The sequence below is a fragment of the Gadus morhua genome, chromosome 4, assembly GCF_902167405.1.
Source record: "Gadus morhua chromosome 4, gadMor3.0, whole genome shotgun sequence".
NCBI classification, from domain to species: domain Eukaryota; kingdom Metazoa; phylum Chordata; class Actinopteri; order Gadiformes; family Gadidae; genus Gadus; species Gadus morhua.
Window position 1 is genome coordinate 11,060,254 of NC_044051.1, and position 71,157 is coordinate 11,131,410.

Here is a 71,157-nt window from a genome sequence, read left to right on the forward strand (position 1 = left end):
GTGTGTGTGTGTGTGTGTGTGTCTCTCTCTCTCTCTCTGTGTGTGTGTGTGGGTCTCTCTCTCTCTCTGTGTGTGTGTGTCTCTCTCTCTCTCTCTCTCTGTGTGTGGGTCTTTCTCTCTCTGTGTGTGTGTCTGTGTGTGTCGGGTGTTTATTATTGTTTGAAATGTCACAATTCTGAGGACGATTGGACGGCCGAGTTCCACACTTCGGTTTGTAATATTGTTGAGTGCACAAGTTTCATTCATTGAGAAAGAGTCTTATAACTTGAGCTGAAGGTAAAAGCTTAACATTTTTACCACATCTAAAATTGTATCCGTCGCATAAATTATAGAAAGCCTAAGTTTGCCATCATTTCACATTTCTTCTCATTCCTACGAACTCAATGAGCTGTAGAATTTATTTAAAAAAAAAAAGTTTTCATTTTCCAAACGGATAGTAATGTTCCTATACTTAAGTTTCGTTTTGACCATATCTGGATATCATCCAGTCCAGAGAGGACCGCAGTGCGGACAAACAGCGCCTCAACGTACCTCAGTAGTAGTTGGTCATGATCCGCCTTCAGCTTCCCCAACTCGATCTGCAGCCAGGAGCGCTCCTTGGCCGTCTCGTCCAGGGAGATCCTGGTGTCCGCGAGCTCCGTCTCGTACAGCGCCTTCAGCCCAGACACTTCTCGGCTGGTCTCATCTCTCTTCTCTGAGATTTGAAGGTGCAAAACTGTGTTCTCGGACTCCAGGCTCCGAACTTTGTCTATATAGACGGCCAGGCGGTCGTTCAGGTCGCTCAGCTCTCTTTTCTCCTGAAGCCTGGTAATTCTGGTGGGGCTCAGCGGCGTGCTCCCGGAGCATGTGCTTCTTCTTTGGCTGGCTGGGGTTGCGGTCGCCATTGTAAATTAAACTGATAAATTAGTCTAATAAGTTAAATATGTATAAAAATGGCTATAGCAGGAGGTGTGCTGCGATAATATCGAAATCTAACGGAAACTCGTCAACTGTGGATCAATTACGATCATTACACGTGCTACGAATTACAATGTTAACGTAAAACGGTCCATTAGAAAAAGCAAAGAAACTAAAATATTACTTCACCAAATCAATACGTTAAACTAAAGACCTGAAAAAAATACACCGGTAAACAATAAAATGGTGCGCGACGACGCTGCCGCGAAGGTTTTCTGCCAGTTTTCAATTGAATGAAAGAGGAGCTCCGGTAACAAACATGGCCGATAGTAAATATTCAAAGAAGATCTCTGAGCCAATCACAGGCCGTGACCGGACGGATGGATGGTGTCAAGCACAAGGAGCATATGGATGGGCGTTCACGTTACCAGCAGGTTGTTTGAAAGGGATGCATCGCGATCTTCAAAAGCCATGCTCCTCTAGATTCTTGCTCTTCAGATTAATATCGTGCCCTAATGGATTTCTTATTTTTTTGTTGCATACTGCCGAAGTTTGCAGAAGAACCTAGCAAGGCATATTCAAACATAACCATGTATTGATTGATGGCATCCACTGACTATTTCGGTATTTGTTATGTAAATTATTGTGCAGGGCAAGGCCATTTATTAGAAATGCAAATTAAAACCAATTTTTACTTTGCATTTTAATTAATATAAATTAAAAGTGGAATATAACAAGTATTACAATACAATTAAACAAGAGTTTTTGAAAAAACTCAAAGCTCAAAATGTAACATTAAAGTCTGAGGCAGTTGATCTAAATGTATCACGTATCATTCACATCTTATGTATTGGTAGATATGGAGAGGAATGGAATCCTCAAATATGACAAAAAACCTTCCACAATCAAATATCCACCAAAATATATTTAAAATGCATATCGGACAATACCGTGTAATCAATGCTATAGTTTATGCTTAATTTTTATAAAATAAAGATGCAAAACAATGACAATCTTTATATCAGTAAAACTAAATCGTATCTATTCTTTCTCTGCTTTAGTCAAGTGTTGTTCCAGTAGTCCAGTGTCAACTCGATGCATCATCAGGAATTGTCCGTTAAAATGGAATACCGGAATATCATATTTGTACTTCTTATACCATGTTTTGTTCTCTGGCAATGTGATATCTACCGTCTGAAACAGAAACTGAAGGCACAAAGAAAGTAAAAATGACGATCACTGTTCATATTTAAATTGTTTATCTCCATTAAGACGGATCCTTACCCTGTGCTTATATGGTTTAAGTGTTTCTTTAGCGTCATCACAAAGAGGGCAAGGATCCTGCATGACATTACACACAATCACACAATCACACAGACACAGACACAGACACAGACACACACACACACACACACACACACACACACACACAGTTCAAGACTGCTTAAAACGTACAGATTGTGCTACATCAATAAGATGAATGATTATAATCATGATGTCAACCACAATGTATCAAAAGTCTACCACTTCAATTCAATATACAGAGAGAAAGAGAAAGAGAAAGAGAAAAACCTTTGTGTAGAGAGTCAAAGTTGGCAATTGCTTCTGGGAGGATGATCTTTGAAGCAGAACCACTGGTATCCTTCTCAGCCCACTCGTTACTCTTTGCGTAAATAAACAATTCATTCTATCTGAAAGAAAGCAAAATAATAAGGGAGAGAACAATTTGCACGTTAATCTCGTTCATCACGTTCAAAAAACTCTAAAAGCTAAGTCACAGGAAATGGCTGATTGTTTACATGTATAATGTAATAGGCCTATGTTCTCATTCAGATGCCACATAACGTTTGGCATCAGCTGACGTCTTCTTAATAGACCGAATCGGTTGCTAAGCGAGGCAAAAATATGGATTAATCTACGATAAACGCAAAAATGCAACTGCATTAATTTGCTTTTATTGCATAATCTTCGGGGTTGGGGCTTGCAGTTCAAGTCTGGCTGATGGGGTATTTGTAGTTCTAGCTTTCTCAAGAAAGTGTGCAGTCTGTCTCCTCATTTTAGCTAGTGGAACTTTGCTGTTGTTAAAAGCATGCTCCAAAATCCATCTCACACAAAGAGTCCATCTCGACTCACCTAAGATTACTTGACTTCCGATCAAGAAACATGAGCACGTTACCGGAGACGATAAACCAACTGACCTTGCGAAAAGACGAAATCATAACACAGGTTAAAGTGGCCCAGTAAGCACATACATCGGTATGAGGATATGCTTCCCTTTTCTTTTCAAAGTAAAAGCATAACGATAACCTCACCACATAATATACGATGTTAGCAATAGCGTTGCTTAATGGTTATTATAAGATTGCATTGTTATTAACTGCTATAACATTTAGGGACGATTACAATACTAATACAGGAGTCATTTGTTTAGTCAACTCACGCGTGCTTGCGCGTACGTGTGTGACAGGTAATCCCGTTTTCATTGAGAAGCGGGTACAGGACAAATATACCACTAGATGGCAGGCTTGAACAGCTGCTTTATTGCTCCTGGTTTTCTGTGCCATAATTGCCCCCTGGGGAAGGTTTTAATTTCGCTCAAGGGACAATCTTATGTTTAAAGGATCCGCACACTCATTTGTTAAAATAAATGAGGTAATGGATTAATTGACGTGACACGAGGGTATCACAGCAGAAACTATTGGACAGTAATAGGAAATGAAAATGATGTAGCTATAACTTAAGATGAGGGTGAAAACAAAAAAAATCATAAATGATTCCTTGCTATGGAATATGAGAAATGAGAAAGGTAAACAGACAGAACAGCTACATAATTTAAGCTTTATACATTATATATACATGTATAAACCTCATTAAAAATTCAACATACATGCAAGTTTAAGTTCAGGTCAAGTTCAAGTTGAATTGATGGTGACACAGTTACTTTTTAGCAGCATTAAACATGCAACAATAGTAAAATGGTTTGTGGCTTGTGTGTTCAACCTTCGAATACACACCTTTTGACTTGAGTGTCTAATAATATATGTATACATTATTGAAACTACTTTATTCTACCATTATAGTGTCTAAAGGCTGACTAAAGAGTCCAGTGCCGTCGTGCGTGCTCCTTGAGGGGACAACAGTGAATTCCAGATCTGCAAGTCTCGAGGGTACTGTGTAATATCCATGTCCAGGGGAGGAAGAGTCTCAAGGGGAAGCTGAGTAGGGCTGTGCAGGTGTTAAGTAGGGTTAAGTTGAGTGGAGGGGGGGGATGTCATCACTGGTCCTGAGGTCACTGCTGACGAGCAGTGTGATGGCAGGCGTCACAAAGGCTGTAGCTCGTCAAAGAGAGGATGAGAAGGGTTCCCCAAGACGGAATCGATGGATGTAGTCCCTTAATTACTGACTCCTTGTGCCGCACGGCATTAGGGGATATCCTACACCGACCAAGGAACCCTACTGTGCTTCCTTGAAACGGCGCCAAATCTTAGTGGCTGTGTTTTCCGTACTTCCTACTTAATGGGGACATGCATTGCCATATAACCTACATCTGCCACCTATTTAGGAAGCATCCTCCCAAAGGAGACAGAGTGAACTCTCCTATCATCCATCCAGCCACTGCCTAACCGGCTGTCAGCAACAGACCTGGACCTCCTGGCCAGTTGGTTCTGCTGTCTTTCAAGCGCCTCACAGAGCAGAAGAGTGCGCTGGCCATCACGGTGGACATCTGCAGCAGCCAGTTGCACACATGAACAATAAACTGGGGTTTATTGTTCATGGTTACTGGCAGAAACCTTTATGAGTTGACTCCCAATACATCCACCCCCTTGATGGTGACCTAGTCTCCCTGAAGTCAGCATATTGCTTGGTGGATTTGTATGTGGTAAGTCCGTCCTCTGTATCCTCAATGAGTCAAATCCATAGGATGATAATCAAGATCATACGGTCAAGAACATTCGTTCCATCGCATATCGATCTCCCCGAATATTATGGTTGGATTAAGCACACCTGTCATTTTTTCAACTGAACTTCTATTCAATACCCCTAACCTGGCCGCTTTTAGTGGCCAAGTAAACGCATAATGAGTAGGTAAGTAAGTTCATCTGTCATCTAAAAAACTGCAGTACCTAATCGGGTTTGACTGTGCATGTGAACATACTCAACGTCTAACGACTATACCTTGAACCATTTAAGTAGAGCAAGTAGTAAGTGAGCTGCCCTCTGATCACTACACCTTGCTATTGGAGAGCTGTGTGTGTCTGAGTCGTTCTGTTTTGATGTTTATATTATTCATTTCATCCATTCTAAATAGGGACATTGCTGAAATTGAGAGAGAGAGAAAGAGAGAGAGAGAGAGAGAGAGAGAGAGAGAGAGAGAGAGAGAGAGAGAGAGAGAGAGAGAGAGAGAGAGAGAGAGAGAGAGAGAGAGAGAGAGAGAGAGAGAGAGAGAGAAACACACAGAGAAACAAAGAGAGAAACACAGAGAGAAACACAGAGTGATGGAGAGAGAGAGAGAGAGAGAGAGAGAGAGAGAGAGAGAGAGAGAGAGAGAGAGAGAGAGAGAGAGAGAGAGAGAGAGAGAGAGAGAGAGAGAGTCCGTGGCTTCAACGAGATTGGTGCTTCTCCAAATATGGTTGTAACTTGAACATTCTGATACAAAGTAAAGGCATAAATCCTAACACTTCTGTTTGTTATGAGTACAACTTTCAATTAGACTTGATAACCATAACATTTTCAGGTCATTAAATTGTAGGTTGTTGTTTTTTTTCTTTACAACTTGATCGTTTCACCCACTGGCCAGAAAAACAGCCATGAATGGCGCACGCACTTCATTGGCTTAAAGTGCGATGAGGTCATGAGTAGGCTACTCGGGCCATTGGGTTTGAGAAAGAGGGGAACTTTCCCACTGTGCGTGGGATGAATACGGAGACGTATATTTTGTTGACCTGCTAACTGTTTTTATTTAGTTTTTCAATTGACTTCGTGATCATTATAATTAAATCCGGAGATGACGATGTTCTTAATTTCAAGAAATTGTAGGCTACAGTTTGGATGTTAAATGTAGTCTGCTGCATCGTTCAGATTGAAGAGGATTAATGAGATAAAACCGGATCCACTATTCCATTTCTCAAGGTATGATCGCTTCTGTATTCTTGCGCAGACATATTAGATAACAACCCCGTTTTGGGTGTTTAATCTCAAATTTGATGCCAAATGTCAAGTTGCTTTTTAATCAACAAGTAAAACTTTTGTAATTAATGTTGATACATAGATGAAGAGAAGGACACACTGCAGTTTAATTTAGATTTGACACGTTCTTTCTAATTAATATCAAACGCATAGAACTATATAGAGATATACTTATAGACGACAAATATGAACATTTGGTGGACTTATTATTTTTATTATTTTTTCGTTTTGTGCAACGAACATGGGTCACTGGTTGGGAATAATTCCCATTACTGATTTATCTCTGTGGGTAGGCTCCTTGAGGTTGAGTGACTTGCTTGTGTATGTTAGACCGTTGTCCTGCCATAGGCTCTTCTACACTTGACAAAAGCTCAACACATTAAGCAGAGCCCAAGCCATCCGTTGCCTCAGGGCATGACTATTTTTGTTAAGGGAACTGTAGACTACAGTGTGTTGGGGCAGACGCACAATGGTCTTTCAAATGTCCCCCCCCCCCCCCCCCCTCCCTTCTATTTGTTGTCATGGGACGTCTGAATAGATGATAAAATCCTATGAGGCTGATATACATACATTACATATGATATTAGAAAGTTTTGAGATATGGGTAGCTATATTCTCTTGGTCCTGCTTGGTCCTACTATAGGCCTACAGAACATGATTTCATTCAGAAGTTTAGATAGTTGAAATTGAATCCCAGTGTTGCAAACCTTTTTTAGGTGAACGTGACACGGATATTGTCATTACGTTTGAGTGTAAAACAACATCAACACACATGAAATTATGTAATCTCTTGTTTCCCGATTCTCCAAACAACACTATCAATTTCAAACCACTGGCTACTAGGTTGTGTAAAAGTATGTCAGATTGTTGTGTTATTATAGGCCTACTCATTTAAACAGATGGCTTCCAAATGAGGTTCAGTAATTGGCCTATTGGTGTAACACAATACTATTGCTGTGTAGGCCTATGAAATAAGGGACATGATAGCCCATTTGCGTGGAAGCAAAACTAAAACTCTGCATGAAACATCTGGCTCCACCCTCACACTCTCGGTTTCTATAAATATAAATAGATGGAAAGAGGAATCAAGGATTGCATGGATTTGGGGATGGCATATTGTTATTCAGTCAACTGAATTGTCTATATTGAAAATAAATACAATGTATTCAAAGGGTGAGAGGAGACTAGGACAGAATTTGAGTCTGTCATTGACGAGATTAAGCCGTTGATGAGGCCCCAATAAGAGAGTAAACGGTGGTGGAAAACCAGGCATAAAATACACTTACAGTAACCTACATGCATATTACATGAAGAACATTTACGCTTGATTCAACAGAATCTCTTTATTTAGAACTCTGTGATCTTCAATTTGGGTCACTCTAAAACAATGTCATGGATGATTTTAATTATCTCACGACATCAACAATGGAGGCAGAAATTGCAATGCAAATGTAAAGATGCATGAATGACCCGACACGACACACACCATTCCCATAGTTAAGGTAAGGTATTTTGTGTTGAGTTCTACACGTATAACATAGTGATTTAAGTTGGCCAGACAGAGACTCTGCCTTTGAATCTCGAATCCCTAGTGGGTCTGTCTCCTCAAGTTTTCAAGCTTGGCTAAGATCCCAAATCGTCCGTAGGTGCGTAGTTGTGTGTATGTGTGTGGGTGTGTGCATGTGTGCATGCGTGCGTGTGTGTGTGTGTGTGTGTGTGTGTGTGTGTGTGTGTGAGTCTAGCCATGCGTCTCCTTGACTTCCCATTAAGAGCCTACTTGGGTAACCTAGTTCCAGTGGGTTTAAAGATGACCACAAATGCATATGATTCCAATGACTCCGTTTAATGTTGTTTATTAGATCATCCCAAGATGACATCAAATGAGGCACAGAAGGACATCTTTTTGTAGCTGATGAATTACCCGTATACAATCCTAAATTAATCTTAGTGTGTTCAAAAAGGGCTTACGCTTTAGGTAAATCCTTTAACGTAACATTTCTATTTGTGTGTTTATGGTTGGACATTCTTGGCTTTTTGGAAGTTACAGTCACAACTCATAAAGAACCGCTGTTTTACTACAAAGTAACAGTCTGGTATGCAGAATAACCGGAATACAGGAAAATCTGCAACTGTTGTCCATTGAGAAAACATTGCTGACATGTAAAGGAGGGTAGTGAATGAATTGTCTATTATTAGCCAAGTGGTTCTATAGACGTGTTAACTGACAATGTCAAAGAAACAGAGCTTGTCAACTGTCTAACATATACACAACATATAACATAGACAATATACCAACATTTCTACCAGATAAAACACAGAAGCATTAATCAAGGGGCCAATTTGAAAGACTGAAATCCTACAACCAACCACACAAACCCTTTTAATTACAGACGTATCAAAAACAAAGGTAATGGAGCTGCCTAGCGTTTGTCAACAGAATCTGTCTGTCGGTATCGAATGAACAGCCCATGAGGGTTCTGTTCTTTGAGGCCTCTTGTTTAAACCTCGGCAAACCTTGCGTCGTTGACTTGTTGACTACAGCTGGTCTCCTGGAAAACTGCTGAAAAAAGACCGACACGGTCTTTGGGACAGCCTAACAACCAGTGTGATGCGACTTAAAGTTCCACGAGTGGACCGCCCGCCGCTTGCTTGACCATTCCTAAAGAGAAAGACATTCCTGCAGAGAAAGACACACTGGATATAGAGTGTATTGGGTTCTCTGACCTGGCCCTACTTGGAGAGAGTTATTCATGTCGTTAATTGCTTCGTTAGTTCATTGGTAAGCATTTGAACTCAAATGAACTGCAAGGCTTTTATTGTTCAGCTGCCCCCTGATTATCAGACACACACATCACATCTTCACACACACTGGCAGGCGCATTGGAACCGGTTGCAATGTCTCAGACATGCCTGTCTCACATATTCCAGAAGTAAACATCCATGTGGAATAAGACTGATGGCTAAACTGATATGGACACTATATGACTCTGAAAGCCTATCCAGGGTGATGACATGAGGTATAAGGTTGGCAGACAGTTAGTCCTCGATAGACCCACAACCCATTCATACCTATGGACAGTTGGGGGTTTCAAGATATCCTGACATGCATATCTTTGGGATGGGAGCAACAGCCAGAATTAAAGCAGACCAGAATCAGCCACCTAAGCCTGGTCTCCTGAGCGACCTGACCTGTGATGTGCAACGTTGCTGTCCACTTTAACGCTGGGACGCTGGGCTTCCTCCAACGCCTACTGTGAGGGTCCATGTTGACATGCTATATGTGTATCATTGTGTTTCAATGTGGATGCCACAAAGGGAAAACTCTGAACTATTTAATCTGTTAAATTATAATTAGCTGAGATGCAAAGAATTTAATTCAAACAACAATAAAATCTTGAAATATACGCGAAATATTGTCAACGTATATGTCCTGCAATGAAAAAAGTCCCATCTTCTCATCAAAGTCCACATGATAGCATGTATTGCCAAAGAAGCACGTATTCAATGTAAAACAAGATCTAAAACACATTCAATGCAGCCTTTTGTCTGTTCCTGGAAAGACTTCAGAGAGCAGGTCTCGATTCTTGGCATCCCTCGACATGGAATTGTGAATCATGTCGATACTGCGAGTCGTGCACCCTAATCCCCCCCTTTCAGTTTGTATGTGTGTGTGTTAGTGTGTGTGTGTGTGTGTGTGTGTGTGTGTGTGTGTGTGTGTGTGTGTGTGTGTGTGTGTGTGTGTGTGTGTGTGTGTGTGTGTGTGTGTGTGTGTGTGTGTGTGTGTGTGTGTGTAGAGCCGTTTCACACACACACACACACACACACACACACACACACACACACACACACACACACACAGCATTGGCCTTGTTTTGGTCCCAGTGCAGTTGTCACAGGATGGGAAGAACCCGCCATGGTTCGGGCAGCAGCTGTGCCCCCCCTCCCAGAAACCAGTGAAACCAGAGAGCCCCCCCGGTGCCTCCATTAACCGTCCGCACAGACACACGGTCAGCGGTCTTCAGATCCACTGAAGACCCCCGTAGCAGGGGGGGTCCCGCCGTGTCAGCCCAGGGTAGTAGGAGTGGTCCTACCCATGATGCATTGGAGTAAACACAGGAGTAGTGGTCTCGTGTTTATTTGTTTTAGGGAAACACACTAAGTAGCAGGAGCAGGGGGGCCGGGGGAGGGGGGCTCAGACAGCTGGAGTCATAATTTAGCATGTCGGGACGTTTTGCCATGACCAGTTGTTTCCCTGGTAGGAGGGGAGACAACAGAAAAGCTCTCCCCCCCCCCCCCCCCCCCCCCTCCCCACACACACACACACACACACACACACACACACACACAGAACCCGCCAAAGAAGAACACGTTAAATGGTCCGGGCTAAGCTAAACTTGAAAAAGATTGTTCATTGTACAAGTTTGGGAACATTTGGTGTGAAAAGTGTTGACCATGTTTCGCACTCATTGGCCAGATTAGATCAGTCACACTAATGGGTGACTTAATCCATCAGAGTTGGCCCCACATTCGTCCAGACAACGGAGAAAGACATCAGAGATAGAAGTGTGATCACAAAGATAAGCTTTTAGACGGCAAGCAAGTATATCACGTAACCATGCGGATAAAAAACCTAAATCCCTACCTTCACCCACTTTTTCACTGCAGTGAGGTGAAGGTGTTGATGGCACAGTGTGCGTGCTGTACGATTACATCTGCCCCAATTAACACAGAAGTGTGGGGCACTTCCACCGAATAATTGTTGTGCAATGACGTCTTTCTCCCCTTCTCGGTGCCCTGAAGAAAGACTTCTTAGCAATACCATATGGGACTTCCTAGAAATACAGGAGAAAATGATAAGCCTGATCTCGGCTTCCTACTCCTTATCATTATAACTATCACTGGATTCCTGCTGAAATAGCTGTGGGCTAACGACCTCTGTCATCCTGAACATAAACACGACGACACACAAAAGCCGCGGTTGTTGAGTAACGCGTACATCTTTTTTGACCTCAACGTCAGATTATATCTCTCTGTAGTTTGTAAATACTGTAATGCTAAAGCCTATATACTTTTTTGCATGCCCAAAGCTCGATCGGGGCTGATGAGAAATATTAAGTACAGGGAACAATTTGTCTTCTGATTACTCTTCCTATAAAACCATTCTACTTCATACACTCTGCCTCATTACAGGAGGGACATGACAAAACACCCCATTGAGACTAACTTTGTAGGCTAACTCAAACAAACCTACTCAAAGCTCAAACACTATACACAGACTTGGTTCAATGACACGATCCTAGGATAAAACTGCATTAATTCACCCACCCACATGGTTTCATCTTTTTTTTTCTTTCTAGGTGCAGCTTTGACCAAGATGGCCGGATCTGTCTGGCCCTGTAGAATAATCCTCCTGGCTGCATCCTTCTTTGTAACTTTACACCTCTCCTCCACGCTTGATCTGGAGGATCCCAACGTCTGCAGCCATTGGGAAAGGTCAGTGAAGCATGCTGGGAGATGGTGTTTATCTTACCATATGAGAGCCAATATTTTTATCACCATACTGCACTTGACTGAAAGTACTTATATGAAACATGGTTGTTCATGAAAATGGCTCAACGGTTCTCCCATAGGGCGCTCTTCTTTACAGTCAAGATAAACAGTTGTGATTAGTCTCTGTCTGAAAGGGAGGGGGGCCAGACGCATGTGCCAGTGCAATGAGCGCGCAGATTAGTTTGGGTACCAGACCCCAATGACACATAATAATGCACATTGAAATTGTTCCTTGTAATACTCTAATAAACAATCAAACCACCAAATAAACTAAATGCATATGGATATGAATCATGTTCTAGTGACGCCTATTAAAAGTATGATTACCGTTCCACCCTGAATGTTCATGTCCAAATAGATATTCTGTGCTTGATAGTGTTATAGTAGCAGTTCAATACATTACAGTATTATGTTACCTTTGTCTGCAGCCGGCGTTACTGTTACTGTGAAACTTATAATTGGCCAATGAATGGATCATTCACAATCAGGCATCCCATCCCTTTAAACGAACACAAACCTAAAGCCACAGTATTTACAGTATATTTGACACTCTTTCAATCTCAGCCCTCCATGGAAAAAAGTGTTTTCATTTCTAAATTAGGGGAATCCTAGAAATCCATTAGACTGGAGTGAAAAGAACAAAAGGGGGGCAACTTTCCCAGCTAGATAGACTTTCACTGGCTAATCTGACCCAACAGCTGCACACACACACTCTTTCTCTCTCTCTCTCTCTCTCTCTCTCTCTCTCTCTCTCTCTCGCCGTCTCTCTCCCGCTCTCTCTCTCTCTCTCCCTCTCCCTCTCCCTCTCCCTCTCCCTCTCTCTCTCTCTCTCTCTCTCTCTCTCTCTCTCTCTCTCTCTCTCTTTCTCTCTCTCTCTCTCTCTCTCTCTCTCTCTCTCTCTCTCTCTCTCTCTCTCTCTCTCTCTCTCTCTCTCTCTCTCTCGCCGTCTCTCTCCCGCTCTCTCTCTCTCTTTCTCTCTCTCTCTCCCTCTCCCTCTCTCTCTATGGATGTCTTGTTATTGGAAAAGTATCGGAGAGGAAAGAAGAGAGACAAATGTTGCATGTGTGAAATCAATCACATAACATACCAGAAAATCCTATTTCTATTTTTTGTGAAGATATATTTAAGGAAAGCACTTGATTGGCGAGCCCTTTACAGTTTTTCTCGATTGTATACACAGAAACAAATTGAACTATGCACACAATTCTGAATACTTGAAGCTCATATATCAACTACAAGACTCCAGACTGCTTAACTCTAAGCACAATTCCACTGTTTTCACATTATTGCAAACTCTAAGCACAAATCTCATCATCTAACACACTTGGTTCACCTGGATCACACTGGCCTTCATAATGCAACAACTAATTACCAATTAGTCTAACTCACTTCTCACCTGTTCAAACTCAACTGGCAAAACACTTCAATCATGTGTCAGAGCATAAAAGAGGACTCGCGAGCTCTACTATGTTGTAGATATGGTCCTTTGGCCTGATCAGGATTGGAGGTGGTATACATGCTGATTTACATATAGATCTGTTTCACCTCATTTATTTTCTGATTTTTATTTTTTATTGGCCTACGAAAAGGTCAGTTCAGCTGAACATTTTACTGTATTACAGTTAAAAAAAAATATTGCTTTGTTACCTTTTTGTACTTGCACTGATTTCATCATTACATCCCCCGAAAGACAGTCTGAACAATTTCTTACTGTAGTTTTTTTTAACTTATCAGTGCAATTAGTGTACCGTAATTTACCAAAATAGGTAAAATTGGTGTATTGCCAGAACAATATTGCAGCATCAACTATAGTTGTACAGTAATACTCTGGGAAGCTCGGATTGTGAGTTTAGCCCATTGTCGTTCATTGGATAGGAATATGCATTGTATCCCATTCTGATACGATTGTGTCAATGCAATATTTATATGATATATTCACAGTATTGTATTACAATATGGCAACAGTCTTAATACTATATGCACCACCTAATTGCAACTTTAAAAAAGAAACTATTTCTGAACAATTTTATACATTAGAATGTAACATGGCCTCATAAAGTCAAAACATATGCAAATAGTATTTTAATGGAAGTGTTTTGAATTGGTCACACCAGTGTTTAATTGATGCTCTCTTAGAGATATTCATTTGATAGCTGTGTTTACTGTTTGGTGGAAAAAATCAGTTTTGAGAAGAATTTGTGTAGTTTTGACAAAATGATTAACCCTTCTCAGGTTTGTGTTTAGAGTTTTGAGAAATTGAGGTATAGCTTCAGAAAACGTGTTTAAACTATTGAGAAAAACTGTAAACCAACCGGCTCTTCTTATTAAAATGACCACCTTACGTGTAAAAATTTCTCAAATGTGTAACCATGTCTTAAAAAGGGAACAAGGTGTGTAAAAAGGGCTGAGGGTTTAACAGGGAGGTGTACATTGACACAGGGCATATGGTGATATAGTTTACCGACTTCCACAGAGCCTGGAGCCTCAGCTGTTCACAAGGCAGTCACGAGGGAGCCAGCTTAAAATCCTCTCTTTTTGATATGAACTTAATGCAGCCATTGCAAGTTAGTTTCTCATTACAAGTTTCAAACGACCAATCATTTTTCTTTGATACTCCGTGCCAAAAGACCGCACGGCCGACCCAAACTGCGCTTTGATCATGACACCTGGCCAGACACCTGGTGGCGGTCTCGTCTAATCTCAACACAAAGAGTCGGATGATTAATAGCCCTAATAGTCTTTGTGTTGTATCTTATTGCCGCAGCGGAGGCGAAAACAAAAGCAGCCCACCTGAATTATAACCACCAAAACCTGTTTGCTACACACGCACACACGCACGCACGCACGCACGCACGCACACACACACACACACACACACACACACACATGCACACACACACACACACACACACACACACACTGACTCTGACTAATTCTATCTAATGGTGGCTCTTCCTGATGCTGGTGTGATTGTGTGTCCCAGCTACTCTGTGACGGTGCAGGAGTCCTACGCCCACCCCTACGACCAGGTGTATTACACCAGCTGCTCAGACATCCTCAACTGGTTCAAGTGCACCAGGCACAGGTAAGGAAAGGTCCATGGGAGATGGACAATGGACTCATTCATTGTCCGAGGACATTGATAATAGTCTGAATGCGTATTGACAATATTGATGCTAAGGGGCCCTGCTCTCTCTTTCTGTCTGTCTGTCTGTCTGTGTGTGTGTGTGTGTGTGTGTGTGTGTGTGTGTCTCTCTCTCTCTCTCTCTCTCTCTCTCTCTCTCTCTCTCTCTCTCTCTCTCTCTCTCTCTCTCTCTCTCTCTCTCTCTCTCTCTCTCTCTCTCTCCTCCCCCCCCCCTGTGTGTGTGTGTGTGTGTGTGTGTGTGAACATGAAGGGTGAGCTACCGGATAGCGTACCGGAGGGGGGAGAAGACAATGCACCGGCGCAAGTCCCAGTGCTGTCCGGGCTTCAACGAAGACGGCGAGAAGTGTGTCCGTAAGTTCTCATAGGCTCCTCCCTCTCTCAGCATCCCAACATGGCCCCCGTGTCCACTAACAGCGACAGTGTTCGCTCTGGCACATTGTGCCCTCACCCTTTATCGGAAACATTACATTTTTAGGGAATAATTAGAGAGGGACCTCAGACACTAATTATGCGTGACAATATCTGTCGCATAAACAACCCAACATGCGTTAGAAGTCACCTTGTATAACCTGAATGTGACAGATGATCTTTATAAGATGAATCCTGTGACATTGAAAACCGCCTTGCATGATGGGATACATGGCAGAAATAAGCGTGCATCAGTTGTACAATTATTTTCATGATGTGTAACATTTTGGTTCATCAATGAATCGATTAGGTCCCTTGATATTGTGATGCCAGAAGAAAAAAATCTTTCTTTTAAACAACCATCACATCTTCCCCTATGAAACCTCTACATCAAGATGGCAAATGTTCCATCCAGTTATACGACTGCCAACGGCGTGAAGAGAGATGTCTGCGCGTGTTCACAAGTGTCATATCATCGAGTTCCACTCGAGGTGATCTACATGTGTGTAACTATCCTGCTCATGTTCTTACTGTGCAGCCCGCTGTGCGGAGAAGTGTGTTCACGGCCGCTGTGTGGCCCCCAGCACCTGCCAGTGTGAGCCCGGCTGGGGGGGCCCGGACTGCTCCAGTGGTAAGTCACTGCAGCTGTTGTTGTCTGTGTGTGTGTGTGTGTGTGTGTGTGTGTGTGTGTGTGTGTGTGTGTGTCTTTGTATCGGTCCGTGTTCAGTGAAAGCGCACACATTGCTAACCCTGGCTACCGCTGCAACCCCAGCTCGGCGGCCCCTAGCTTTCCCTTTCGTGCACACTTACCCTTAGCTTAACTCAAACTCCTCAAAATGCGTTTTTCGCCACTATGAAATTGGTTGATATTTAAGACAAAAATGTGTAATTATAAATAAAAAATAAAAATAAAAATAAAATATATAAAAATGTAAAAAAATAAATATATTATTATTAATAATAATAATGTATCACACACAATTGCTTTGTTTGGTCACTTTTAAAAAACGATTAACTTGTGTGGTTAAATCATCATGGGGGCGGCTGGGTAACTGTTGACGTCTCGTGGTAGTCATGGAGAAGAGTCATGGTGGGATTGCGCGTCGCTCTCGCTGATGGCTACGGTCCTCCTCATGACTGTCTTGCCGTAGTTGTGGCAGGGTGGTTGCCCTGACTATTTTTGGTTTGCTCGAACGCTGAACTATGGGAGTTCTTGTTCATCGCCTCTCGGTCCATTCTGAGGGACTTTCCCACGAGACTGCCGGTTCTTCCGCTGGTCCAATGTGTTGATTATTAATTGTGCTCACCTGTGGTCAGTGTATTTGAGCCCCCCTATAGGCTCATCCATGGGTTGTTGTTTGCTTGTGGTTTCTGCCTGTGTTTCTGTTTCATGGTGTGGTCCTTCCCCTTGCTGTCTGTGTTTGTTTCGAATTGGACTAAGCGTCTATTATTTGCTGAGAGTACCTGCTTTTGAGTATGTATCTCTATGACTGGTAGCGAACACTTTTCCAAGCCTGACAATAGGATACTGTGTAGGACAGGGTCGATTGGTTGAAGAAGTGTTTACCTGCTTGATATGGGTTGCATAGCTCTCAGGGATGGGGTGGTGTTTGGGAAGTGTGTCTTTTACCACATATTTAACCTCCACTATACTCGGATGACTTTGATACCATTGGAAGCCACCATACACAGCTCTATCGTCAGATTGACTTTGGTCATTATTCAGGCCATTGGGTCACACAACAAAAGACTACAGATGATCCAGGGAGAGAATGGATGCGTGAGAGTGAAGAGCTTCAGAAAAACAGTGAAAGAATAGAAAGAGAAATCTCCTTAGGCTAAAAGGCTTGTGATTTTGATAGGCAGTGCCCATGACAAACCCAAGATCAGGGGATGCTTTTCTTCAAAGTATGTACACAAATGTTTCAGTGAGATGTAGAAAAGGGGAAATAATTTCTAAGTCTTGCTAACAAGTTTGGCTTTCAAATGTGTTTGTGGAGGCTGTTGTTCATAGACAAATAAAACAATAAGGACATTGTGTATGTATGTACACACATATATATACTTATCCTATTTTTATTTGATTTATATTCAGCCATTTTATGTTGGTTTAGCCCAGGGCATTGTTCAGTGCTTTGATAAAAAGAATGCTGCTTTAACCAAATAAAAATGAATTAAACCTCGAAATCTTTCGAAAAATAACCTGAGATGAGATCTCGTGGGATCAGGGGGGCGAGATCTGTGAGAGTTCTTCACGAGGCTACCCCAGGACATCTGGGACACAAACAAGCAGTGGGAACGTGGAAGCACCCATTTTCCCAAACCCTTTGCTCCAGCTTGCTTTCACTGCAGCTTGTTGGCCTTTCTCCCTCGCAGACATTTGTTTTGGTGTTGTCAGATAAATCGATTTTCCTCGCCAAACATGTGGCACTAAATAATATCACTCTCTCCGACAATGGAGTACCACAGGTTCAAATTGAACCTCGTAGATGACTATGTGTGCCTTGCATTCATTATTTTTCAGACTGAAATAGATTTTCCGCACTGCGCTCGTAGGACAAACCATTTTTGACAACATACCGAAGAACAGGAAATCCTAATTTGTTGTGTTGCCCTCTACTGTGTCGCATATAGCCTTGTGATCAAATCTGGCACAAGGCCCTGTTCTTCTTCCCCGGCCACTCTTAGGATCTTGAATAGGCTTGTGAAAGGGAACACTCTGTCCCAAGGAACCCCCCCCCCCCCCCCCCCTACACTCTTGCTTTTATCAAATCTAGGTCAGGTGAACAAAGGTACCAGGATGCTGGGATTGGATCTCAGAAGGGGAACAATGATGGCCAGAAATGTCCCTCTGGACATGGCTGACATACTGTACCCTGCCCACCACGATAGCACACGATGGGGGTCAGGCACCACTGGGTGTAATGTACTGTGTGTAGAGGGGACAGTACTATCGAGTGTCCACCAGTTTGTTTTGACGGCAATATGAATATGTAAGGATCGTCCTCAAGAAAGAAAAAGTAAATAGTAGCAAAGAAGAACGATAGCTGAGCACTGGACTCGCCTAATAAAACGTGTGTGTGCGGTGTTGATAGTGGTGGGGTTGATAGAGAAAGATAATAGCTTTATTTAGCTCTGTTGTAAAGCTTTATTCAACCATTTACGTTGCCCTAGTAAAATGAGATTGAAGTGGGATTGGGTTATTCTACATCATCTTCAGCAGCCATTCTTTAGGATCTCTATATGCCCCAGGAAACAAACGCTCTGATCTTCAACTCTGGGTATGATGGCTACAAACTGGGAGAGAAGAAGATGTCACGATGAGTAGTCGTTTTTAGTTCAAACTAGTGTTGGATGTTGGATGTTGTACATCTTTGACATGGTATTTTTAAGACTCTAAGCAGAGTTGAGGAGTTAAAAATAAGAAAATAAATGGCTAAACATTGTAAGCGCAGATATAAACAGGGACTACTGTAATTAAAGGTTTTACTCGTTACAGCGACTGCCTTGTGTTCCCTCCTGATTATTGCCAGACGCCAATCATGGCACTGGCCTGGTCGTCTGGAGACATGAAAGTGATCTAGAATAAATATGTGGCAAAAGGCTCTTTGGGGTCCCCTAACTAGTTTACAGCGGTCACACCGAGGCTGACAGGTTATGATGGGATGGACTCCAGACTCGCTGAGTACCAGCTGTGTGTACACACTGTGACTTTGGTCTGAGGTGGTTTTCACATCAAACTTCACAATCAGGTAGATGGTTGGATCCTTCAGTTATCTTGAAGGAAATTAGTTTTTCAGTAGCAAACATTGAGATGGAAGAAAAGGTGATTATAAGAGGGGGATGAGCTTAAGCTTATAAGCATTATATTCATCTGAATGATATAATGCTTATAATATCTGAATGATCAATATAATGATTTAAAAGAAGATGAAAAAAATTAATGAAGAAATAACAAAAAGAAAAGGGCATAAAGCACGTTTACAGTTTGACACTTTCTGAAATAGCCCAATAAAAAGAGGAGGTCATGCTTTTCCAAATAAGGGTCTTCTAGGAACCACGTTTGCACAGGCAATTTGTTATCCTAATAAGGAAGGAATGGTTATATCTATTCTAGCACTATGATTCCTGTGTGTGTGTGTGTGTGTGTGTGTGTGTGTGTGTGTGTGTGTGTGTGTGTGTGTGTGTGTGTGTGTGTGTGTGTGTGTGTGTGTGTGTGTGTGTGTGTGTGTGTGTGTGCGTGCGTGCGTGTGTACATACGTTACCGTGCGTGTGCACGTTTGTGCGTGCGCGTGCTTTGACCCGGCCCCGTGTGCTTGCATTTGTACACACAGACAAACATATAAAAATGCAGTGACATCTTCCATTCACTTCCGTCAAGACAGGACCCAAATATGTAATAAAAAATACATGCATTCATCATAACATCGCAACAACAGATGACAACATTCAAGGACCATCAGCGTGCACTTGATCTGGTATTAAGTGCCTGGTTCAGTTCAGATGATTGACTGGTGAGCAAAAAAGTGTTTCCGTCTAACCTTGCTGTATGTTAGTACTAGTGCTTCAAGCGATTAAAATATGTAATCGCGATTAATGTCATAGTTAACTCACGATTAATCCGAGCAATCACGATTAATCGCTAAAAAAATTTCTATGCTAAATATCCCTTGATTTCTTGTCCCATTAATCTTTCTCATTTTAATTCTCTTATCAACATGGAGAAGTGCATCGGCTTGCCTTGTGCAAATGTTTTTTTATTGATAACAACATTGGCATACACTGATCAAAACAGGAGGATACAAAATAAAGCCTATAGTGCAATTAAACGATGAACATACAAACATACTGCCTTGAACATAGGAGTCAGGCTACTACTTCTATGTTTTGAGCCAAAGAAAAAAAATAAAAAGTAAAAATAAAAGAATTGCGTTAACCACGCGATAAAAAAATTAACGCCGTTAAAATTGGTTTGCGTTGACACCGTTAATAAAGCGTTGAACTGACAGCACTAGTTAGTACCCTATATCCCTGATTTGAGGGTGTTAGATTGTACGGTATAACTCAAGTCTTCCCCCCCCCCACTCCCCCCCCCCCCCCTCCAGCCTGTGACAGCAGCCACTGGGGCCCCCACTGCAGCAGCCGCTGCCAGTGTCAGAACGCCGCGCTGTGCAACCCCATCACCGGCGCCTGCATCTGCCCGCCGGGCTACAGGGGCTGGCGCTGCGAGGCCCGCTGCGAGCCCGCCGCCTACGGAAACGGCTGTCAGCAGAGGTGCCTGTGCCAGAACGGAGCGGCCTGCCACCACGTCACCGGGGAGTGCACGTGCACGCCAGGATACACCGGCGCTTTGTGAGTGCATCCGCTGTGGCTGTTGTTGTTGTTGTTGTTGTTTTTGTTGTTGTTGTTGTCGCTTCAGAGGGAGAGGAAGACAAAAAGGTTGGATTTTTACGACGGTCGAGGGGGTGGTTGAAGGGGGGGTTTGAGTTCTTGGTCTGCTGTTTGTTAGAGATTCCTCTGGGTGTTTGGTGTGTTGGGGGGCCGGTCGCCTCTCGTTAGGGGACCTCCGAGCTACCCGGCCCAGGCAGTCTAAGAAGAGGACTGGCTAAGGCGGGTAGCAGTGAAACCCAGGGCCCTACACCGAGCCCATCTGGCATTAGGGGTTCGATTTTAATCTTTATTTATGAAATATTAATGATTTGTTAATTACGATAAAAAAAATGACTCGACGGACGTGACGTCTCAGGCAGAGAGCCGATCCATTCACAAAAACAAACACAAACGCCTTTGTGCGGCCCCCCCTAAAGTCTTTATGTGTACCCCAACCCCCCCCCCCCCCCAATGCCCCTTTACTTTTAACACACGGGAGCACAAGGCTCCTTTTGAAAATCGAGTCCGCCCTAGAGCTCCGGTGGTGCCTAAGAGACTAACCACACCGCCCCTTGTGGTGGGCCCCGTTGTGCTGCAGCTGTGAGGACCTGTGCCCGGCGGGGAAGCACGGCCAGCAGTGCGAGGAGCGATGCCCCTGCCAGAACGGAGGGATGTGCCACCACGTCACCGGAGAGTGCTCCTGCCCCGCGGGATGGATGGTACGGCAAACACAAGCGCACGCAGGCACGCGCGGACGTGCTGTGACGCACGCCCAGGGAGGCAGGCACACGGACTGACACGCACGCACGCACAGGTGCAGGCACGCAGGCAGGCAGACGCAACGCACATGGTCAAACACACACAGATGCACGCACGCATGCAGGCAGGCAGGCAAACACACACGCACACGACCACGCGCGCATGCCTTCACGCCAGCAGGTGCGTGCATGAGTGTGTGCGTGTGTGTGTGAGCAGGCAGGCACACGTGCATGCGTATACATGTGTGTGCACGCAAGCACCTGCTTGCGTGTGTGCGTGTATGTGTGTGTGTGTGTGTGTGTGTGTGTGTGTGTGTGTGTGTGTGTGTGTGTGTGTGTGTGTGTGTGTGTGTGTGTGTGTGTGTGTGCGTGTGTGCGTGTGCGTGGGTGGGCAGGCATGAATGCAGGCACACTTAAACACTCATGTGCACCAAATACACAGGCAGAAACAAAGAAACACACATACAGAAGCACACACAGACATACCACCCAGGCAGGCAGGCGAGCGCGCACCAACACACACACACACCGACACACACACACACACACACACACACACACACACACACACACACACACACACACACACACACACACACACACACACACACACACTCATACTGAGACAAACACACACAGGAAGGGACATACACGAACACGCTCTGACACACAGACACACTTGCATGCAGGCAGGTCACCTGGTCTGTAAACAGTTATTTGTTACGGTGATTTGCTGATCTAAACACTTGCATGTTGTGTAGGCATTAATGACCCCCAGTAAATTACACAGCGGTGTGTGTCATTATTTCCAGAGCTGATGCCATAGGGTTACATTACCGTTGTTGTGCACAGGGCACGGTGTGCGGGCAACCCTGTCCGGAAGGCCGCTTCGGCCGCAACTGTTCCCAGGAGTGCCAGTGTCACAACGACGGCGTCTGCCTCTCGTCAACGGGCCAGTGTCTCTGTGGACCGGGGTACACCGGCGAACGGTATGCAGTATCTATAGAATTATTCATAGTTTATTTAAACCCATGCATAGCACAACAACCATACATTATTCGCCACAAAAACGCAAAGCACAAAATGACAAGTGTCAGATATGGCGGGGTCATTTCTAAACAAACTAAATATCAGTTTAACGGCTTTACATCTTTTAACTAACCTCTAACTCTATCTCTCCTTTCTAACTATTCTTTCTTCTTCTTTTTTTTCCTCTAATTTCTGTCATCAGCTCTGAATCAGCTCTTCAGATCAGATGAAAACTATACACAGGATAGTCACGATAAAATGTATTTCACCGCCCTTATCTGCTGAGGGGGCTTGTGGGTCCACAATGGTTTGGTTTTGTGGCCAAACAGTGTCCTGGGCCCTGACATCATGTCTGTCCACCACTAAAGCAGTGATGTCAAATGCAATCATGTATGTAACCGTGGTGGGGAGGATGTGGTTTTGAGTTCCCCTTCGTGTATCGCCAAGCCTCCGTACCCGTGCTGCCATTAGCCCTGGAGCCGTTCAAATCCACGTTACAAAATAACATCACCAACATGTTGGTCTAACGTTCCCATTTTCTAATAATTCTGTATTCTTTGTAAAGACGAGGCTTCCAGTCAACACCAGTGTATTTGTACTTTGTGTGTATCCTACTCATACTTTCATTATACACAGTAGGACACTCGAGACAGCATACGACAGAAATCAATGCTTTTACAAATCAAGGAAATGTTTAAACATGACAAAAAAGGTGAACGACCATATTAGGAGTCCAAATGTTGAAATGTAACCTACTTCCCAGCCCACGGTCCTCTGAACCGTCCTGGAGAAAGTGCCGCTCCTTTCACGTCCGAATGTAAGCGCCTAGCCGGTCCGTAAGTCCATATAATTAGCTGTGAGCTCTCACCATATACTTAACAAGACCAGTGAGGAGCCAGGAATAAATCTTCAAGTGCCTTTTTATGAGTAAATAAGGTCTTGAGGGCAGCCAAACGTCAGGGTACAGCACCAAGGGTAACCAGGGTAAAGGGACCACACCCTTACCCGCTGGCAACAGGGGGTGAGCGAGGAGAGAGACGGGCCAACGCACCACGGAGGAGAAACGGCCACCGATGTTTTATTTAGTATCGGACCACTCGGGTTAAGAACGCAGAGGGCATAATGGATGGGTTCTAAAAGTAATGACGGGATGTTCTTCAGGCAAACATGGCACGTCGAACAGAACTGCAGGGGTGAGCTATGTTTACCCTCCGACGCTTAGCTAATTAACAGATGTAAAATGTATAATGTCATGTATCGACGTGCCTACGTAGGTTTCACTTGAAAATGACTGAGGGAAATCTATCGAGTTATTTCAAGGGAACGTCAACAGCGGTTAGGTCATCTTGAAAGGACCAACAAATAAAGAAACGCAAGCAAAAAGTAATTAATAGCACAGAAGTGCTTGAATCGCGCACATCCTCAACCGTGCAACATACACAGACTGAAGTTAAAGGTGCTGTAGGTACGATTATGTTAGATTGAAGAAGAAAGATAGCAAAAAGAAAACGTGAATTCAAAATATCTCCCATGGAGAATTGTTTTATTGGCCGGATTTGTCCTCAATGACCTATAAGCGACATTAAGTCTGAAATACTTCCTAAAACAGCGGGCATTCCAGTCAAGCACAACAGATACTCTCACATATCACCCAACAATAGCTGACGGATGAATATGCCTTTCCTGACAAAAGACAGTTCTTACGATACTTACTAACGATAGTGCTTGAACCTTCCCTACTGCCCCAGTATCAACAAACCCAAGGAATATAAAGAGAGAATAAAATAGCAATAAAAAATAAATAAAAGTTATAACCATAATCCTCTCACTCTGACAAACTCATCCGTCACGTCATTGAACACGACCCTTGACCCTGTGACCCCTGACCCCCCCCTCCAGGTGCCAGGAGGAGTGTCCGGTGGGGACGTACGGCGTGGGCTGCGCCGAGGCGTGCCGCTGTGCCAACGGCGCCCAGTGCTCCCACGTGAGCGGCGCGTGCACGTGCCAGCCGGGCTACACGGGGGACACCTGCGCGGTGCGGCTGTGCCCCGAGGGCCGCTACGGCCTCAGGTGCGACCGCCGGTGCCCCTGCCTGGCCCAGAACATGCACAGGTAGGCCAAAGAAGTCAAACTCGAAAGTAAACCGGCGCGGATTATGGTTGATTTTTTTGTAGTGAAAAATGTATAAAAGTAAAATCATGTTGTGTGAGCGGCAGCATAGTATACGCAGTGCAAAACAGAGCGGGCTGTGTTATTTCGCTCGCTTTTTTTTTGATAGGACTGTAAGTCTATTGTGGACGCATTTTGAAAATTCATGAACAATATTTCACATCTGCTCGGGCACGGATATGGGTTTTAAACACATCAGCAGACCGCTGTCGTGGTGGAGGATGGCCGATGGCGGGCTGACCACATAACTAGAACAGATACTAGATTGATGTGCCATTGATTTGATTTTTTTTTTTCATCGTTGTTTTCCTCATGGTTTCAAAGGGTTCAAACGGAGAAGTGTCCTCCAAAGGTTGGGAATTCTTGATTATAATATATATATATATATATATATATATATATATATATATATATAAAACTCATGATTAAACAGTTTTCAAAGAATGTTTCAAAGCCATTTAAAAAATGTCCTATTCAAATATCCACCATACTATTATAACAGTTTTTCTCTCACACGTTCACACATATTTGTGGATTATGGTTTTCTGTAGTCTATTGTAGATTTAGGGATCCTAACATTAGTTTGCATGAGGCAAGGGTAAAAATACATAAGAACTGCTAAGGATGAAATAGCCATCCCAATGCATAAGTAATAGTTCCTAATGATGCATGTCTTTGTATGTGTTGTCGAGAGCTACATTTTAACCAATAGGTTTTGGCTACTGCTTCTGTGTCAAATACCGTTGGAAAACAGTTGCCACTTTATCAACTATAATCTATATATATATATATATATATATATATATATATATATATATATATATTCTGAATCGTATCCAGTACACACCACACATATTGATGACAAAGATTAGAATTAGTAATCATTAAAAAAAATCCCGCCAAAATTTCACACTCTATATTGGATTTGACTTTGAATGCATATTCAACCGTCACTGTAGATTTGATCGATGAAAGCTTAAAAAATAAAAGCCCAGGTGGAAGATTGGACACAATGATAGTCCTTTGAGAAAGAGAGTTGAGTGTGTACTAGGAGCAGACCAGCGGAGGTCTGCTACATGTGACACGGTTGCATGTGTTACGGTTACGGCTGCAGACAACTGCAGCAGTGCTTCTCAATGGGCCCGCTGTTGTCAGGTGGTCCCAGTTGTCACTCACACTCCATGTGCCTTCTGTCGGCACACGAAGAAAACTGTTGGAACACACGCTTGACCTCACCACCAACCCCGCCGCCAACCCCACGAGATCTCTGTTACCAGAGTGCCGTGTTTTTTAGTTTTTTTTACTGAAATCTTCTCCCTCGATAAAGACTAAAGGCTTGAATGTACGAATTAACAGTGTATTTAAGTAATGTTACATATAAATAAACCTTTTGAATATTATTTTTTGTAATTAAATAATGATAAATGAATTCAAATTGTATTTTAAATAGAGGGATAAATGCTCGCTTTATCTTGTTAAACACTAACTCTAGCTATCCCTTCTCTCCAAATAAACTAAACTTTAAAGGGTTCCATAAATGTTTAAAAATACATGAATCAACAGAAAAAATGAATGCCACAGTTGTCTATTAAATTACACGGAAGACAAATTGATCGTGACTGGGAAAGTTACGATTTCAAACAGATAACCGGCATTCTCCCATTTTAGTTCCCAAACCCAAAGAGATTTTTTTCACTGAACTCAACATGGAATTTTAGCCGTTTCCGACAAGACACAAGTCATGTTGTTGTAACTGCCGCTGACATGCTACCACAAGCTAACGCTACCTGCCCCATGCTCTGCCCTCAGCTGCCACCCCATGTCCGGGGAGTGTAAGTGTAAGCCAGGCTGGTCGGGGCTGTACTGCAACGAGACCTGCACCCCGGGCTTCTACGGGGTGTCCTGCCAGCAGGTGTGCCAGTGTCAGAACGGCGCTGACTGCCAAAGCGTCACAGGGAAGTGTATCTGTGCCCCAGGGTTCAAGGTATGTCAACAAACCTAGCATTTTGTAGGACTGCTCTTGTTGTAATTGTATGTATGTTTTTTTGCATTGACATTAACAACGCTACCACTGATATTGTGTCTATGGATGTGTTTTCTGTGTGTGTTGTTAGTAGTTTTTCCTCTTAAAACGAAATACTACTGTACTGTACTTTCTGCTGTGACATGTCGATTAACGGATTAATTTGGACGAAATTTTCAATTAATTATTTTCACAGTTGGCTGGAGGATTTTTTTGCAATGAATGGAGATGTCTCTAAACATTTCACCCTTGATTTCTTCCAGGGAGCCAACTGTTCCACCTCTTGCCCCCTGGGAACACATGGAGTGAACTGCTCCTCCAAATGCAACTGCAAGAACGGGGGCCAATGTTCAACGGTGGATGGGGCCTGCTCCTGTAAAGCCGGTGTGTAGAAACAGGCTTCAGTCATTGGAGCAGGGGCATGTCCAGGGAGGGGCCTGGGGTGGCCACGCCCACATCAAATGGGATTGGGCAAACCAAAACATTTTTTATTTGACAACTTAATCTGTTGTCAACTTGACAAAAACTTGTCAGAAATGTTTAACTTTAGCTCTTTTTGTTTAACTACGTAATCACTTGTGAGTTAAACATTGTACCAATACAGCATCAGTTTGTTCATTTTGTGAAACATACATTCTTCCCCCCTATTTAATTAAGAACGGACGCATACCACTAGTTTGGAGGTTATACTAAACCCGTCTCGTTGAGAGACCTACACATGGCTGGGTTCCAATACACTCAGATCATCTTTGAACGCCTCGTGTCCCTCCTACCCCCAGGTTGGTACGGAGTGGACTGTTCCATCAGCTGTCCCAGTGGCACCTGGGGGATCGGCTGCAACCTCACCTGCAAATGTGGAAGCGGAGGCGCCTGCAACGCTTTGGACGGACGCTGCACGTGTTCCCCGGGCTGGAGAGGGGAGAAGTGCGACCTGTACTGCCAGGTGAGGACCAAGGCCTGTCCACTACAAACCAGGAGATGAATCACAGTCTGTGGAGAGCGCGTACCTTATAGGCTCAGTCCTGACCGCGGCAACCCTGGGTTTGAATCCGGCCCGTGATCAATTGGTGCATATCCTCCCCCTCTATCTCCCATGCCATCCTCTCTATCTCACACTATAATAAAGCATTAAATAAATCTTTAAAAGATTTTTTTACATCCAGAACTGTAACCACGCACGCAGAGACATGGTGTGGGTCTTTATACTTTTACGTCAGGGTAAAGTACACTCAAGGGGGTGGCGACTCTGACCCCAAATGTACACACACACACACACACACACACACACACACACACACACACACACACACACACACACACACACACACACACACACACACACACACACACACACACGCGCGCACGCAGAGTGTGTTGTGAGCATCGCGGGAAATTCGGGATACTCACGTTTCCCTGAAATATAATTTTACTGTGTATAATCCAAAACGCAATGTTACTCATCTAAATTTTGTGACAGCCACTCCATTTAAAGAGTTATTCTATCTTCCGTCTTTCCCAGAAAAGCATTTGATGGGCGAGAGGGATAGAGAGCGGGAGGGCAAGAGAGAGCAAGAGAGAGCGAGAGAGCAAGAGAGAGCGAGGAGAGAGATGGCGAGAAAGCGAGAGAGCGAGAGCAAGAGAGGGCTAAAGGGCGAGAGAGCGAGAGGTCGAGAGGAAGTGAGAATGCAAGAGAGTGAGAGAGAGCGAGAGAGCAAGCGAGCGAGAGAGCGAGAGCCCTGAATAGCAATAAAGCCTCACCCCCTTAATGAAACAGAAGTTTAGAAGTCAGCAAGAAAGCACTTAACAAACCTTGATAGTGGACTGGTCCCAAAAGGAAGGTTTGGTTTCCCTTCCACCAAACACATGAATGACCTGCTTCTGACCTGCTTCTGACCTGCTTCTGACCTGCTTCTGACCTGCTTCTGACCTGCTTCTGACCTCCTTTAGGACGGCACCTACGGCATGCAGTGCAGGGAGCGCTGTGACTGCAGCCACGCAGACGGCTGTCACCCCTCCACCGGCCACTGCCGCTGCCTGGCAGGGTGGACAGGTGAGTGTGGGGGGGAGGGGGATGTTATCGTGGTCGTTCATACAGTACAGGCGCTTCATGCTAACAAGGAGTCCCAGAGATGAAAAGAGGACATGTTTAGGATCCCGTTCAACTTCTGAATGTGTGTTAACATAGGATACGTATATCGTAGTTTCAATTAAATTCAATTGTAATATTCAATGCATAGCCCTTAATCACCATGACAGTCTCAAAGGGCTTAACAGGCCAAATATTTATGACATCCCCCCTGACCCAAGCCCCCAAGAGGGCAAGAAGAAATTCCCTTAATCAGCAAGGAAGAAATCTAGAGGAGGAATGCAGAGTGGGGGATCCCTCCTTCAAGGGACGGTCAGGAGTGCATTGGGTGCCATAATTGACATACATACATAGGGGGAAAACATATTAAATCGATGTCGGGGTGCATGGCCGGTTAAGCATAAGGGGAGTCAAGGCATCCAGTCGCAGTCACAACAACACAATTATGACATATTTAGGATTCCTTTCATCTTCTGAATGCGTGTGAATATAGGATATGAATACATACATGTCTATTGACCTAAGATTCCCTCAGACCTCTGTTCACATTAGATATTACTTTAGCAATATTCATGTATAAATAATCATAAATAATAATAATAACTCATAAATAAACGCTTAATTCAATGATTGAATTGACTGGGAGTTGAACCCCCTCTGCCACTTGAGGATCCTGCCCCATTGGTCATCACTTCCTCTTAAACCTGTAAACGTTATGCAAACAAAGTTTCCCTTTCACCATACCCCTTGCCCTTCTCTTGGCTCCTGTTGCCCTCTCTCCCTCCTTGGTGCCAGTCCCTAATTGTAGACGGCAGTGGATGTTAGTTCCAGGGCTCCTGGGACTTAAAATGTCTCAGTGTTTTTTTTTTCACTCAAAGATTAAGCAGTTTTTCAACAGCATTCCAACATCGCCTAGCAACCTCTTGCTCAGGGAAGGGCTTTGTACTTGCTTCGTTTGGATTGTTGTTGTGCATACTTTTGCCCTCCACTCAATGCTAAAAACGAAGGAATGCATCAGAAGGGAGAAAGGGTTGAGTACAAATATGCAGATATTCTTCTCCCGAGGATCAAAGGAGGCGGTTCACTCTAGGATGTACACTCAGCGCCAGTCAGAGGATCTTTAGAAATATAACAACACAAACATGACCGACAATGTTTCATTAAACTAACAGCGAGCTGGGGAAATACCTTTATCGAGCCATCCCTTTGGTTCATCACAATTTTTCTTTGAATAATGAACTAATGCAAGAACCGGATGTCTTTAACGTTTATATTTTGTGTAAACTTCAGTTCTCCAAACTTCTCTTAAGAGTCTGATTATAAGTAATGTAATCAGGCATAACCTATTATTTTTCAGGATTGATAATGTTATTGATCTAGCTGGATACTTCTTGATGAAAATAAGTGTTGAGTTAGTCTATCTAAATGTACATGCAACAACCAAATGTAAACATTACAGACCGTTACGGTAGACTTTATGAACAGTAGGCGCGACGTTATTGAAATTATGCATTAACGACCATGACACTGTTAATGTAATACATTAATCATACCTAAAGTATGATGTGTGTACATCAAGTGCAACATAATCACTTTTATCTACGGTACCAGTACGACGCAGTATGTGCTACCCCTCATTCATGTCCATTCCCACATGTTTGGCCAGGTGTTCACTGTGACAGCGTATGTCCCGAGGGCCGCTGGGGCCCGAACTGTTCCCTCCTGTGTAACTGTAAGAACGGGGCCTCCTGTTCCCCGGACGAGGGGACCTGTGAATGCGCTCCAGGATTCAGAGGGACCACCTGCCAGAGGAGTAAGTCATATAAAGCCGACTCGGCGTGTAGAATACATGCATACCATGCATGCTCCCTGTAGGGGCTGTCAGCAGGATTTAAGAGCTGTGACCTGAGTGTCATTTGTTAGTAATGTTGTAGACATCCGTCCGCTAATAGTGAGGGAAATGCTCAGTGTGAATATCTGTTCTGGTTGACTGCATGCGTGTGTCTGAACGAGGCGATTTAGATTGTAAACAGATTGCAAACAGATCAGGATCTGATTGGTTTGGGGAATCCATCTTACCTGTCGACCACAGGTGTGCAAATGCTACACCTTTCAATGGGGGAGAAATGTAGGGAGGGAGGGAGCAGGGAGGGACATGCAGTTTTTTGGGGTTGCTTATTTTCTAAATCGTGCTTTCTTTACATTAAATTACATGACATGAAATTACAGAACCGTTTACTTAGCTGATGCTTTTGTCCAAAGCGACTTACAATAAGTGCATTAAACCTTAAAATACAACACTAAAAAATAAAATAATCATTTGAGTGCCTACCATTCATCAAATAAGCAAAGTGCTTCAAGTTCTGCATTTTCGAAACAAGAGGCAGAGAGGTGTTTTCTTCTTGCTATTTGTTTTTGCTCATGTAGCTAGTAGTACCATGATAGCATTATAATAGCACTAATCTCCTCTCCCTCCCCCTCCTCCCTCAGTCTGTTCCCCTGGTTACTACGGCCACCGCTGCAGCCAGGCCTGTCCTCAGTGTGTCCATAGCAACGGCCCGTGTCATCATGTGGCCGGCCTCTGTGACTGTCTGCCCGGCTTCAAAGGAGCGCTGTGTAACGAAGGTACGCGGACGTCGGCCAACATCACTTCGTGAGCTTCATTCATCCAGCGCCGAGGGACACATTGTGTATTTAAGATGTACAATGTAGTACACTGCACTGCACCACGCTACACTAGACTATACTATACTACACTACACAATGCTACACGACACTACACTACATTATACTCACAGTGCTCTGCTTTTAAACAATGCTGCTACACTATACTGCACTATACTCCACAATGCAACACTACCCTACAGGACACTATACTACACAATGCTATACTACACTACACTATACACCACCACGCTCTGCTATACTAAACTACTTTATTCCACAATGCTACACTGCACTAAACTACATTACACCTTACTTCACAATGCTTTACTACGCTACACTTCACAACACTACACTAAACAATGCTAAACTACACCATTGCTCCTTCATTGTTGAATATAAAACCAACCGATAGTTAGCTTGACCCTTTAGGCGGAGCCCAGTGTGCAACCGACTGACGTACGTCTCTCCCCCCCCCCCCAGTGTGTCCCAGCGGGCGCTACGGGAAGAGGTGTGCGTGGGGCTGTGGCTGCACCAACAACGGCACGTGCAACCCCATCGACGGCTCCTGCCAGTGCTACCCCGGCTGGATCGGAAGTGACTGCTCTCAGCGTGAGTCCCCCGTCACTCACCGCTTAGTCCCATTCAGACGGACAGGGGGGTACGGGTCAACACTGTGATGGGAAGGGAGGGGAATCCAGGCTTTGTCTAACACCTGTGTGGTGGTGTGGTGGTATCAATTAAGAGAGATCTGTCTCAACCCTTTCCTCTATGGTGTGTGTGTGTGTGGGTGTGTGTGTGTGTGTGTGTGTGTGTGTGTGTGTGTGTGTGTGTGTGTGTGTGTGTGTGTGTGTGTGTGTGTGTGTGTGTGTGTGTGTGTGTGTGTGTGTGTGTGTGTGTGTGTGCATCGAACTCTTATCCATAAGTGTTTGGTGGTAAAGGCATGTAAGCCTCGAATCTGTTACATTATCAATATTTCTCCCAAAATGTTTGGATCTTATTCTCCTTCTTTGTGAATTTGGATCCAAACAAAAGCATCTAACTGTGTGTGTGTGTGTGTGTGTGTGTGTGTGTGTGTGTGTGTGTGTGTGTGTGTGTGTGTGTGTGTGTGTGTGTGTGTGTGTGTGTGTGTGTGTGTGTGTGTGTGTGTGTGTGTGTGTGTGTGTCTCCCAGCTTGTCCCCCGGGGCAGTGGGGGCCAAACTGTATCCATACGTGCAACTGTCACAACGGGGCCTACTGCAGCGCATACGACGGGGAGTGCAAGTGTACTCCCGGCTGGACCGGCCTGTACTGCACACAACGTGGGTTACACACACACACACACACACACACACACAATCACACCTTCACACACATGGAGGCACGTAAGCACACACATATGCATACGTGCATGAACTCATACACATAGACGCACACGCAAAAATAAATAAAATAAGCACGTACACTCAAATACACACACACAATCGTTAATTAAAACAGAACTAAATTCAACTTAACTAAACTTTGTTTGAATATTGTAAGGTATAATGCATTCAATATTTTGGGGTGTTATATTTCGGGTAATAATAACAAGTACACAATATAAAAAAAAATGAGTACGTTTGAATATCTGTTGGATGTTTTCGATGAACGTCATTGTGATGCTTTGTCCTGTTTCATTTTCTATCAGGCTGTCCGTTGGGATTCTACGGCAAAGAGTGTTCTCAGCTCTGCCTGTGTAAGAACGGAGCCGACTGCGACCACATCCGGGGACAGTGCACCTGTCGAACGGGCTTCATGGGACACCACTGTGAACAGAGTCAGTACTGCCCTCCTTCCTCATAATAATAATACGGCTCTGAAGCCCAAAGCACACACAGCGCCACCTGTCGGGTCATACTTGTAGCGCAACCTAACAAATAAATACAATGATATTGTTTCAACAGAGCCGACCAAACATATCTTTCCGCTCTCTTCCTATAGAATAAAGTCTATTCAATTCAAAATCCTTATTTTGCGTGCGTCCCGACAACAAGTGTGCTTTGGGCTGAGCACATTAATTTGCACACGATCTCCAATTATCTTGAGGAAGGGTCTTCTTCCACATGACTTACGGTAATCATCCTTCTCTGTCCCCAGAGTGCCCCCCTGGCTCCTACGGCTACGGCTGTCGCCAGGTGTGTGACTGTCTCCACAACTCCAGCTGTGACCACATGACTGGAACGTGCTACTGCAACCCCGGCTGGAGGGGGGCCAGGTGTGACCAAGGTGGGCTTAAATGTTAGTAAAAAATGATAAAAGTCGCCGTGATGCAGAGTTTGTGAGGTGAAGTGCGGCCATCGCATTAAAAGTCGCCTGTTTCCATGGCGATGATATCCTAAGCGACTGAGCCTGGACAACGCATCCACACCCGCCAAATACCACGCGATTACATATCTTCTTTACGATGTTCTGCAATGTATAAATGGTTACACTGGTATCTTCATGACACTGATAAAAGATGATATCATTTTTGTATTTCTTTGTGAGATTATTTTATTTACACACTAACTTAGTCGTTCTCTGTCCCCGCTAGCCGGCCTGGTTGTCGTCGGCAACCTGAACAGCCTGACCAGCGCCGCCATGCCCGTGGACACGTACCAGATCGGAGCCATCGCCGGGATCATCGTCCTGGTGCTGTTGGTGATCTTCCTCCTGCTCCTCTTCATCATCTACAGAAAGAAGCTGAAGGGAAAAGAGTCCAGCATGCCGGCAGTCACCTACACACCGGCCTTGCCCATCTCTGCTGACTACGTCATGGCCGGTAGGTTCACCGACTATAAGCCTTGACCTTTTCCCACAACGATTTCAGAAAACATCCTACAACCAACCATTTTCATGACGGGTTTCTCCTCATCCAAATCATTCAAATATCGCGTGTTGTACTTTGTTTGATTCTCAAGACGCACAGCAAGCCGCGGCTCGTGAGGGACATCCCAGCAACTACTTCTCCAACCCGAGCTACCATACGCTCACTCAGTGTACCTTCCCCTCAAACAGCAGCCACCTCCCTCCTCCGTACGCAAAGGTAGGCCGCCCAAGTCCCTGGAGGACGGAAAGTGCTAGCTGTAATATCAAGCACAATCGCAAAGGCATCCTTTCGGATGTTTATAACGTTGACGGCACTAAAAACTCAATTGTGACGGCTCCGAGGAATTTTTCTTTTATCACTTTTATGAAATTATTAAAAAAAGATAGGTGACGCAGTCGGATGGCGCTATTCACGCAAATGTAGCAATTGTTGTGCTTTGTTGTGTACATCTCAGGCCGAGAATAGCCAGCTGTTTGTGACCTTGAAGGGTGCGGAACACAGAAAGAGGTCACCTTTAGCGGAACACACGGGCACCCTGCCCGCCGACTGGAAGCAGAGAGACTGCTTCAACGAGCTGGGTGAGAGGGAGTGCCCTGGATGTTATGCATTCAGGTTCACACGCACCATACCCACACAATACTTTGTGCATTAATCTCCTTGACATTTTCAGCTACTTATTGACCATTTCCCTTTTTATTCTTACAGGAGCATATGGAATTGACCGAAGATATGTCGGGAAATCATTACGAGGTATTGAATAATAACCAATAATAATGACCATAACAATGATAATTATAACGCTGATAATAATTATTACTATTATAAATAACTGTAACATAAATAATGAGAGAAACAATAACAATAGTTGCTGTGAATATCATCATCGGTACAAGCAGAATTCTGCGTGGTTGTTTCGAGCCGCTAACCGGTGTTTCCATGGCTGACTCAGATCTGGTGAAGGGGGAGCCGTACCACGCCAGCTCCAGCTCGCTCAACAGCTCGGAGAACCCCTACGCCACCATCAAGGACCCCCCGCTGCTGTGCCCCAAGAACAGCGAGTGCGGCTACGTGGAGATGAAGTCCCCGGCCAGGCGTGACTCGCCTTACGCCGAGATCAACTCCGGCCCCACCAACAGGAACGTGTACGAAGTCGGTGAGTGACCCGAGCAGAGGTTATGTTTGAAGGCTGATCAGAGGTTGTTCAGTGGGATTTCACGTCACAACGACCGCCGCCATTTTGGAAGAATTGTTAGTTATTATTGGTCATTGTTAAGTCATATATCCATGGGGATGTTTATAAAATATGGGTAGTTTACATGTATTTGTATAAATTAGTATAAAATTGTTCTATTCTTATTATGTATCTTCTTATTATGGCAAATATTAAGTTTCATTCTTGTGTTGAATTTTCAAATCTTAATTTCTTAAATTTCCCACCCATGATAACAAAAAAAAGCCTTGTCTTACCTATATATCTTCTTTTCTGTTTGTGTACAGAGCCCAGTGTAAGCACACTGTATTCTACGGAGAACAGCAACGGCCATGTTGTATTTGGTCAGGACCCGTACGATTTACCCAAAAACAGCCACATTCCCTGTCACTACGACCTCCTGCCCGCCAGAGAGGCGGAAAGCCCTAACCCTCCCCCGAAGGAGCGGGACAGCAAATGATATCACAGAAAGTATGGATGTGTTGTGCTGAAGCTTCCCTCTGCAAATTTTCCACTTTGCAGCAACACCCTTTAAACTTGCCTCGTTCTTTCATTACAGCATTGGTGTGTGTGTATGTGTGTGTGTGTGTGTGTGTGTGTGTGTGTGTGCGATTATGACTTTTGGTTTGAAATGGACGTACCATATGAATGTTGAATGAGTTAAGTTTGAGTATGCTGCTTATATAATATGATTAAGAGAAAATAATGAAGAAAGGGCAGTACGCACATCATATGTAACCAGTTTTTTACCAGTATTAAGATACAGCTTTAAAAACAAAATTTGGAGCAATTTCTTTGGTTATAATGGATACACATTAAATTATTTCAGTGTTTGAATACAATTATAGTTAAAGCGGCAGTGTGTAAAATAAGGGGAATCTAGCGGAACGGACTTGGCAGAAATGCAATATAAAAATCCTAACTATGTTCAATTAGTGTATAACCCAATCAAAATAAGAGTTGTGGTGTTTTTGTTACCTTAGACTGAGCCCTTATATCTACATCCTACAGACTGCACCTTTAACCAAATGTAGCAATATCAATTATATTTGAGGAATAACTTAATTTTAATAGTTTAAAATATTCCATGTTTCAAAACTTAAAGAATGAGATTTATGATAGTGGTTAGACTTAAATATGCCATGTGAATGGTAAATGCATTTAAGTTTCAGAACTTCTTTGTAGTTAAGAACATAAAAACAATTTAACACTATTAAATATTGTAAAACCATCATAAAATATATATCAGAAGTTAAAGACTAAGTGCCTTAATGATTCAATTGTTTTATTGCATTGTAGCCAATATGGTTGCCGGTTAACTTACTTATTTTTCATAATATTTTTCATAATAATTTATGTTTTTAAATGAAACAAGCCATAGTATGTTTTTCTTGTGCGTTCTAGTCCCTTAATGCTATGTACAAATACAGCACTAAAGAAAACCCCACATAATAGTGCAGTAAATAGTGAGGGAGGCATTTTTGTTTATGATAAAACGCCAAATATTAGTGCAAATAACTTTGCATCACTGTAGAGTTGACACAGTTGCCATTAAGGATTTTATTGTATTTTTAATTAAATGTTGACTTTATCCATAGGTTTTGACAAATGAAGGCAATAATACCACATGCATTTTTTCTTTTTTTATAATGCTTTACAGACAGTAATACATTGAATTACAAATATTTAAAACAATGATTTAAAGTGTGCTTAATGACACTGGTTAAAAAGTCACTAATTTTGATTGCACTGCCATTTCAACATATCTGATAAATGTATGCTTGAGCTGGACTTTGGCATTCTGTAAAATAGAAGTAGGATAATTGAAAATTCCTCCAAATGTTTTACACGCATACTCCTTGTAGTTTATGTGTAATTATGTTACATGAATTCTATATGTCTTTCAAAACATTCTCAATGGCTTAGAATAGCAAGTAGCATCATTAGACAGCCCCATTTGTTTTAATTAAGGTGTTAAATGTAAATAATGTATATAGGCACTTCCAAATATTGGAATGGATTTTGACATTAATGTAAAAAAAACATCATGCAGTGTCTTATGTTAACTGATGACATAAACAAATGTGTGGTTGTTGTACCGTTTGGGGAAAAGCAAGCCTTGTTAACAGGCAGATGTATACACAGTTCAACAGGTGAAATGTGCACTGCTCTGCCTTTTCATAGTTGCCTATAATTAGAACAGGTGGAAACATCTAACAGTAGTTAGAACAGTACCCCTCCCCATCATTCTGATTGTGAGTAGTACTTCTTGACTACTGTATTAGGTCACAACCATTAAATTCTCTTCTGATCCACTGGAACATGGTTCTCTTCGGTTTCTGAAAACTAATGGTTCATGAGCTGAGTTGTAAATAGTAGACAAACATACAGAACTGCTGACGGTTCTTTTTTAGCTTTATCTGCCTTGAAATGAATGGGATGGGATGAGTGGATGTGCACTTAGATTTGGTTTGTCTGCTCTCTCTGGTCTGAAGAATAAACAGCGTATAGAATATCAATCACGTCAGCAAGCGACCCCTCAGTCCGCTGAGAATCTTGGGAAAAGGCCAGAGAGGTCTAATAGATGTAATGAGCTACACCTGTGTTCACCTCTACTATTAGACCTCTGATGAAGGCCTAGGCTATGTTCAAATTGGCTCACTTGTTCCCTAATCCCTATATAGTGAACATTACATGCAACACTATTTAGGGTATAATTGTTTATTTGTACATTAGTTGTATAGCATGGCCAATGCTATACAACACTGCAATGTGCACTGTCAATATGTAGTGAGTATGCAGGCTGCGAAATCACCACAGTCCATTCCAATTGACGTTTCATTTTCCTTAATAGTAAATCTCTCAAATGACATCTGTGTACAATCAGCTGAAATGGAAATAACTGTTTCGTTCAGATAGCGGGAATCGTATGTTTGTATGTATATATTATGTTTATAAACAAAGACGTTGTTCATAAGGCGCAATAACACCACTTTGCCTCTTTATTCAATTGGATTTTAAGATACTTTAAGATACTTGTTTTGTATCTAATGTTTTACTCTGATACTTAGAGTAACTATTGATTCACGGATTCAAGGACTGATATACTACTTGTTATGTATTTGTAAGAAGAATTAACAAGCACCACAATCCAATATTTTCACGTTGGTTCTTGTTCTCCTCGTGTAAGGGGGATTGCTTATGGATTACACATCACATTACTAGCAATAAGGTTAAAGACATGTATAATGCTATAGCCACTACCACCACTTCTTTTATCTATGATGCATTTGCTTATTTTGTATTTTGTTTGTGTTTGTGTCAATGCTTTCGAATAAAATTTCATAAAGTGACAAAGGAAACTGTGTTTGTTCATTCTTTGTTGATATATTTTGAAATTCTATATTATGAACAAACTTTTACATTTACTGAGCATATGGGTCAGATCATGACGAATGATGCATGTATATAAAAAGTTTCATCCATATTGCACCTTCCTGGTTGAAATGGCCTGTTAAAATTCAAGCACTGATTAATGATTATAGCGCCACCTAAGGGCAATTCTGGCCCATCCTTAGTTGCATCCCTACTCGTTTTACGATTTAAGCCTCCCAATTTATCCAACTGTTTACCGTGTCGTTTTGGAGAAATGTCCGATTTTTTTTTTAATAATAGTACTAACGAAGAACCCCTAATCATATAATAATGAGTAGAACTACATGTATTTATACAAATAATAACGTTTTCATCGTAGCGGCAGACGGTTGCTAGGCGATAGGTGAAGCAACTGGCCGCACTAAAATGACGACAGCGGGGCAGACGTGGCAACACATCACGTCATCAAAGCACGCCTGCTGGTTGTTTCTCTCTGAACGAACAGGTGAGAGCTTCTTGGTTTTCATTCTCTAGTAACTATTAACATATATGAACACTGAGCAATCCGCATTGTTCGTCAGCTATTAGATTGTAGATTGAACCGTAGTGTGTTAGCATAATTGATTACTTTCAACGAAATGTTATACGACGTTAGGAGTGTGGTTAACATACTCATCGTAGTTATGAACCCGGTATCTTACATATAAGTTTTTATCTTATTGTTTATAGATTAAATAATTTGTTTTATATGGCCTTCAGCCCATATGCATAGAGCAGATACAACTAATTGATTAACGACCCTACATAACAACAGGCAAGGTTTTTTTGATGAAAGATAAGAATTGGTAGTGAATCGTCGGCTGAAGCTCTACTAGTGTAATAGTTATAGGTTCAAATCTCCAACCACGCAGGACCTGTGCAAAGCGGCGATTTTAAACGTGAACATCTAAATAATTCAAATATATCAATATTTAAGGGCTCCTTTAATCGTCATTTGATATTTTGTTCCTGAAGACATAGGAGGGGACTAAAATGATGGAAGAGAGTGGTATAGAGACTACTCCGCCTGCCAGCCCGATACCTTCCCTGAGCATGGCATCTCCAGTCAATCTCCCTCCACCAACTATCGGTAGGTGACTGACTCATTCACTCTCTACTCCAGCGGGGGAGTTGTTTCTCTGACGCTGCAAGAGCCATGTGTAACGTTAATTTTCTTATCCCAATCTCACATTGGATTTTCAAACATTGTTTCTGAGATAGTATCAGTCAAATTCTAGTAGTTCTACTTTCAATGCATTTTCAGCACTGCTGAAAACATTGTGGCTGGCGGAAATCCTTGATTATATGTTGGTATTGTGGAAATGTAGCCATGTTGCTCAGTTTCAGAAGATTTGTTTCTGATATTACATGACCCTGGCAAATCAGACATTTACTATTTAGAAGACGTTTTATCCAAAGTGACTGGCATTGAATTCTGTTATAGTTTAATGAGCTGGTAGCGGTTAGGCATCAAACCCAGTACCTTTTTTATTTAGAGAGGAGAGGGAGACCCAAGTGTTTCCTGCCCATATAGGATGGGAGGATGTATTCTAACATTTCTAAGTAATACAGAAATCGTTTTTATTATTTAGTTTGTCTTTAAATTGAATTAAAACGGTCGGTTTTTACTCAATTTGTGGTATTGTATGTCATCAGTTACGTTTCAGATGTAGGCTTATTTCACCCAAGTAATATAATTGGGACATTGATAGTGTTGTTTTAGCTGTTCAAGGCAGTGAGCTGTTCAAGCCTGGGAGGTGGCGACTTATTTTGCCCAGAATGGGAAAGATGACTAAGCTTCCTGACTCTCCCTGAAGGAACATTTACATAGTGGGACACTTGAATGTAGATTCATCTTCCTTAGGCTGTGTTATGAATGGAAAAGCCTGCGCGACCGCACTGCAAATAACTCTTTGCATGAAGCACAAATAGACTTCTCTCTGTAAATCGCCAAGGTGCTTGGCCAACAGCTGCTGTCCGACTGGTTTGTTGCTACATACTTAGCCAAGTTTTTTGCAATTGTACTGGTTAGCAGCAACTGACTCAGTTCAGGAAATCTATGAACAGGGTAGAATACGCTCTGGCAGCTTGTACTCAGCTGGGGTGGTACAGTTCTGCCCCTTACTGTAATATCCTACCTACTGGATATTTTTATCATCCTGTTTCTGGCATCTTTTAGATCGTATATTTTCTGATAAACTGTTTTTATACCCCATCAAATTAAAAGTAATGGGTGATATATAAAGGAAATGTATTAAAGTTGTTACTACAAACAATCTAACAATGTCTTGTCCCACACAGTATCTACTGTTCAATGTCCCTGTATCACTGAGAAGGTGTGTTTTTGTCTCTCGCAGGTCACATGACCCCCTTATCCCCTCCCGGCGCGTCCCCCGCCCCGGGCGTCCCACCGTACACATCGGCCACCTTCAGCAGCCCCCTGGCGTCCATGTCCTCCTCGGGCTACGCCTCCTCCCCCATGTCCGCCGCCTCCCAGTCCTTCAGCGGCCCCTTCGCTCCCCTCTCTCCGCCCTCCGTCCCGTCCCTGGGTCCTCCGAGCGGCCCGCCGCCCGCCGCCGCCGCCGCCGTCCTGTCGGCCCCTCCCGTCGGCCCGCCCACGTCGACCTTCTCCATGAGCGCGGGGTACGACATCACGCGGGGCCACGGCGGGCGGACCCCCCAGACCCCGTTGATGCCCACCTTCTCAAACCCGTCACCCATGCCAGGTGAGATGAAGATTTGGTGTGACAGGTGGTTCTCTACCCCCACTTGCTTGCGTGTATATATTTTTATATCTATTGTATATCATATGACCCTAACACTAAATGAATGAATACAACGATTTTTGGGCATTCACTTAAATGTTCCTGTTTAAAACAGGATAGAGAAATAATTTATGCTTACCTGCCCATTGTTTGCAATTAGGGCCTTCTAGGTCTAGCTACTGTCTTAAATACAACATATTCAGCAGTTGTAGGCCTTTCAACGGACAGTGGTTTCACATCTTGCATGGCGTTACAGTGGCCACTAGATGGCATTGTTCGTTCTTTAGTGAATGCTAACATTTGTGAGCGCTACTTTGTAGCTTGTGGCACTCCATTATGCAAAGCTAATATTTGTACCATGTGTCATTAGTCAAAACTGAAACTTTAATTAGATGATACTGTGGGTGGGTCTTCTAGATTCTTGGTATTAGGAAGATTAGAGGGGAGGGGGGGAAAGCTTTGGAGATATGTTTGGGTTTTCAATGTAATCAGTGTGAAATGGTTGTATTATTAGAGTAATGATTGTGTCAAAGAAGGCGTGAGAATGTTTTTCTGTAACTTTCTTTCCTTTTTGAGAATGCTATTTATGATCTATAATAAAATGATGCATCTAATATTCTGTTGTTGTTGTAGGAGTGGTCTCCAACCCCATGATGCAGCAGCCGCTGATGTCGGGAGGCATCGACGCAGGCTCGCCAATCACCTTCCCCGAGGAGCCTGAAGACCCCAGGGTCACCGTGGATACGGGCGCAGGCGGCGGCATCTGGGGGTTCTTCAAGGTACTGCGAGTCACAGTCAATGAACAGTCCTGGGTGCTGGTTGACCATCTTTCAATACCAATACACTTCCAATACCGCTAAAATGGGTTTGTTCCAGTACAATATTATTGCTTTCACCGGTATCTTACTTTTGGGTGTTCAAAGACAAAAGGGCAAGTGAAGCATTATGTTGCAAGAAAGAAAAGGAAACACAAATCAATGGCAGGTTGGGTTCAGTAGAGATGGTAGATTCCTTCTTCAGTCATAGTGAGTTAGACATATGTTATATGTCCCGGCAGGTTTTTCCGGGTTTTCCATGTGTTCACCTGGAGATGAGTTTATACCAACCATGGCCCTGAAGGGCTGCGATTTAGGATTAGTGTGGAAGTGTTTAAAGCTGCCAAGGGCCAGCCCTGAGGCATGGAATAGAACACACACACATGATGACTTCAGAGAACAGAAGCAACGACAAGATGTAGTTAATTATTTTTAAATTGAAAATCATTGTGATTTTTTTTAATTTTTGAATTGTTCTTGAAGATATCAAAACATTATATCCATATTGAAATTAGATATGGTGGTCACACATTTTACTTTTTGTTATCAGTTAAAGATCTGAGTTGAGGGCGGTCTCCCATGTAGATATTAGGTCACGGCTACTGTATTTACAAAAGGTGTTTTTCTTGCACTGCATTCTTTGGTTTCTATAGCTCTATACTAGTCTCATGTTTTAAAGAGGATGTAGGGCAGAAGGGAGCGAGATTTTGAAACTAAACAACATTACTCGGCTCATACGAAGGCGCATCCAACTCATCCATTTAACCTCAACTAAGCTTTATGAGAACGTGCTCGTAATGTATGGCCAAGATGACCAACTCTACGGTGGGATTCTGAGCCACAAATAACTTAAATCGTAGTTATATGTTATGCTCCAGTTATAAGTCATGTTCTTACCCCTATGTATTTATGTTTTCAGGGTGTGGCCGGTAACCCTATGGTTAAGCAGGTACTTGACCGGACTAAACACTCAGTGGAGTCCATGATCACGACGCTAGATCCTGGCATGGCGCCCTATATCAGTAAGTTCACCTTCCTTTGCATCCCTCTTGGTGTAGACAGTATTCTACACAGCCAGGCCAAGGACCATGTATTAATCATTCTATATATAATACAAACTAATATGACATTTTCCCCAAAGGTATGATACTATCCAACATGTTGTGCTGTAAAGTACTTAATGTAAAGTTCTTAATGGGGGGCTGGCAGTGCCAGGCACTGGGGTTCATTCAATCACGCCGGAGCAGGATACTGTAACCATACCTGCTGCTCCATTACAGGACGTCTGATTTCACTCTGTAAAAATCTCATCAGTAAAAATCGAGGCACTCAAACTGACTTCTTACTTAAGATGAGATCAACATTTTATCATTAAAACATCCGTCAATTTGGTCCGATGACTGAATTGAAACGCAAACAACATATACATGCACAACCTCTGTTCTGTCGCGGATTACAATGCCATCAATCCATTGCGTTCCGGACAGTTGCCAAGTGTGTTGGCGCCAAGTTCACAGCCAGCTCTAAATGCATGCGTCTCTGGTTTCAGGGTCTGGCGGGGACGTTGACATCGTGGTGACCTCGGACAAGGAGGTGAAGGTCGAGGCGGTGCGGGAAGCCTTCCAGGAGGTGTTTGGGATGGCTATGGTCACGGGGGAACCGGGACAGTCCAACATCGCCCCCCAGCCGGTGGGCTATGCGGCTGGCGTAAAGGTCAGTTTGGGTGCTCAATAGTTTTCATCCTTTTCTGCTTATTTCCTGTCCTGACCACGGACGGCATCACTCACTTGGGTTTTGTCTCTCTGTGTGACTGCTTTGTCGATGCCTGAATATAATTCAGGAAATGTCTGACGCTGCTTAGCAAAATTCCTGGTTCAGTATGGAAAGTGAAGCTAAGCTTTTCTGATCCTCCGCACTTAAGCAGCAGACCAATGCAAAGCCGAGCTCCTTTCTTTTTTCTGAGTTCTTATCTGTGTGAAACCGGAGATGCAACTTTGAAGACATTTAGCCATGCGACTCCATTTTGTCTGTCAAAGTGCCCGAAGTGGTGGTGTGGAGTGTTTTGGCTACAAAGAGATCCTGATAAAGAGCAGAGCTTCTGCTTCAGTCTCCCGGTCTCACAAAAATCCCTTTGTTACATAAACACAACATTGACCATATCCTATCAAATCTAATCTTCAATATATTTTGTTTTACTATTGGACATGCATTCTTGGAAATGCTTTGGATACAAAGGATATTAAACCTGAGGGCTACACACCACAATGTTCCCCAGTGTTTGTCCCAACATACTGTATCTCTTGGGTTCCGTCTTTCATGCCATTTCCATTTCAGTCTTTCATGTTGAAATAACTAAAGATATCAACATAATCGTTTGTTGAATACGATTTTTCAGACAAAATATAAAATACGTAGTGATACAAAGTTTGACTTTTTAGAAAGCTGTTCATGCTCGTCATAAGTAAATCCTACGTATCAGCTTTGCCAATTAAAACGACTAACGCCGGGATCTGATTACACAACATTTGTCTCTCATGGTGGTCACTGTGTCAAATTATTTCGATTTAGGTCATCAATACATAGTTGTGTCTGGATCATACTACACATTTGACCGATATCGGAGGCTATAAGGTTTAATTTATCATCGTCCATAACTTGCGTAAGAGAGGTCAGACAATGCCTGAACAGTCCAAAATGTGTTCGCTCTAGTCTTTACATCTGGACAGCTGGGGACCATGTCACGCAACACGGGGCACCACAGCCTGATCGATGTTTCCAATGCTCATGATTGCACGCGCGGCTGGATGTATGCCTCAGATGGACAATGATGTGGAAAACGGGGGAAAGATTTAGTGAACGGCTGTTGCATCCATTGGTTTGTTTTCTTCTGAATCGGAGGTGTCGGCTCTCACTCACGCAACACTCACTCACTCACTCTCTCAATCACTCTCTCACTCCCTCTCTCACTCCCTCTCTCTCCCTATAGGGGGCCCAGGAGCGCATCGACAGCCTGCGACGGACGGGGGTCATCCATGAGAAGCAGCCGGTGGTGTCTGTGGAGAACTTCATCGCTGAACTCTTCCCAGACAAGTACGATCCCATACGTCTGTATTATTAACCCCCTAAGGGAATCTCTGCCGTTCCTGCAGCCAGTGGACTTGATATACATGGAAAGTGCAAGGTCAGGGCTGAATAAAAATTCAATTGGATAAACAATGTATGCAGGTATGGTTGGCTATTTGGGTTGGGTGAGTAACAGAATAAAGGATAGGATAAACTAGACAATACATTTAAATATCGCACTTTGACTGTATGTACACACAGCTTTTTTGTGCGTTTGTAAACGTAGTGCATTGCAGTAATTCGTTTCAGAGAGAATGGTTGAGCTTCTGGGACACTTGCGATGCACACGCCACGGTGTGCATCGCAACTCTCATGCTTCAATAATCGATTGTAATGCTCCTGCACAACGATATTACTAGCAGCTAAGCAGTTAACACTAAGAGAAGAGAACGTATCATGAATTGACAACTGTTTATTTATTATGTTCAACATATTCAACAGTGTGTGAGTGTTGAAGCCAATTTTTAACCATAGAAAAATATTGTTTTACAAACTCTTGATCGTCTCTTTTTATCGGCCTTGATGGAAACCACCAATAAAACCATTTCGAACGAATATCAGTGGACATTGACCGGACACTTATTTGAAGGGAGAGGGAGTGATGGAGAGAGAGGGATAACGCCTCAGATGCAGAAGAATAGCAAATAATCGACCAGAAACTCCATCCCAGACTCTTGGTTCTCTTGTTATCTAATATGGACGAGGGGCCTCTGTTCTGCAGCAGACCCATCCCTCTGTTAAAGTTAGAGCCTAGAAGTTTTAGTTGCTCATGCCTGTGCGATTACAGATCATCATATGCAATTATTCAGTTATAGCGGAAGTGTTTTCACCTGTGGCCATTATGTTCCGGCTTAGGGTCGGCTTAGCTCAGGAGGTGGAGCAGTTGTCTTGAAAGTGTTGATGTGTCCCTGAGCAAGATACTTAACCCTAACTGCTCCTGACGAGCTGGCTGTCGCCTTGCATGGTCAGTGTTTCCCCCAGTAAATGTCTTAGTCAAGGTGGTCAAGGAGCGGGGGGGGGGGGGGGGGGGGGTCTCCCTGGTTAAATTCAATTAAAAAAGCTTGATGTCACGACCATTGTTGTGTTGTTGTGAACACCGATGCATTATTGATCTTTATTTTTACACCTGATGGAAGTATGTTTTCTTTCCCTACGAGAGTTTTCTACTTTGTTAATGCATAATAATTAAAAAAAAAAAAAAAAAAAAAATTGATAATTTCTTTTATTTATTTTATATACATTGGTAGTCAAGGCGGGGCCCTATTGTTGATAAGGCGGCCGCCTTAACAACACAGTGCTGGGGGAAACACTGATGGTTGACTCTGCCGTCGGTGTGTCAATGTGTGTATTAACCGATGTACGTCGCTTTGTATAAAAGCGTCCGCTAAATGACCTAATTGTAAATTGTAATTGTAATGTTCCTCTCTCTCTCTCATCAGATGGTTCGACATCGGCTGTTTGATCCTCGAGGACCCCGGTCTCGGGGTTCGCTTGGAGATGTTCACCCAGGCCACCCCTCTTGCCCTGGAATACGTTCAGCAGGTAATGACCGTGGGCTCATATCAGGACCTTTGTGTGTGTGTGTGTTTGTGTCCGAAAGTGTGTGCGTTTGTTCGTTCTGATCAAATGCAAAGCATATCCGGATTTGCATTCCACATGTAAATAAAGTCAAATGATTGTATGTTTTGGTCACGTTATCTTGCCATTTTAACCTGAAATGTTATCATTACAACGTAATGTTATCAGCAACAACAAAATGTATTGTTAATAAAAAATCGCAGCAGGAGAAATCGGCGAAACATGTGAGAAGATGAGTGATTAACAGGGCAGATTGGTTTTGCAGTCATTGACCCCAAACTGTGGAACGAACTCCCTCTTCATGTCAGGCTAACCCCTTCAGGGCCCATCTTCAAATCCCTCCTAAAAACTCAGTTATGTTCTCTTGCGATAACTCCATATAAGTTATATTATTGTCTTGTGTGTCCCTTTTTGTGCTTTTTTAATTTGTTTGTTTTATAACTAGATGGTCGAATAGTACAGCACTTTGTTCAACTGTTGTTGTTTTTAAAGTCCTCTATAATGAACTTGAACATACAAAAAAAAAAAAAACGTTTTCTCATTTCTGAATCGTTCCAGGCCCAGTCGCTGACCCCGCCCGACTACAGCCTGCGCTGGTCGGGCCTGCTGGTGACGGTGGGGGAGGTGCTGGAGCGCAACATGCCCAACGTCAGCCACACGGACTGGCACCAGGCCGTCACAGGTATGTCCCGGAGACAGATGATCCAGAGCACGGCCCGGGCCCTGGCCGGCATGTACAAACAGAAGCTCCCCGGCGGAGCTCACTGAATCTCCCCACCACCACTTCCACCACCTCCACCATCACCACCCCCCCCTCCTAAGACATCCCAGTTAATGGGAGGAGGAGGAGGAGGAGGAGGAGGAGGAGGAGGAGGGGTGGGGGGAGAATGGTTTTGGACAGTTACCGTTTATTGCCCAGTTTCTCTACTCTGTGTCCTTATGATGCAAAGCCATATGCACATTTATCGTATTCTGTTTTTATTGATTTGACGTGTCGACAAAGTCAACGTAATTACAAATGAATGCCAAAATATCTTTTTTTTCTTTTTTTGAGATAAACGTGTTGTTCTGGAATCTTTTTCATATGACTTCTTTTTCATTGTTCGACCAAACCTCTTTGGTTGTGTGTCTGTTCATTTTTCTCCACTTTTCTATGTACTCTCCTCTGCTGCAGTCCTGTCTCCTGTCAATAAATGCCTTATGTTTTCCCCAGTTGTTGAAACATTTCACAGGAGCTTTTATAGTGTTTACCCTTCCCTCCTGCCGCAGTTATGTGTGGTACCATGAAATGATAAGCCCCGCCCCCATCCCCTCAGGACCACTCTGGTTGCTGTTGTGGACGGTAACCATGGCAGCACTCATCATGGGTTTCAGACCCATGATGCTCCCCTTATTGAGGTGTTTGACCGTGTCAATCAAATGTCAAATTCTAAATGCATTTATACATTGATAAGTTACATGAACAAAAATAAAAGGCAGTGCATCTAATGGGTATGGAGTTTAGATTTAGTTGTAATCAGTGTTGCAAGTCTTAGTCTTAACTGATCTTAAGCATTACTGGGAACGTTTTCTTGAACTAATGATTATAACTCAATTGTGGGCATCCAATTGGTAACTGATTACAATTGTTGCCTTGTAGTTTGCATTCAGTAGCTGTCTCCTGATTGATTTATAAGTTGCCAATTAGCGCAAATCTTTTACTGATAAGATGTGTTGCTGTAACCTGATAAGACTGCATTTATTGCGCTGTTGATTAGCGATGTCAGCCATTGAAGAAATGTGTATAATTGATTTGGAAATGGAAAGGATTTAAAGTCGCAATGTGTAACATTGAGCCCCTTCTAGTTAGTATGCGGGAGACCTTCAGAATTAAAAAAAACGAATTAACAGTGCTCTCTAAATTCTAAATGGCTGTGCGACATAAACTAGCGTAGCTTGGCTGGTTGGGTTGCTTGAGTAGGAGAGGTTATGGGAGTGGGAGGGGTTATGGGAGTGGGCGGGGTTATGGGAGTGGGCGGGGTTATGGGAGTGGGCGGGGTTATGTGAGTGGGCGGGGTTATGTGAGTGGGATGGGTTATGGGGGTGGGCGGGGTTATGTGAGTGGGATGGGTTATGGGGGTGTTGATGGTAAGATTCTTGTAAACAAATAAGGTTAAGGGATGGCTATCATTTATTATTTGTAGAACATATCGCTGATGCGATTATTATTACGACTTTATTGATTGATTGAACATTATTGATAACAATCAATCGGCACACATTAAAGATGTGACCAGGTAATCTTAGGCTACGAGCCAGTTGAAATGTTACACATTGCGACTTTTAAGTTTCATTATTTCTGGCCAGTAACTTGTGGTTGTGTTTATGCATATATTTAGGGTCCTAAGAGGGCATAAGAACATCAATTCATTCATCATTTTTTTTTAATTGTTATTTAGAAATATTTTGAAGATATTTATTTATCAAATCAATAATCCACCCTTTTTGAACGGGAGCCCTTCAGCTGAACTTACTGCCAAAACCAGGGCCCAGGAGAAAATGACTTATGGCAGGAGCAAATTTTACACATTTTAGGAATTCCCCGTTTTAAAATCACTGAAATATCGCTTATATTTTCAAATGCATTAAAAGAAAATCAGGTCAATGTATTGGAAGAAAAACTGATTCTTATGAAGATTGTCTGTTGCCTTTTTTAATACAAATAAAGTTTTAATGCTGACTCGTATTGGTACTGAAATTGTTTTATAGATTTCTAGCCATTTCTATAACAATGCTTAGCAGAATATTGATGCATGATGATCAAATTTGCCACTGCCATTACCAAATGAGTCATGTCAGGTCCTCTAACACAATGCTCCATAGAAGCTAACATTTATAGGCTGCTTCCATCATCAGCCACAAGTATACTATGCACCTATACAAAGTCACCTTGTTCCAGGGTGTTCTCTGAAATGGGAAGCTTGAAATATGCGCTACAGACCTTTTTCACAGTGTCATTTTATGACTAACACAGGTTTCGCTAATAACATTAATTATGGGTCTCCACGTTTTATGCATGTTGCAACAGCTATGAGTGAACCTGTTACTAAGTCTGTGCATAGTAACAACTTTACAACGTAATATGATCGCTTCAACGTTTTTATTCCTATATTTGCGTCATTTTATGACTAACACAGGTTTCGCTAATAACATTAATTATGGGTCTCCACGTTTTATGCATGTTGCAACAGCTATGAGTGAACCTGTTACTAAGTCTGTGCATAGTAACAACTTTACAACGTAATATGATCGCTTCAACGTTTTTATTCCTATATTTGCGACATTTACATTGCATTTACATTTACATTATTGTAAATATACTTGCATGTGTAATACATCTCTACTCCTTTAGAGCATAAAGGCTTACTGTAAATACAAAAAATCCAATCCACTAGAGGGAGATTGACACCATTAAATAATCAGGCAGAAATGATGTTCCCTTTAAACCCTTTTTTTTTTACTTACATGGATGCTCTATGCCCTAGCGTAGCCTTCCTTTTGGGGTGTGCCAAAGATCATGATGGTGATGTGGTGATTTGATGGACATGACGCTAACCCTATGGGAATATGCCCTGACATAAACACCAGAACACAGAGCTCTTCATCACCATCAATATTTATGTCTTATTGTTTACTGTAATGCCCCGTTTGACTCATTCTCTCAGGCTTCAATAGCAAGTTAAATGTTAGTCCGTCTTGCCTTTGTGTGCGATCACAACAAACACCAGTAGCTGATCGTATACCCTGCAAAGTTTCCATTCTAGTGGTTGGTTTTTACTGTTCTACTGCTGTTCTACTAGCCTTCTATTAAATTAATGTGGTTTGGGTGGTCGATTTGTGCACATATCTATAAAAAGATTAATATCTTCCTAGTTAGGTAGAACCATAAAGTATGTATTGTAAACCGAGATGTTTACTTTTCTAACCTTTACTAGTTTATTGTAAGGCACTTAAAACGTGATATGGAGGATTACAAAACCAACCACAACCAAGATCTTTTCCCCAATTGGAGGAACTATTGCAAGGATGGATATGTAACATTTAAAAGTAAATATTTAACGGATGAATAAACTTACTTTTATCATTTTTTTAGATTATGCACTATCCTTGAATGAGATGCCTCTCAATTGGGTGATTAAATTATAACATTGCCTATCTCCATCATGAGTCTAATTGGCTTTTATACTGTATATAAAATATATTTTGAAACACATTGGGAGCCTTCAGTCGGTCTGATAGAGCTTGGTTTCCTGATTATCACCGTCACCTAGCGCAGTAACTGATAAATAAACCATTCATATGTTTGCCCTGCACATCCCACCAGACATGATTAAATGTTGCAGCCACTTCAAAATCTACAAGTGTAGTTGTCACATACCTTCACAATGTGTTACTATGCAGGGGGAGCCTCGAACTTTCAGAAGTGGGTCCTACTTACCCGCCATTTTTACGCTGTAACACCTTGGCAGATGCTTAGCTAAGAAGTTCTTTTTTTATATATATATAAATATCTAAAAATCACAAATCTGGTCAAATGTGATTGGAGTTGTTTCTGAAATTAACCTTCATTTTCTCAGCTTCCATTAATATATCCTTTCCCCCCATTTCAACATACATCAAATAGAATAGCGTTATAGTACAAAATACATTAAGTATACACATTAACTTGAATTAGCAATACGACTAAATGTTCTGCCAATTTCCCAATGCAGGCTATCTATTATTTTCTGGAGCAGCTTCAGTCCAATGGGCAAGAATAAATATTTCCACCTGCACTATATTTGTGATGGCAACCCACTTGCTTTGTGTTAACAATCCATCTGTAAAAAGTGAGTGTAAACACATTGCTGCTGAAACACCTCCCAACATAAAGGTTCACTTTCCTCCCAGTGTATCTACAGTTAATCATTTGCCAGACTCTTCATCTTTCATTTCAGGGTACTCAATCCTGATAACACTTTATTCCAACAGCAGCATTTTGAATCAAATGGAAAACATTTGCAACATACTGTGGCTTATCAAGTGTGTAAGACACAGGACTGTGATGCTGCGTCGGTTCTTTGTTTTGGTAACACCTCATATAATGGGTCAAGTCAGAGTAAAGAGCACAACGCCCTGTTAAGAGAAAGGCCAGCCCTATGGTCAAAACAAACGATGCATGATGACACACACAATAACAGATCTTACCACCGATACATTCATCTGTGTGCTGTGAGCCTGTCGAGAAGTTACATCTAAGCACACCATTAATCCCTTTAAACAAGCGCAGTCCTAACAATTCAAATTAGAAAGGTTTAACTTTATTTATTAATCTGATAACCTTTTCCCACTTTGTTTACTAGTGAGTTATTTGAAGTTTTCAGCTCTTGTTAAAAAAAAAAAAGCAGGCCAAAAAAGAACAATTAACACCTTCCTCCAGCCAAGGAACCAATTCCTTGCCCAGTGGATAGTTCCGCTCTGGCTGGTGAAAGACTGAAAATGTATGTAATAACTATATGCATTTGCAACAAAAACAGGTGTTTTACCTCGTCATTCTGGCTCTTACAGCACTTGTTTGTAGAAACTTTGTGCAGCACTTTGGATAAAAGCCTCTGCTAAATGAATAAACGGAGTAGTACATTACATAGACAAATGAACAACAATTGACGTCATAATCCTAGTCAGTAGAAAGTGTTGTGTGTCTAAATGTCAAAGCATAATTAGACCAGTGGGACTTGCAGTGAAAGCAGGGTATGTCCACGTTCAGAGAGCATACCTCTGAATGCAGTCCTCCCTTTTACATTACATATGCATTTTAGAGCCAAGTGAGAATAAAAAAACGATTACTCCCCACTTAGCATCAGTAAAGGCGTCAAGCATAAACATAATGGGTAAGTAGGACACCCTTTTGAAAATCTAGGCTCCCCATGGATACTCACACTTGTTGGAGGTATGTGACGACTCCTAGACCTGTCTATTTGGAAGGGGCTGCAACAAAAATAACCCAGGAGGTCAAACCCTACCTCACATCTCTGCTTACTGTTAACGGAGGTCATTTTCATATTCCATGTAGGACTTTCACTTTTCATAGGAAACAAATTATAGATTACTTATCTTGCAACAACAACCAAAAAACTGGTTCAATGTGATGTGTGTTTTTTTCTTTGTCCTTTGTGTAGCCATACCATTGTTTCCTGAAGAAATACATCTGGAATACTACTTCACTCAAGGTCTGGAGACGTCTATGGAAACTTGCATTTGTAAAATAACATGCCAATCCAAACGCCTCAGAGAGGGGAACAAGCAGGTTCTTTGATGGAGTCCCACAGGTATTTTGAGACTGAAAATGCTCTCAAATGGGAACGGTGGGATAATGATTAGGGTCAAATCAGCCTAATGATAGTTTCATTAGCCAATGGTAAACAAGTGGACCTACTAGTCACTGTTCATTCACAACAGGGATTAGAGAGAATAAACTGTGTTTAACATGACCCGATTGCCTAGAAATGAGGTACCTCCCTTGTGTTCCTGATCCCTGCTCCCCATTAACTGAACATGGACTTATCCTCCTCCTCCGGGTCCTCAGTAGATTACACTGTGAAGTATTTACATGTTAAACATTACAGTTATATCAGATGTAGAGCAGTGAGGTGCTCTTTGATTGAAATCCACTCGTCACCTTATACATGAAACGAGATGAGATGAAATTGTCAACCATCCCTGGCTTGAGGTAGTTTACATGTGTGACATAAACAGACTTGAGTAAAGTAAAACAAGTATAATCAGAGATAACTAATGGCTACACCACATACATGAGTTAACATAAAGATGTGACATGGATGAGCACAATGAATATCACTTCTACTCAGACAATAAGGTATACCTTCTACCCACTGACAATAATACTGTGGAATACATTCATAAAGCAGGCTATTTCTTAACCTCTACTGTAGGATCAACTATTTAACCTTAACACATAAAGTAGGTCAGTCGAAGTCAAATGCAGGGGGCTCCTTTCTTCCTGGAGCTGTCATAAAGCCCACCCAGATTCTACTTGAGTTGAGGTGAGCAAGGCATAGTGGGGTTTTTGCTTTTTTCCACACTGATTTCAGTCATGAGGGCAAGATAATGGTAATACCTCTTCTAAACAAAGGTGAAAAAGGTGATTCTCCATGCTAAACCCAAAGTTATTGGTTACACTCTTTAATAAAGGTGTTCTCAGCTCTCAAAATACACCAGTTATTTCTACAAATTGTAGTCTATATAAAGTATAAATATAGCCTGGCTTGATCATAAAAGCAGTTTAATAATTTTATGGATTTGCGAGAATATTCCACCATCAATGTTTTCCAACAAATACAACAAATAGAGTTTTAACTATGATTATAATGCAGTGCAAGGATTTTCATGATGTCATGCATTTTTTCTATTCCTCTTTTAACCCAGTCAAATTCTTTGTGTTTCAGTTCTCCAGAATACAGAAGGCTTGATCGTGTTACTGATGATCTGTGGCTCCAGAGAAATGGGCGTAATTGTGGGAAACGGGTGACTAGAGAATAGTTGAGGATCTTGACATGGCAAGGCCCGGGCAACTGGTCTTTGTTCACCTCCCTACTCATGCCATCCCCCAAGGAGACCTGCGTTGTGAAAACCACCTGTCATCACTAACAGGCCCCGGTGAAAGAGGCTTCCCCTGAAATGGCCTGAAAAACTATCCGTCTGTGTAATACGCTCTCCATTGCCACGCTCAGATGTGAACTATAAGGTATGAGATCGTATTTTTAGGATGCCTCTTATTTGTAGAGTTACAGGTGTCTGAGTCAATGGTATTCATTTGACTGGTGTTGTGCGTCGTTCCATGCCATGACAACCAAAGGCAGAGTTAAGACTTTAGTAGAAGGGTAAAAGAGACACAGGACTCTATAGGGTAACGTCCCTTTCCAAACCAATAGCAATCTTGGATCAAGCAATCCAACGGTTTTTATCGTATAATTTCTGGGCTGGAGACGCCACAGATCCTGGGCCGGAAACCAGGAACCACAAGGGGCGGAGCTACAACTTATTTCCTGTCATATTATACCCAAGAAAACTAATTTGCACCATTGGATTAAGCTTTCAGAAGAAATTTGCATGTGTGCATTTCTAAATTGGACAGTCCACACAGCCTGATTTGAATCCTTTAAAGACCCTTTGTCTGCAACACTTTTACTACCAATGGCCGAGTTAGTGTTTGCCAATTGTGCACATACAGATCCATGCCTCTAGCGACGTGATTAGTCAAAACAAACATAACAACAGACTCAAGTCAAACCCAGATCCAACAACATCTGACTGATTTCCGCAAGCGTGATTGATGCCTTCATGGTGGCATGGGTATGAGAAAGAACCAGAGCTGATGATTTAATGAGAGAAACTATTGTGGTGCTTGGCCCTGCAAACAGTAATGAGTGCCTGGCTGGAAGGAGCCAGCATTAACTGGATTAGAGGTTTCCTGGGCTAATGAGGAAGGCAAACACTGAAGGGGTCATCTTAGTCACAGTTGGGTTAGCAGGCAGCTAGAGTCTGAAAAGGTCCTCCTCTCTCACCCTGGGTATTAAAGCAATACTATCCTCGGTGGTACTAGTTAAAAAATCGGGGATGCAAATAGTTAGGAAATACAAAGTAAATGCGTTATGGATTTGGTGGTACTGCGTATCACGCAATATAAGGACAGGCAGTAAAGGCTAAGAGATGCTTGTAGAAAAACAGGGAGTGGGCTTATCGTGGGTTGGGAGTTACAGTCATTAAAGGTTACTTGAAGAAAGAGGAGGAATAAAGGTGGCAGTAAAGAAAGAGAGTCACCAACAGTCCAACATTTGTAAAGAGACCATAACTAATTAACAACCTTTAGATTATGCTGTATAACAAAACCCACAACTTGCTTTATATTATATGAAACGATTTAACTTAAGGCCTACTAGGTATTTAAGAGTGAATGAGTGGTAAAGCATTTCAATACCTATTATTAACTATTACTTTCTTAAAGTGAGAAAATACATAATCCATAACAAATAATAATAAATAGGCCTACCAAAGATAGTGGCTAGAATTGGCCTATTTATTAGGGCTATTAAATAGGCATGCCAGCCACTTCCATTGCCTTGCCCTAAATTAAAGTTATCTTAAAACTAGCTTAACTTTAGTTTTCCCTTTATCTTAATAAAAATATATCGAAATAGTACAGTCTGTTGAAGACCAAAAGGGAGCTCTCGTTCTCGTTCACCTCCACCGCGGTTCCAAGACACACCCACATGTACAGGACGCGGCCACATCTCGCGAGCTCGCCCTCCCTCTCGCCAGATTGAGCCCACCCTTGAAGCGGTGCCAGTTGCGCTGTATATTAGTAGGAAGAGAGAGGCGTCCGTGGTCCAGGAGGAGTTGCGGTAAGGTTAACAGCAGCATCTTAGCCAGAACGTCAACGAGGAGGAAAGGGAGGTGAATTATACTTCCTTTAACATAGTTGTGGGACAGGTAACTGGTGAATATTGGATCGTGCTTCTCTCGATGAGTAGTGGTAGCCGGGGGGTGAACATTTATGTGAAGTCCTTGTCTATCGAGAGTACACGGCGAGGCAGCTAGCAAGCAATTTAGCCTTCTACATGTTCGCCTCGGCTGCCTTTTGTTGATACAAATCGAACCGCCTCGTTAGTAAGAAGCGCTTAGCGCTGTTCACTGCGCTTTTTTTTTTACATTTCCTCATTTTTCTTTTTTAAACGCTTGCTCGCGGCAGCTCTTTTTTGGGGAGGGAGGTTGAAACTAGGCTAGGAGTTGGGAGCTGTGCTGTGTTCTAGCGCACACACGCGTGTACCCGCTTGTTCACTCTTGTGTTCATCAGCATCACCATGTCTTCATCACCTACACCACCCGCCCTGGAAGGAAACGCCGCATCCGAGAGCGTTGGGCTGGCCGTGGACGCGGGTCTGAAGCCCGCCGGTCCCACACCGAGCCAGAGCCGGTTCCAAGTAGACCTTGTTACTGAGGCAGCCGGCGCCGCCGCCGCCGCACATGATAAATCGCCCAACTCCGATGCCTCTACCATCCCAACAAATGACAAAGCCACGCCCGTTGCCGATGGAGCCGACGGGGCCGGTGGGGATGAAGGCAAGAGCCGATTTCGAGTGGTCAACTTTGCGGATCCGAGTGAAGCCGGTAGCCCCCTGGACGCCGGTCCGGCCGAGGGTCTGCAGAACGGGGACACTGTGATGAGCGAGACCAGTCTGCATTCATCGACAGGAGGGCAGCATCACTACCACTACGACACCCACACCAACACCTATTACCTGAGAACTTTTGGCCACAACACCATTGATGCGGTTCCCAACATCGACTTCTACCGCCAGACCGCCGCGCCGCTGGGGGAGAAGCTGATCCGACCCACGCTGTCAGAGCTGCACGACGAGCTCGACAAGGTAAGATGCGGCGCTGAAGTGCAACAACACACTGTGGCCTGGGGGCTGTTTTCTCACTGGGTATCGGCCAGCAGGCTTATCTTAACTATCTTTTAAAAAAACAGAGCCCTTTGTTAGAGCATGACTTCTGTGGTGTTTTTGTAGTGCGTATACATGAATGGACATTGCTATTTGTACTCCAGATAATGGAGTACATAAACATTAAACGTGGGAGATTTGGCAACATGTGTGGACCGACATAGCATGCCACAAGCCACGTATTAAACACAATTGAATTGTATATTGTGTATTTTTGCAGCAAAATTAGATATGCGGCCATAACGTTATATATGAAAAAGAAATGTATCGTGTTTATAGCGCACGGTGTAAACTGGTTGGCACTGAGGCAGCCATGTGACATCCGACCAAGCGCACTCGGAATGAGAACGAGCAGGAAAAAAAACGTTATCTCGCGCATGATATCAGCTGCACCAAAGTCACACGCGCACTAATGCGCATGCACAGGCGAACACCTTTCTGGTCTCGGATATCTCTCACGATTCCGCCTTTTGATATTTCCTGCATTATTTGTTGCAAGATGTCGACTCGAAATTTTTGCTGTTCCGCATAGCCCATCAGTCACAGTGAATCTTGATTAAGTAACATCATGTCCAGTGTACACATCACGTATTAAGGACATGGTATATGTTGTATCTGCTGAATTGGTCGTCCGCATTCATGATTCCTCACTTAGGAAGTGGCTTTTCCCAGTCATAACTGGACATTTCGGAAAACTAAGTAGTACGTACCACACCTGTCTTGTTAATGGCAATCGAGGTTTCATAATAAGGTTTTTGTATGACAGGCTTATCAGGTGAAATCTGTAACTTCATGCATCGTTTCCTCAGACAATCTGAGCCAACTAAAATCAATTATGTTGAAAAATCAATATTAAAGAAATCAACGTTATCAAATGATAACACTTGCCACGCCAAGTGTGCTATCAAGCCGGAAAATCAATGTTTTGGATCTTATGAAGTTTGGCCACAATCTTTTTTTTTTATTATTCTTTTTTTTTTTCCCAGGTATTTCAGGTCAGGACTTTTAAAAGCATCACATTTGTCTTCAGAAAATGTAATGAGTCGGCCCAAGGTCACATTGTTCATGAGCACAGCCTTCTAGTGTGAATAAGTAATTAGTTAAAATAAGCCAAAAATGGTTTATTCACAATAACATTGTGGATTCAAGAAGCATAGAAAAAGTATCAATAATCTTAATCTTCATAGAAATGCAAATCCTCAAGTTCATCATCAGAAGAGGTGTTTCTCTAGTGAAAGGCCATGGCCAATTGGGTCATGTAGCCAAATCTAGTTAAGTATTGGTTTGAGCTATCTGACTCTTGCGTGTTAAACCTCAGGCACTCATTTGAACTTGGCTTGTGATTACACATGCATCAGTGACAAATACAATGTTCATCCACAGCTTGCTGACTAACCATACAAAAGAGGACTGCATGGCGAAATGCCTTTTGATTTATCCCTCAGCCTGACATAACATGAGCAAGGCAATATCAACTAGCATAAACCTGTTGAAAGTTTACCTTTTTAAACCTTTTACGATGTCTTGATCGATTTTGTGCATTTTGCTATTGCTGCAGTTTGCTAACCCAGAGGTGGCTACACACTCTATACATTTAACCTGTACCAAATAAGGGGTAACAAAACAATAGCATTTTCTGGTGCTTTTCTTTCCATTGCACAAGCCAGCACATTGTACCAAGCATTTCTGTCCTTTTTCCATGGCGCTACAGAAGGCAAGGAAAGAGGGAGTTGGAGTTGGTTGTGGAATATTAGACGTCTGACTTGGACCTTGCAGGTCCAAAAACAAGGTCAATACAGTGATTCCGTTCTGAATGAAGCACTTTCACCCTGTTATAAGTGGCTGACAACGTTCTAGAAAGGATCCCTATAGAGAGATCCCTATAAAACAGAACTGTTTGTAACTAGGTCTCGCTCAGAAATGGAGAGGGTTTAGTTGATGCAGGAGGTGAACGGTGGACACGTGAGTGAGAGTTGGAGAGAAGAGTGACGATAAGAGTTTGTTGTGTTGTTGGCCCACACAAAGCATAGCTTAGTCACAGCTCGAAGATTTGGCTGAAGAAGGGTTGAGATTGTAACAATTGACAAAGAGATTGACAATAGGGAGGGACATTTCATGCACCAACCTAACATTTCCTGCAACATCCCACACTCCACTCGATTAGTGGGACTTTGGCTTGGCTGTGATATTTTTGATCTTCATTTGCATGGGGCTTGTGTGGTAAATACTAGCTATACCAAAATTGCTTTCAAGCATACAGTTTTATAAAATTGTCATGTGTTTCCATCTTGTAATGGAGAAGCCTGCCATGCTGATGCAGATTATTATAGATATTGTTGCACTATTGCAGTCTTTGTTCAAGATAACCTCTGCAGAGTTCATAATGCACAGACGCGCTGAAGGGCAATCGCCCTCTCCTCAGTCCCCTTAATTACTTTTAAAAGCGGAACATTCTGGCCACATATCCCAGCATCAATTCGCGCCTGTTGAAAGCCCGTTCTGATGTTTTATTAAAAATATTGTGCGCTGCATCGAGGGACATACTGCAGCTTGACATTGAAAGTGTAACAGGACTTGGAGCCCATTTTCATCACCAATAAATTACTGCGGCGGGCCGAAAGGATTATCAAACGTGCAACACGATCCCTTCACCGGTAAAGGAAGCTTAATTCCACAGGAGCGGTACAGTACCAAGTTCCTGTAGTTAGTGCTATAGACTCAGTCGGTCCAGGGAGATGTGGTCAAGGTCATGGTGACCCAGGTCTTTCCACTGCTGCGCGTGCGCCCCTTTTTAAAAGTCACGGTGGGTAAAGAGTGCTAACGATCGAAATGATGGAACGGAAATTCCAGTGCGCACGGTTGATAGTAACCCCCCCCCCATCTGCATAGCAATCAATGAAACACCTAGTTTACAGAGCGGTTGAAATAAAGTATTGACCAGGCAGCCGTTGCCAATTTATCAACGACGGAGACGGAAGACTGTGGTCCCAAAAATAAGAGCAGAGGAGCTAGTGTCAGTGACCCAACCTGACCAGTGAGGGGCTCTCAATGGAAGGGGAAGGCCAGGCAGCCGTGTGCTACCGTTGTCACAGTGGGCCCGTGTGCAGGCTGAGGCGGCGGCAGCAGCAGTAATGTGCTGCAGGGCAATATTGACTAGCCAGAAGGGAAACACTGACAGGGCAGATCTGTTCAGTGATAGGCGCTGAACTAGAAACGGATGCTTTAATATTGAGGACGCCCCCCCTCCCCCCCCCCCCCCCCTCCCTCCCTCCCTCCCTCCCCCCCTCCCTCCGCATGTTGCTGCAATGTGGTTCTCAGAATAGCGTGCTTATAGTTCATATGTTTTTGTTGCAGTCTTTTGGGACCCTTCTGAGATTATTGTGTTTTTTGCTTGGCGTTTGAATTCCTTTTATCAATTCATCCCAAGATGTACACTGCAATCTCCGTCCTCTATCATTCTTGGGAATCTAAGTTGTCAGCAGTGGTAATGCACACATTTTTGTTGGATGGCTCTTTTTTAGAATACTCCAACTTTACCATAATCACATTTGAACATTCATGGTCCCTATTGGATTTTAATCATTCATCCGTCATAGAAGCCAGTGAGTGTCCTAAACCACGGAACATGTTAGTGGCATAGACAATTTGTGGAGGGTTGGGAGGCCACATTTTAAACGATCACTCGTATTGAAGGTTTATAGTAATGGTGACATAATAGTGAGTGCAGAACAAATGCGAATAATATTGATCTCCTCATTGGGTCATTGTATCCAAGTAGTGGGCTCCTGCTGTCACAAATGAATCACTGAAGAATCAATGGACATCCCTCCAAAATCCCTCCTTCCTCCAGTCATGCTCTAATATTCTGTTTAACTATGATATCAGGGCAGAATGTTTTCTCTTTTTTTTCTTTTTTAAAGCTGCTCTCCGGAGTCTTGTTTTCTTTAGTATGGCGCTGAAGTTCTTAGTTTTTCTAAGTACAGACAGACGCAATCATTTTTGTGATTAGGACTGAACAGGATGTTTATTTGGTAATGATTTTTTTTTTTCTGTACCCCCTTTACCCACATTCGGCACTCACACAACACAAGTTAATATAATCAGTGTTATCTATTTGCTTTCCGATGTGTCAATCTTGCCTTTCTGTCTGTGGCATTTCAAAAACGATGGTTGAGTAACAGGATGCTCAATTACAAAATAACCCTTTCAGGTTTTGTCACAGGAGCATCCAAATGGCTTAATATCGCTGTTCGGTTCTCACCATAATGGACCGCGTTGACAAAGTCCTCCAGGTATCCATGTCTGAGAGAGGGTAATGCTTCTCGGATGAACAGTATAATGCTAGAGTGTGGTGGCTTTCATGCACAACATCGCTCATGGCAACGCTGGTACATAACCACTGCACTAAAAAAGAATCCCCAATGAGTCGCAGCCCAAACTAATTAAACCAGGTTCTCTCCAGAGCCATTTGTCCGTTCTGGGCCACTGTAGAAACCATGGGGGTGCTGCTCTGTGGGACAGGACCCGCTCACTATGTAGACATGCTCATTCAAATGAAAACAAAACCTTTTTTTGGTTTTCACAGGGTACACAAATTCATTTCTTTGATTTCATATCATTTGAATGAAAACAAGAACAATCAATGTCATTGATGGTTCTTGTTTTCATGGTCATTGATTCAATGACCATCATTCTCTTAGAGTTGTGGAAAATCAGAACCTGACGGAACCAATCTAATATTTTATACATGCAGAACTATCCTGGACGAATTTCTTTTTTTATGACCATAATAAAGCACATTGAGAAATAAACAACAAATGCCTTGTATATAACTGCTCAAATTGGTGGTGGGGGGGGTGGGCTATAGAGACCCATTTCTCACTCTACTCAACCCATTGAGCCAAAACCAAATACAACTCCTATGTCTGGGAAATGCCCAAGGGTATCACTGTCCACTCACTTCTGACGATGTATCCAATGTTAGGCAGTAGACACAGCCCTGATCTTTGAGTTCCCTGTTAATGGAACATTTCTAAGGTAACGCTGGGCTCCATGTCTTCATTGTGCGCAGAGGGAGATCACGTAGCAAAGCCACTCCCAAACGGTTGCATCAACAACGACTGTGTGTTTGCTCACTTTCCGGGTAAAAGTTGTTTACCACTGGCCAGTGCAATAAGTACCTATTAAGTGTTCTCGAGTTTCTTAAATCGCCAACGTCCTTGCCAAATACTAGAACAGAACTTTGTTATTTGTTATAGACTCCCTTTTCAGCGCATGGTCACGTGCACCGTCGCTCCCGTGAGGACCACTTCACTCATAATAACAGGCTTCTTTTGTAACGAGCTCAGTGTGACGCTGGGATTATGAACCTGATCGAAAGCTCCATGTTTTGAATCGGGCCCGGTGTGGTCGTCTACAGTCACGACGATGAGGACAGGACAACAGTTCTCCTCTCGACGTATAATCTGATACAGGGATCAATGTTTTCTCAATTCACACACACTCTGCCTCCATGTGTCGTTTTTCTGCGGGCGCCGAGAGTGAGACGCAGTGTGGCAGTCTGAGCGGCTGGCCGTGCTGCCATTTTGCTACTTCCTCTGCTTTTATAGAGTGGATGCTGTGCAGCCAACTTTCACAATGGTGCCTCTGTTTAGGTGACCTAAGCCTCTTTTTCATGTGCTTTGGTTAAAACACACCGCCTCTCCCTTCTTATCCACCCGTGTTTGTATACAGAAACGGGCAATGAGGAAATCCCAAGATTACTTGTGAACCCTCTAGCTAGAAAATTGCTGCAATCACAGTATAAAGGGTGCTCAGTAGGAGTGGATCCTATTGTTTCCTTATCATGCTTGGATGTTGTCTTTATCACTGCTGCTGTCCAACAGTAGCGTATACACAACCCATTCAGGGCACACTCTTTGAAGTGTCTGTACGAGACCGTGTGCTACATTAGCCTTATTTCCATGTTTTAGTCTCCTGTTTCAGCCTCAGTTTAATCCCGAATCCCGAAGTAGTGTGGGGTTTACTAGCAATGGGTCATAAACTGGGCGGTTTTCATGGATTAAGGGACAATTATTTTGGATTATTTTTGCTTTAGATATGAATGAGAGTAGACCTTTTTTTTTTTTACTTTTTTTACTTGATTGGTAGAAAAAATTCTACCAATAATTTACTAATTTGAAGTTATGACGATTGCTATATATATATATATATCTATATCTATATCCTATTACAGTTAATAAAGTAACATATGTATATATTTCTGTTATGACAGTGAGATAGACGGAAAGTGCCAAACCCGGGTCACTGCGATCGGGACTGAGCCTTGATGGTACGCGCTCTACCCGGTGGGCCACTGGGGCGTCCCAATAATGTAACAGTTAACGTCATTCTATGACATTAATAAAGTAGGATCAGCTGTCACCCGATGGCGCATTTGTTGTCAAATACCAAGGCTGCATTCCAATAGTCATTCTGTAGGGACTCCCCTCGTTCCTCACTTCCTTAAGTGACGAACGAGTGGAATTCACTGCTGGTGAATCAGATGCAGTGAGACCCACACCGGAGAGACCCCCCCAATGGTATTAATCCCTATTCTAAATCTTTAAATTAGTTTTGATGCTGTTAACATACAGTAGTTTCCCCCTCAAAGCTCCCTCCTCCACTCTCCACTCAGTGTTCCCTCAGCCCTTTGCCACCTCCCACCGGCACACCTCTGGCACCTACAGTCTCATTTCCTCTGTATGGACTAATGGGGATGTTTCTCAATTATTCATACAATGTACCTTTTGTGTATAATCTATCCTATGCCTCCCATTGTCTGCTGCTGCAAACCCAGTTCCCGGGTCATGCTGTCAATAGTTTGTTTATATAGCCATAAGTGCATGTAACAATAGGCAATGCATATGTATTTGCCGTACAGTGCAGCACCTTTATAAAAGCCAGAACACATAGTGCTGTTACACATAGCCACTACGGTTGGGATGGGACAGAGTCAACATTCATTGGGAAAAGTAAAGGAATGTAAAGAGTTCGAAATGCTGACTTAAGGACTTCCAACAAACTTTAACAACCTGCTATAGTTACTCTTTTTACAAAACTTTATTAAATCCATTGTCACAGCATTCAGAGCTTGCTGATGCTTGGGAGGGAGGAATTGGACAATGAGGCTGCAGGGGGGGACCTGCAGGGCAGATACCCACCCTGTAGGGGCCGGGGAAGGGTGACAGGGATGTGCTTAAACGGAGGGCTGAAGCTGTATATATTATAGGCTGTTATAGGCTAGTATTTCACCGTAGGTAAAGCGTTCCCATAGCAGCAAAGGCATGCGACGAATGTCATGAGACACTTTCTGTTCCAGGGATGCAGCCGGGTCACGTGCAAAGTCTTTCCGAAAAGCGCAACAAAATAGGATGCCTTTTTTAAATTAGCCTCCTGTGAAGTCGCTACCAGACACGATTTGTTTCGCGATGCCCTCGCAAATATTAATATCAGTTGGAATGTCAGAGCAGTGGAATGTATTTTCTCTACTGAAGAAAAAAACAATATTGACCTTCATGTCATGATCCTATTTCCTGCTTTCTGAAGGGTAGACTTGTGCATGCACAACATTGGATGACAGATGGCCCATCTGCTTTGAGGAATGTTCTGTGGTCGCAGACCTCTAGGGGGCTCGGCCCTTGTTCCAGAAATCAGATTTGTAACTGAGGAGCACTTCAAGCCTGAGGCGAAGTGTGTCTGTTTGTAAATTAATCTATAGTGAGTTTATGTTTAAAATGTTTCGTGATAAATGGGTGTTATACACGCATATATTAACGTTGTGTACACACACACCCCTATAAGAAAGTACTGGGCACATTGAAAGTTTGAAATATCTAGCCTAAATCTGAAAAATAATGCTGTAAATCATCAATGGCCAATAGCATATTGTGTTGTTTTTTTTAATAGTTTAATAGTTTATTAGATTATGTTAAATAACTTTAAGATTGGAAAAACAAGCTGAGAAATCATTTTGACACATTATTTGGTTACCAACAGGTTCCGTTGTTTCTTGTTTGGTGTTCAAGCCACACGGGGACAAATGGCTCCAGGCCTTTCTGATAAGGATTCATGAAAGTCCTGATGATTCAAGGAAGTACCCTTCATTAATCTCATATGTTACACATACAATCCCGCTTCCTGGAAGGTTTGGTTTGAAGAAATAATCATGGCCATGACTCATAGATGACATCATCGATTTGGCCTCTCGGGAGGGACTGTAAAACACTAGTCTGAAGTCTGGTTTGGCGTCTAAACAAACTGCAGATAAATTGATTATATTATCAACATGAGTTTTATGCACTCCATAACGATTCATGTTTTTTCTATTGGGCAGAACAGCAGTAAATACGCTAGCCTAAAGTAGTGTGTTGATCTCGCCTCTAGATTTAAAACTTATAAAATGACGGGATATATGCTTGGCTCATTAGTTGTCTAATCCTCTTGTCCGTATATCCGTTGATGGTTTTCTGTAGTTTACATCATGGCTTTCCCCTCCCAGAGACCTGTGTGGAGGAGAGGACCTATGATCTGGGTCCTAAATTAATGGGTTGAATGCCACTTTCTCCATTATTTTAAGATGTACGTGGCAGGTGGGACACATTTTGGACTGGCGCAAGCCCTTGACCCGGCAGCCCTGGCTCACGAACTGGAGGCGGTCCAATCAATCTGTCTCGCTCCCTGGGTCGGCCCACTGATTATAATGAGTCACATTCAGAGGACAAATCTCCCCCAAGTGTAACATAACTCGGTTGTCTTGCCAAGAGGCCTTCCTGGCGAGGCATCTGTTGGATAAATGCGTGCCTGGGTATTGGTTGGCTAAAATAAGTAGGTGCTAGTGTTTCTTTGTTCTGGCGCCAGGGAAATATTAAACTCCAAAGGTAAAATATTGTCAATAACTAATAAGTCAATAATGAGTCCTAGGTTTGACCTAGCAGTTCAATAATATTTTATTGCGGATGCCTGACCAGCTTTTTTCGTATAAATCAACTCACACTTTTCTAAGTGGACTCTGATTCGCCAGTTCAATTGATTATCCTGCGACTCGTGGTTTTATTAAAAAAAATGAAAACATCGAAAATACTCATGTTAAAAAACAACGAAGGATATTAAATAAATATAAATGTTTAATTTTTACATAAGGAAGATCGAATATCAGTCAATATTCTACAGTATAAAGTTGAATTCCCTGTTTGAGAGCAATGTGACCTTGGATACTGCTGTCTTTTCCTCTTTATATTTTCTATATGCCTAGCCCTCATTTTCAGCTACATATTTGTAGCTGCTGGCGCTTGTCCCTTCCAGCTATCCCTGATGTCAATACTGCAGAGTAGGCAGAAGTGTCTCGGTGTGCGGGTCCTTTTTTATTTTTTATCCTCTCATTGCCATACAGTCTAAAGAAAAGTGTCCTAAAATAGCATCCGCACGATTTAATAAAAGGACATTTTCTGTTGTCTAAATACAGTTAAAGCAAAGGAGTCGTTGATTATTCAAGTTCCTGTTCTCAATGTCCTATTTGTTCGGTGTTGACGCAGAGACCCACGAAATAAAGGGGACACTTAAAAGAAGCTGGGCCCCGGCTGGAATCTCCTTCCTGTGGTGAAGGTGTTGTGGTGTGCCAGACGGTTACGGCCCACAAAACGAGAGAACAATGTGCAGTGCACACCGAGAGCTCCCTGCCACAAGGACACCGACGTCACATTGTCTGTGCACAGGGAGGGGAGCTTCCTGTGTTTAACCTTCAGTTGTAACGCAAGGAAGGATGCTCTCTATTTATGGCTCAATCACTCCCCCCCCCCCCCCCCCCCCCCCCCCGCTTTTCTTTTTTCTCTTTTCAGACCCGTTCAAGCCACTGTTGCCTAATCGAATAACATTTTTCTGTGAAGCTGTTTTATGGACATTAAGAAGAAAATGAATGTTGCTCTTTTTTGTTATTTTGTTATAAATATCTTCCATATCGCATTATTTACAGTGCAAATCCCCTCACTAGACACATATTCTACCGTCCTGTACTTGCTGCTGTGGTACCTGAAATTCTCCTTCTGGCATCTATAAAGTCTTATCGAATTCCAGAAAGTTATTTCCCAAATCTCAAAAATGTCCAGACAATGATGACCGTTTTCTGATGAATCCATTTGTCAGCTTCCTCAGAACTGACCAGTCCCTTCGGAATGAAAGTTATGTTCTTGCCCTTTCTCTAGACCTCAACGCGTACTTCTGTTTTCAGGAACCCTTTGATGATGGCTTCGCCAACGGCGAGGAGCTCAGCCCGGCCGAGGAGGCTGCCGCCAAAGAAGCCGCCGAGTCCAAGGGCGTGGTCAAATTCGGTTGGATCAAGGGCGTGCTGGTGAGTTTCTCTCTGTTATTCATTTCCTGTTATAATGCAGGATGCCTCGTTTTTTTTTTTTTTCCTTCATTCAAACGTCAGAGCTTTTCTTATTTGATTTTCCAGACGGATTGTTCTCTGAACCATCTATTGTTGCGGGGGTTTACAGTATGACGGGGTGGGGGTGGGGTCCCACTGCCGACGCTGGTCTATGGGGCTCGGGGAAACGTGGCCTTGCATCGCAATGAACGGCTGTTAAATCGGGAGTGTGGGAGCATTGCATTGTGGGTCTATGTCTTAGTGATAGCCTTAACTCATCGTGACACTATCTGTCGTTTAATAGGGGATACATTTATGGTTGAAAGTTTGAAACCATCACAGCTGATCTCCTGCGAGAAGTATTAAAATAAATGTCATACTTGATAAAGCTATAGGACCTCCACGTTTACATAAAGTTCAGCTATATCTTTTTTACCAGATTGGACACCTGCATCACGTCAAGTTGAACCCAACATTGGGTACTCTCCGTCGGCCCTTTGCTGACTGTGAGAGCTCGGTCATTCTGGCTCCATTTGTGTGAATCGGAATAGCAAGCCGATGACGGTCTTGCAGATCAACTTTAGGAGTCCAACACATTGGAAGAATGTGCCACCAGTAGTAATAGTGACAGATTCACCGGATAGTCACAGAATTCATCAGCATTTTGTGAGTGGCCCGTGTTACTTTACCACCCAGTTGTTGGAGCTGGGGCGATGCTTAACCATGATCAGTGGTGAAGATCCAGCAGATTGAACTGAAGTCAACCTCTGAGAGTCTAAAATAGCTTCAGAGTAGATCATGGAACCTGATAATTCACTACAGGATTAGTGTTTGAAGTGTTTACACGGTCAAGCTAGTGTATGTGTGTGTGTCACATTTGTATAAGGAATGTGTCTTATTAGTGTGACTTACTTTTCAGCTTAATGCTATTTTACCAAAGAGAAATTGACTCACTCACAACAACTGTAAAATCATTGTGAAAGTGTGTTAAATGGGAAGGTTTTGGGAAATTTTAAGATGGGTCTGTCTTATCACACAAGGTTCTATTATGACATTTAAAGTCTTCGCTTCCTCTCAACATAAACATCACTTTTCTTTTTTTTACACCACAGTTCTGTCTCACTCAAAAAGGTCAGATTTAGAATAATTAATTGCAGTTTAAATTACACAATTGTAACACGCATAACTCTTTGGCAGACGGGGGACGGGGGACGGGGGGGGTTTGGCCTTGTGTTGCGGAGGTAAACCGTGCGGGCGGCCAAATTACGTTTATTGCTCTGGCTCGTGCAGGCATTTAGAATCCTGATACTACATTGTGTAGATGCCAGCTCTTTGTACTACACCGCCTCAATCACTAGGACATGGGTAACGCGGTCCCCCTGAGCTCATTGGGCTGTAATCATGCACCTTTGGCTGAGGTTTCACTTCCGGCTCGGCTTTCATTGTTGTTTTTATTGTTCAATACTGTGTCAGATATGTCACTTGATTTTAAAATCAGTTCAAAATGGAGATTGTGTTATCTCACTTTTTGAAGTTGGTGTCAAAGTTGTTTCGTGTCATGCACTTGCAACCTAGCAATTGTAAGTGCTTCGGCACTTGTTTCTATTAATGTCTTCGCTGTAACGACAGAGATATATTGTTTCTCTTTCTCCCAAAAAAGGTACTTATTGTAAGTTGCTTTGGTTAAAACGTCTGCCAAATGTCATAAATGTATATGTAAATGAACAACCGGTGTTAAATTGATGCCTGTGCCATGACTCTAAACACTCTTTTGTTCTTCTTGAATTTGTCTGTCTGCAGGTGCGATGCATGCTGAATATCTGGGGTGTGATGCTCTTTATTCGCATGTCATGGATTGTGGGCCAGTCAGGAATAGGTAGGTACACGTGAATGAACTGATTTGCTTTTCTCACCCTCTTCTGATCTCTTTAAAAGCATCACTATGTGTATGCCCGTGGTGTTAGTATATGCACACCCTTGTCATTTTACACCGGCAACTACTACGCTCTGTTTGGAGCGTAGTAGTTGCTGGTGTAAAATGTGTTGACTTTTCAGAGCCATATTTTAAAAGACTTGTAAGCCGGTTCCAAAATAAACAACTGCCAGCCCCCAATGGTGGATAGATTTCACCATTCGGCAAGTAAACTGATTCAGGGTTACATATTAAAACAATTACCGGCAGATCTTCCCACGGAAGATTTTATAAAGCCAAAATTAGCTTTTAGATTTTCTTCAGAATGATGCATGTTTGGTGTTTTCTTTGCAGTTTTGTCCTGTTTAATTGTCCTGATGGCCACTGTTGTGACAACAATCACCGGCCTTTCCACCTCAGCTATCGCCACCAACGGTTTTGTACGAGGAGGTATGCCTTTCAAGTACTCAGAAGTTACCTTAGTTTGTTAAAGATTGTAAAGTTATTAAGTGTGATATATTGCTTGCCTGAAGGGATACAAATACATACATTTAATTTTTTTCACCACATTCGTCAGTTATCAACAGTAAATAGATGAACTTGCCGAAGTCTACTCTAATGAATTCAAGTCTCTGACCCGTTTGTATCCAATCCAATTTCTAATGTTCATTTCAAGAAGACTGAAGAAGCCAGGCTAATGGCTGGCTATGCCCAACGTTGCTGTATATGCCCACCATCTTCTATACCCAAACCCTTGATAGAACCTCACATAAAATGTTTTTGGGAATACTTGAACACTTTCCATCTGGCACATTGCCAGATGTGCCTCTCTGCTGACCTGATCAACAGGAAGTTGTGTTTTCCAGACAGCCGAACGGGGTTGCCCTGCATTTCTTTTAGTAATAACAATTTAATTTCAAAAGCAACCTTACTAACTGTCAATAAAAGGAGGTTCAGGATTTCAGCAGAGAATAGGGTATTTGTCGTCGTGAATATTAAATGCTGTTATCACGCTCTTCAAATCGATTATGTAGTACCACTACTACGCCTCAGCCCGGTGGTGACCCCCACCAGGCAGCAGAGCTCTTTAACAATATTTAGTCAGTTTCCGGTGCTCAGCTGTTAAACCAGGAATTCCAGATGTGTTTTCTCTACCAGCGTGACTCGGCTATCGATGTATGCTGTTCCCCCCTTATCCAAACGGAGGATGTATTCCGTGTTGAACCCCTGCTGACCCCCCCCCCCCTCATCTCGGATACCTTTCTTTTAAAGGGTCA

The 71,157-nt window shown here is 42.8% G+C and overlaps 5 protein-coding genes and 1 long non-coding RNA gene across 13 annotated transcripts in view; 3 read left to right on the top strand and 3 right to left on the bottom strand.

Annotated features, from left to right (window-relative positions):
• The window catches only part of lmnb1 (lamin B1), a 7,373-nt gene extending 5,976 nt beyond the window's left edge, over positions 1-1,397 (bottom strand). Inside the window, exon 1 of the mRNA XM_030353497.1 lies at positions 532-1,397. Coding sequence (XP_030209357.1) covers positions 532-884 — 353 coding nt within the window. The 5' untranslated portion in view covers positions 885-1,397. The remainder of the gene's footprint in view (positions 1-531) is intronic.
• Positions 1,398-1,582: 185 nt separating this feature from the next.
• c4h5orf63 (chromosome 4 C5orf63 homolog) lies at positions 1,583-3,262 on the bottom strand. Of its 4 annotated transcripts, none has more exons than XM_030353505.1 (4): positions 3,096-3,262; positions 2,470-2,588; positions 2,182-2,238; positions 1,583-2,103 (listed from the first exon to the last, which is right to left on the bottom strand). In XM_030353505.1, exons 1-4 carry the CDS (start codon positions 3,145-3,147, stop codon positions 1,939-1,941), a joined length of 393 nt encoding a protein of 130 aa, XP_030209365.1. In that variant the 5' UTR covers positions 3,148-3,262; the 3' UTR covers positions 1,583-1,938. The 4 variants fall into 4 exon arrangements, with proteins under 4 accessions (XP_030209365.1, XP_030209367.1, XP_030209364.1 ...); XM_030353507.1 differs by having other exon boundaries at positions 2,470-2,584; positions 3,096-3,172; XM_030353504.1 differs by having other exon boundaries at positions 2,470-2,584; positions 3,031-3,139.
• Positions 3,263-5,777: 2,515 nt separating this feature from the next.
• On the top strand, positions 5,778-38,682 carry megf10 (multiple EGF-like-domains 10). Its single transcript, XM_030355205.1, has 25 exons — positions 5,778-6,027; positions 11,442-11,577; positions 14,618-14,719; positions 15,030-15,130; positions 15,726-15,818; positions 20,293-20,539; positions 21,156-21,276; positions 22,168-22,304; positions 24,244-24,456; positions 26,323-26,497; positions 26,800-26,920; positions 27,316-27,479; positions 28,484-28,586; positions 30,289-30,435; positions 31,113-31,247; positions 31,770-31,898; positions 32,460-32,588; positions 32,957-33,085; positions 33,406-33,534; positions 33,842-34,069; positions 34,209-34,333; positions 34,572-34,695; positions 34,823-34,867; positions 35,067-35,270; positions 35,615-38,682. The coding sequence occupies exons 2-25, from the start codon at positions 11,459-11,461 to the stop codon at positions 35,785-35,787; spliced, it is 3,393 nt and encodes a 1,130-aa protein (XP_030211065.1). The 5' UTR covers positions 5,778-6,027; positions 11,442-11,458; the 3' UTR covers positions 35,788-38,682.
• LOC115542787 (uncharacterized) lies at positions 20,326-23,526 on the bottom strand. Its single transcript, XR_003976613.1, has 3 exons — positions 23,101-23,526; positions 22,153-22,315; positions 20,326-20,600 (listed from the first exon to the last, which is right to left on the bottom strand). It is a non-coding gene; the product is annotated as an uncharacterized LOC115542787 (long non-coding RNA).
• A 463-nt stretch (positions 38,683-39,145) lies between the features above and the next one.
• Positions 39,146-48,234, top strand: prrc1 (proline-rich coiled-coil 1). Its single transcript, XM_030354355.1, has 9 exons — positions 39,146-39,207; positions 39,717-39,831; positions 41,099-41,467; positions 42,140-42,285; positions 43,241-43,343; positions 43,871-44,034; positions 45,308-45,411; positions 46,884-46,986; positions 47,581-48,234. Exons 2-9 carry the CDS (start codon positions 39,735-39,737, stop codon positions 47,788-47,790), a joined length of 1,296 nt encoding a protein of 431 aa, XP_030210215.1. The 5' UTR covers positions 39,146-39,207; positions 39,717-39,734; the 3' UTR covers positions 47,791-48,234.
• An 8,134-nt stretch (positions 48,235-56,368) lies between these two features.
• The window catches only part of slc12a2 (solute carrier family 12 member 2), a 38,171-nt gene continuing 23,382 nt past the window's right edge, over positions 56,369-71,157 (top strand). For 2 of the 5 annotated variants that reach the window (XM_030353046.1, XM_030353047.1), the window contains exons 1-4: positions 56,391-57,488; positions 67,831-67,950; positions 69,769-69,844; positions 70,235-70,330. In XM_030353046.1, the coding sequence (XP_030208906.1) occupies positions 56,922-57,488; positions 67,831-67,950; positions 69,769-69,844; positions 70,235-70,330 (859 nt within the window). In that variant the 5' untranslated portion in view covers positions 56,391-56,921. Of the gene's footprint in view, positions 57,489-67,830; positions 67,951-69,768; positions 69,845-70,234; positions 70,331-71,157 lie in introns of all 5 variants that reach the window. The other 3 variants (XM_030353043.1, XM_030353044.1, XM_030353045.1) reach the window with 3 other exon arrangements.

Excerpts from the sequence above, each read along its gene's own strand:
- c4h5orf63 (XM_030353504.1), bottom strand. The coding sequence starts at position 3,116 with ATGATTTCGTCTTTTCGCAAGGTCAGTTGGTTTATCGTCTCCGGTAAC. Across the intron at positions 2,239-2,469 it reads CTTTGACTCTCTACACAAAG|GATCCTTGCCCTCTTTGTGA; the intron begins GTTTTTCTCTTT and ends AATGTCATGCAG. Across the intron at positions 2,104-2,181 it reads TTAAACCATATAAGCACAGG|TTTCTGTTTCAGACGGTAGA; the intron begins GTAAGGATCCGT and ends TTGTGCCTTCAG.
- megf10 (XM_030355205.1), top strand. The coding sequence starts at position 11,459 with ATGGCCGGATCTGTCTGGCCCTGTAGAATAATCCTCCTGGCTGCATCC. Across the intron at positions 21,277-22,167 it reads CCTGCCCCGCGGGATGGATG|GGCACGGTGTGCGGGCAACC; the intron begins GTACGGCAAACA and ends TGTTGTGCACAG. Across the intron at positions 27,480-28,483 it reads AGTGCGACCTGTACTGCCAG|GACGGCACCTACGGCATGCA; the intron begins GTGAGGACCAAG and ends GACCTCCTTTAG.
- prrc1 (XM_030354355.1), top strand. The coding sequence starts at position 39,735 with ATGATGGAAGAGAGTGGTATAGAGACTACTCCGCCTGCCAGCCCGATA. Across the intron at positions 39,832-41,098 it reads TCTCCCTCCACCAACTATCG|GTCACATGACCCCCTTATCC; the intron begins GTAGGTGACTGA and ends TGTCTCTCGCAG. Across the intron at positions 44,035-45,307 it reads GCTATGCGGCTGGCGTAAAG|GGGGCCCAGGAGCGCATCGA; the intron begins GTCAGTTTGGGT and ends CTCTCCCTATAG.